Source organism: Bos indicus, chromosome 13, assembly GCF_029378745.1.
Source record: "Bos indicus isolate NIAB-ARS_2022 breed Sahiwal x Tharparkar chromosome 13, NIAB-ARS_B.indTharparkar_mat_pri_1.0, whole genome shotgun sequence".
Lineage (NCBI taxonomy): Eukaryota > Metazoa > Chordata > Mammalia > Artiodactyla > Bovidae > Bos > Bos indicus.
This window is the reverse complement of record NC_091772.1, coordinates 35,529,802-35,601,890: the sequence shown is the minus strand read 5'-3', so window position 1 is coordinate 35,601,890 and position 72,089 is coordinate 35,529,802. Positions and strand designations below refer to the sequence as shown.

Genomic DNA, 72,089 nt, shown 5'->3' with positions numbered 1-72,089 from the left:
CAAGTCGCTCTGTTTTATGTTGTTCATACACTTATGAAGAAATTCATATATTTATGTTGTTGGTGTACAGTCATTTACTGTTTATTTGTTTATGTCCTCTCCCTCACTATAAAATCACCTTGATGAATGCAAGCTCCTCCGTCCCTAGCACCTGGGCACAGTCATGACCTCAGTAAATATTTACTGATTGAATGAATGACTACACAAACACTCAGTGTGATAAAAGGCTGCTCCCAAGGTGGAATAAGCAAGACAGCTGTCCTTACTACACTCTACAACTGCTCCGAAAATGCAGCAGAACACAGAGAATGTCTACAACATGTGGGGATAAACAGACCAGCAGGATACTGTGGACAACTTTCAAATCCATCCACATACTGTGTTCACAACCCCAACACCATGGAAAATGCTGTTGAAGCTTGCATGGTGATGGTGGTTAGGATGTTGGCTTTCACCTAAATTGCCTGGAAAATAAAGATCTCCCTCTCTGTCCTCTCGTTGTTGCCTGATTCGATTTCTTTCTATGTATACTAGTCAGCCACTTGTAAACTCCTAAGCCACACGCCAGCAGGAAGCATGTGGCAAAAAGAGGCAGGTTTCAAGCCAGTGCAGGGGAGGAACTGCTCTAAATCAGCTTGGTTTTGTGGGTTCACCCGAGGTACAGAACACTAGTTGGCTCTAACAGCCCCATGGCAAGACCAGCCAGCTCTGCTGGATTGAATATTTCCTGCCTCAGCAAGAAATTTCTGTATTAAATCTACTGATGGATGGGCTGGGGTGGGGATGGGGTTGATATCTGGCATTTGGGACCACAAGGCAAAACAAATGTTTTGTAGGGAAAAGAGATTTTCCTCAATAGAAAATTAAAGGCTTATTTTTTCAAAGAAGAAAAGTGAGATGAGATTTTCTGCTCCTAATTGAAAAAAGGACTAACACTGAAACTGAAGCTCCAATATTTTGTCCACCTGATGAGAAGACCTGACTGACTGGAAAAGACCCTGATGCTGGGAAAGATTGAAGGCAGGAGGAGAAGGGGATGACAGAGGATGAGATTGTTGAATGACATCACCGACTCGGTGGACATGAGTTTGAGTAGGCTCTGGGAGTTGGTGATGGACAGGGAAGCCTGGCGTGCTGCAGTCCGTGGGGTCACAAACAGTCAAGCATGACTGAATGACTGAACTGAACTGAATCGGAAAAAAAAAAAAAGTCTTCCACATAAAATATTTCCGCACCATCCCAATAAGATCAGGACTGGTCTTGAGGTGCAGGCTGCAGGTGGTCTCATTAAAGATATATATCTCTGTTCCCAGGGAGTCACAGCACAGGAGCAAACTAAAACATCAGAGGAAGCCAGTGAATCTCCATAAGCATCATCTGGAGAACTGGGTGTGGGGAAATGGTCACCAAGGCAGGGATAGCGGCATCCAGAATGTGAGTTACTCTTCCTTGATGTTGTGTGTTCATTCTGTCACTCATCAAATAATGACCGTCTCTATCAAGAGAGTGAAGAGCACTGGGCCAGATACCACAGGACATTTCTGATGCCTGAGACACAGCCCCTTTCTTCAAAATACTCACTATCTAAGTGTAGGAAAGAACATGCATAGAACTCATGGAGAAAAGCCACCAGAAAGTTCCAGGTAAGATGTTATGAAAGTCTGGGGAAGGTAGAACTTATTTCACTTGGTTAAGGTAAGAAATGCCGGAAGGGGACAAGAAATGAACAGAAAATTCTCTGTAAGAGGGGACATCTGCAAGGGAACTTGCCAGATGGGTGGGGGTTGACCAGGAGGGTATGAAGTCAAAGGCAATTCCTCACAGTGGAGGCACCCACACAGTCACCCACAGAAGAGTATCTCCTTGAGAAGGCAGAAGGGGGCAGAGAGAAAATTGGCTTAATCGGTTCTGAAAGGAGTAGAGAAGAAGCTGTAGGAAAAGGTACATTTCCTTGATTCATGATCAGGAATGACACCAGGTTCGATTTGCAATATATAGACCAAGATTACATGCAAGGCCCCCAGAGTCTAACCCAGCAAAAATAGCTGGGGGCGGGGGGCGGGGGTGGGCAAACCAATAAATGCCCGGAAGAGGTCTGAATTACCTCAAATTAAGTGTGGGCCCATGCCAAGTTTATTACTTCATCTCTTGGTGACTTTTTCTGAGCTACCTCACTGGCTTCTCTTGATTTATGAATGAGATCAATTATCATCTTAAGGAACATCCTAGAGGCTTTCGAGGCAGAAATTCATAGGTGGTAAGGGCACAGGCTTTGGGAGTCAGTTTGTTTATATTTTTAAAAAAAATTGGCCCTGGAGCATGTGGTATCTTAGTTCTCCAACCAGGGATCAAACCCATACTCCCTGAATGGGAAATGGGGGTGTCGTGACCACTGGACCTCCAGGGAGGTCCCCAGTTTGTTAATATTTTAATGATAAGTCTTATCATCCACTTAGTAAACTTGGACAAACAATTTAACCTTCCAAAAGTTCCCCCTTAAAAATGGGGATAAGAAGAATATATATTTCATGGGCTCTGTTTAAAGGTTAAATAAGAATATTTGTATAAGACAATCCAATGTCAGCACCTAATAATGTAGTTCTGTTATGAATAAGCAAATAGCATCCCCTAATCCAGAAACTGATGCTACATATTGCTGCAGACGAAAGCCGTGCGATGAAGGTCATTAACTGACTCAAGAGATCCAAGATAAGGATGCATTGCTTGTGTGACTTAGAATACAGAATAAACCAACATGAAGTACAGCCAGATCTCTAAAACTGAGTTTTTCTTTTCTTTTTCTTTTTACTTTTTATTTTGTATTGGGGTACAGCTGATTAACAGCGCTGTGATAGTTTCAGATGAACAGCTTAGAGACTCAGCCATACATTTACATGTATCTATTCTCCCTCAAACTCCCTTCCTATCCAGGCTGCCACATAACATTGAGCAGAGTTCCCTGCGCCATATACAGTAGGTCCTTGTTGGTTATCTGTTTTAAATACAGCAGCGTGTACATGTCTATTCCCAATTCCCTAACTATCCTATCCCCTGGTCCTTACCCCCAGCTACCATAGGAGACTGAGTTTTTCGATTAAGTAAGGGTCAGGAGAGAAGACACTTAGAGAAGATGATTCAATTAGAAATTTTTGAGTAAAATCCACCTCTCTCTCTCTGTCTCTTTTCATCAACATTCTGGAAAGCGACCACTGTCTATGGTGGAAGTTTGGGACATGGCAGAACTCTCCAGGAGTAATCATCTCAGTCATCATTGGAAGCAGCCCTCCCAGCATTGCCAGCAGCGCTCCATTATTCATTTCTTTAAAATCAAATTGAAAGCTTCCAAGGCTCATTTGCTTTGAGGTTTCCCCTGTGGGTTGTTGTTGTTGTTGTTGTTGTTTTTTCCATCCAAGGTGTCCACTGAACAATCAGGTAGACTTTTCATGCAATGGGTTCTTAGAGCCACCAAGCTTTTTGTACCTCCCCATATAAGAGTAATTTATTGTAACATTCTGTTTCGGTGGAATTTTAACACCTTCACTTAAAAGACGAAGTTAAGTAACTTCATGTAGGATATTTTGGAACCTATAAATGTCTTTCCCAACACCCACCTCCTGGTTCAATTTCTCTTGCCTATGGGAATGGAGTAAAATATACAGTTTATCCAGGAAGGGTCAGTGCCAAATGGAGACATAGCAGCTTGTTTAAAAAGCAGATATCTTATTACTTACAACCCTCACCTTATGGCCCAGGCTAATGCCATAATTACTCTCTTAAATTTCCCTTTATTTAACATCATCCATCCTGCCTTCTTCTGTTACCATTATTTAACTAACTAAACACACCAAATACAATACCAAGGACTAAAGGAGGCATGAGTCCAACTTGTGGAAACCTGCTTTTAATTTAGGATTATGGGGCCAGTTTCCTAGAAATTGCCACATTTTTAAAGAAAATCGATTTTCCTTCTTTATGTCAAGAGACGGCTGATCTAATTAAATTCAGTTTAATCTAATAACAAGTATGTTAGTGCCATCTTCAAAATTAAAATTTTAGGCCACATCCAAACTTTAATCATCAGACATATGAATTCTCGCTAGTCTAAATAAGAATTCAATTATGCAATTCCCATAAGAATTTTCTCCACTCTCATGGAGATATATTAGAAGGTATGAAGATGAAAAGATAAAGCAAAATTGTATTTGGCCACCAAGTAGACCTCTATGAATCATTTTCCTTCTGAAGAGATGCTGTGCTGTGCTTAGTTGATCAGTCATGTCTGACTCTTTGTGATCCCATGGACTATAGCCAGCCAGACACCTCTGTCCATGAGGATTCTCCAGGCAAGAATACTGGAATTGGTTGCCACGCCTTCCTCCAGGGGATCTTATCAACCCAGGGATCGAACCCAGGTCTCCCACACTGCAGGCAAATTTTTTTAACCTGATGAACCACCAGGGAAGCCCAAAAATACTGGAGTGGGTAGCCTATCCCTTCTCCACAGGACCTTCCTAACCCAGGAATTGAAACAGGGTCTCCTGTATCTCAGGCAGATTCATTACCAGCTGAGAGGCTTCAGGGAAGCCTCTGCAGAGAATACAAACACTGAAATACAAACACTACTGGGAAATTAGGAAGCTCTTGATAAGCTCCTGGAAGGTGAATGGCATGAATAATTTTTGTATCTCGAGTGTTTCACAGCATAATACACACAGTGGGTGCTCAGTAAATAAGGGCTTCAACCTCGAAAATTCCAAGCTAAAGTGAGATGATCCCAAGAGGGAAGACTCTTTTCTGTTTTGTTCTCGATTATACATAATTTGCTGTTGTTGTTTAGTCACTAAGTCATGTACAACTATTTTGCAACCCCATGGACTGTAGCCCACCAGGTTCCTCTGTGCATGGGATTTCACAGGCAAGAATACTGGAGTGGGTTGACATTTCCTTCTCCAGGGGATCTTTCTGACCCAGGGATCGAACCTGCCTCTCCTGCTTGGCAAGTGGCTTCTTCTGAGCCACCTGGGAAGCCCTATTATACATAATAGGTGTTTCAGAAATATGGATTGAATGAATGAATGGCTGATACTGACCTGGACCTCTCATTGGGTTGCCATATCTGGTTCATATAGAATCTTCAGGCCTTGGAGAAAATATGGCCCTTGAGTTGCTGAAGAACAAGTTACTGAACAGGAAACTCGACCTGCCTCCCAGTGGAGCATCATGGGGAACCAAGCAAATAGCAATTTTATAGTAGATAATTTTGACCTTGACCACTAGGAAGTCTGAGAATTCTGTCAAGTTTGACAGGTTAGAAGTGCAATTAGAAGGCAAGATTCCCTCCCTTGTCCTGCTAATAATAAGGGGTGGAAGGCAGCATCTAGAGAACTAAAGAACTCACAGAGGACTGTAGGAAATTTCCACTGTAAATAAGTTAGGCGACCTTAGAACTGTCTATAAATAGTTGGTATATGTCCCAGACCCAAGACACATTGGGAAGGAACAGCATGACTTTCTCTGGGGAGTTTCCACAGCTCTGGTGCATATAGACAACTGTTTCCTTGTTCTGTGTATATCCAGGGTGAAGTCAAGTCTTCTGTGTTAGTATCACAGAAAAAAAAAAAAAAAGAGATGAAAGTTTCAGTTCCTGAAAGATGGTTGGTTCTCCCAAGCTGATTAGACCCACCAGAAGCAAAAAGCATCGCTTGCCAGAGGCATGAAAACAAAAAACCTTAACCTCAAATCTTCATATTAATCTCCCAACTCTGAAAAACCCCTCTTAAAGAAAATTGGAGTATAGTTGACATACATATAGCTGTGTTAGTTTCTTGACTGAAGTGGTGGATGTTGTGGAGAAGAGCTGCAAGTGCTGTGAAGGAAACGAGACTCAGGATCTTCGGAGACTGAAGCGGAGAGTAACAACATCCACAACCACAAAAAAAACTGCAAAATTCAGCAGTTATTGCAGAACTGTGGTCACCAGGATTGAGTCACATCTCTGGACTCCTCATTAGCAAGCCTGACTTTGTTTATGGAAACTGGATTTTAATAACTCTAGTCTTCCTCAAATTTTCAAATAATTTCATAAAGAGGAAAGTTGACGCTCATGTTGAATGCATACATATTCTCCCACATATTTACATGGATGTGTGTGCAAAGTCATGCATACCAGGAAGGAGGGCTAACCACGCTGGCCTCCGAAATGGAGCCGTGTCTGGGGAGAAACACAATAGACACTGGCCTCAGTGCATCAAAACTCAGTAATGACTTTCTGACATGCCTCCAGGCGATGGGGAATAAATAGCATGTCCAATTGAAAGCCAGAGAGGATTTAGAAGCCCCCAGAAAGGACATGAATCCTCCTCTGTCTCTCTTTTTCATTTTGAACTCCATAATATAATTTTCCAACATGGACCTTTTGAAGCCTGACACTCGGATGGAAATTCCTGAAGGATGTGAGGCGGCAGAATGCGTGACGGAGGAGGGCATGGAATGTCCTTTCATGCGGATCTTTAAGGGTGGGAGAGACAGACAGATGGATGTTTAGACCCCTCTCCATCCTCCAACTTCAACAGCTCAGGGAACGAATCTTGACTCTGCCCAAAGAGCAAGGACAGAACGGAACACAACAGAAATAAACAAGTTCATCCTTACTGTGTCTGCCCCTCCCCTACTTATTATGGCCCAGCTCCCCAGGCACCAGGGCAGTCTTCATCCTTGCTTTGTCCCTTCTCATCTTCTTTGACACAGACATTCACAAGGGCTCTGAGTTTTCTTCTCCTCCGCCCTTTTGATTTACTCACCCACCCACTCTGAGCAAGGCGGGTGGCGGTGGGGGGGGGGGGGCACCCATGTCCTTCTTGGCGGCCAGTTGAGCCCAGACTTGCTCTGTCACTGATGGCCCCTCACAGGCCTCACCTTGTTCTAATGTTTCCAGGTTCCCTTCAGGACCACTTCAAGTCTTCCTGCTCACCTCCGGTTTTCTGGAGTTGAAACTCACGTCCATGGGGTAGTGGCACCAAACCTTAGGATCAAGGTCCTGAGTGTTCGCGCCCTGGGGCAGAACAACATGACCCTGATTCCCTCCCCTCTCACCAGACAGGCCTCTGGGTGTGAATCTCCTTGGCTTCTGGCCCTTCCTCACCTATACACTCGCTCACCTTCACACCAGGCTCAGCCTCCTTCCAGAATCAGATCATGAGACCTGCCTCGTCCTGTTCAAGATCACGGGACCCTGGCCTCCAGAGCTCAAGCTTCCTGCTGGGCCTGCCCAACCCTCCTCTGGTCCATATTTTCCATTTCCTCCTTCTCCCCCTCCTTCCAACCTCACCGAGTTACCCCAGGGCTGATAAAATTGTTTAACTCAATCTCCTCTCATTCTCCAAAAACATAATCAAGTTCCATTAACTTCACTACCCATTTTTATAACAACTCTCTCCTCAACCAAAGTTCACGAAGGAAGAGTGGAGCACTTCTTGTCTCCCATCTGGAATTTCTCACCTATTCCTCAAGCCATGCCTTACACTCGCTGTCTCAGTAACCTCCCCCTCCCACAAGGCTACCTTTGTTCCTGAGGATATCAAGGACCTCCTTAATGATGGCTTTTTTAGAAAATGTATTTATTTATTTGGCTGCACTGCATCTTAGTTGTGGCACACAAGGTCTTTGACTTTCCTTGTGGCATGCAGGACCTAATTTCCTGTCCAAGGATCGAACCTGGGGCCTCTGTGTTGGGAGCGCAGAGTCTTAGACACTGGCCCACCAGGGAAGTCCCTGTAATAATGACTCTCCATGTTATTGAACATCTACTTCACTTGACACTGTTGACCTCTCCCTGCTTCTGGAACTACTCTCTTGAGTTCCCTCAAGGGCCCCGCATTTCCTGAACTTGTTTCATCTTCTTTTCGCCTTTACACAGTGGTGTTCTCAGAGCGTTGGTCCTTAGCTCTGTTTTCATCTATACTTTCCCTTGGCTGAGCTCACCTAATTTCCTAGACTTACAAGTAGTTAGCATATAAGAGATGGGTAATCCCAGATTTCTGCCACATCTCATCGCCCTGAGCTTCCTAAGGGACACTGCCTTGTGATTTTTTTTTCCTTGCAGTAGCTATTAGTAAGTCAAACTCAGCACACCCCAAACTGGCCCTCAGTTTGCCCTCCCTCCAGGTTTTCTGTCTCAGATGGTGGCAGCAGCATCTTTGGTTGCCTTACCTGGCCACAGGTAAACTTCACTCTTCACGCTTCGTTCTGCCCGCCTTGTGCCATCACACTGCTAAACAGCTGCTGAATGCTTTGATTCACCTCCTGAACACATCCCAAATCTACTCCCTCTTGGGACAGCCAAAACCCTCATGTAGGTACAGATGTTCTTCCAGGAGGATTAATGCAAAAGGCTCCTATCCTCCTGCACACAGTTTTGTCCTCACATATATTAGGCGCATCCCATCTGAAAGATCCATGCCTAAAATCTGACCAGTCATTCACTCCCTATTACCTAAAAGGTAAAGTTCTCTACCCAGTTATCCGGAGAAGCATAGCACAGTATTTGGGGAATGGTAGCACCCACATGGTAAACACCAGACAGATCAGCCCATGTCTGTGGTAACTAATATAAAATTACTTCCATGTGTGTTTATCTCTCAAACTAGATCGTCTTGAGGAAAGAGACTGTCCCCAGGATCTAGCACGGTGCTCGGAAAATATTGAGAATGAACAGCTGTTGGTAGACATGTGCATGGAGAGATCTCACTGAACTTGCTGAGGTTCTCTGGAACTGGCTTCTAGAAATCTGAAGGGAGGGAGGGAGAAGCAGTGGGATGCTCTGTGGGTGAAGGGCTGAAGTGGGGGACGGTCTGTGATGGGGGAGCTGATGAGGTGTGTGGGTTTGGCTCCACGTGACTGATGTTAAACACAGAGGTGCCTCTGATTGGTATGACGGGATCACCTATGCCAAAGGACAGAGGAGGTGGAGATGCAGAGAGAAGGAGTGGCCTCTGACCTGAGCTTATCCTGTGCTGATAAGGACCGATGGCATGTGGTAATCTCTCTCTATGTATGTCCAGCTTTGGGAGAACAGCCTGGCATCTTTGTCGGCTGGAGCTGATCAGGTGTTTCCCTGATAGGTGTGAGTATTCGGGGGGCATGATTAAGCCCAGGAAGGTCAACACTCAGGGAATGATGAGCTGCCTGGTAAGGGTGTCCTCCCACAAAATCTGAAGCACCTTTCCTCAGGAGGGAAATACCTCCGCAATCTCCCACGACACTTGTGGAAGCAGAAGATACTGCCTCTATCTCTGTACACAGTTGGGCTCCACAGGGTCCCATCGGGACCAGCAGCTTTGTCCCTAAAAGGAAGTCCCCAGGCCTTTATCACAGGAATGGCATTTTCCTACTTATCTAAATGTAAAGAGCCTCCCAGGGTCCTTTTCTTCTTAAGTCCATGTGAGTATGATTTGTGAAGTGAAAATTGTAGACACATCTCAGGCAGCAGGTTTATTACTATTATTGAAACCTTCCTGTGATCATAGGCAAACAATTAAAAAAAACCCTCCTTTGAACCTAATTATTTTGAAGACCAGGAACTTCTTTGGGTTATTACTCTCCTTATCTATTGACTGAATCCTTTCTCTGAAATTCTAATTTTCTAATCTTTATTCAGATTCTCAAAGGAATTCCCTGGTATTGCCCACAAGACCAAATGTTTGTGGTACATTAGAAAATCAGACTGTGTACAGCTGATGGGGCTATCACAGTATATCCAGAACCTCCAATTAGTACATTATCTTGTCTTATCTTGGACAAAGAAGAATGATTGAATATGAGGGTTAGAGTTAGTGTTAGTTTATGATAAAATTTCTGCCTGAGGAGTATCTAATTTTACAACAGCACAAAGAGAATGATCATTTGTATAAAATCTTTCTCCATTCCTTTTTGTTTGCTTGTTTGTGGTTTTTCTCACTCTGATACTGTTTTCCCATTAATTTCCATCTATAATAAAGAGTTGTGTATTCATTTCTCAAGTTATGATCTTTTTAAAAAATCATGATTCCCCTAAATCTTGCCAGATCTCTGAATTGGAGGTGAGGTTCAATGAAAACTGAGATAAAGAATTAAGGAGTTGAAGAAGAACCTTCATTTCACTGTAGGTAGAGACCACCTGTTCTTTTGATCCTGTTATAATGTCATTTTTTAAAAGAAAATCCTATGATTGGTGAAAGTAGAAATTTCTCTAACAACTCCAGAGGGTAATTTGGCAATGTATGAAAAGTTTAAATGACTTGCCCTTTGACCCAAGAAAAATTTCAAGAATGTGTCTAAAAGGATGTTCATCAATTATAGCACTTTTTATTAAACAAACAAACAAAAAATCTAGAAACAACTGAAAGAGGTTATCAGTCAAAAACACAACAAAGATGGTAACAATAACCTGGTGTACGAGACAGCAAAAGAGACACTGATGTATAGAACAGTCTTATGGACTCTGTGGGAGAGGGAGAGGGTGGGAAGATTTGGGAGAATGACATTGAAACATGTAAAATATCATGTATGAAACGAGTTGCCAGTCCAGGTTCGATGCACGATGCTGGATGCTTGGGGCTGGTGCACTGGGACGACCCAGAGGGATGGTATGGGGAGGGAGGAGGGAGGAGGGTTCAGGATGGGGAACACATGTATACCTGTGGCGGATTCATTTTGATATTTGGCAAAACTAATACAATTATGTAAAGTTTACAAATAAAATAAAATTTAAAAAAATTAAAAAAAATGAAACTTCCTATAAAAACAGCAAATAATAAACAACAAAACTAAATTAAAAAAAAACAAAAACACAACAAAGGAATTCTAGGCAGTCATTAAAAGTAATAACATTGTTTGGTAATGGTTTTCACAGTATAAGAGGGAAAAAAAAGATTACCAAGGGGAAATATAGTAAAATTTCCCTTTTGTTAATTTGTATGTATGCATTTTGAACAGTCTATAAGAATATGCAAGATGTTAACAGTAGTTATCACTGGGAAATGAAATGCTACATCTTTTTGAAAAATATTTTTCCATGCTGTCTGAATATTTCTCATTTGGGGGAGTCAAGCACTGAACTTTGACACCAGAACTTTGCAAGGTTCATGACAGGGCATCTCCTAAGCTCCAGAGGGCAGAATGTGGGGAGTGTTTTCCTGAACCAGCTTGCATGGAACATTCTGTGCTCTTGGCTCCCCCAAGAAGCTGAGATTCAGACTAATCATGGTGGTGAATTTCCTTTCATTGCCAGAGAGGATCCAAACATCCCAGAGGATATTCTGGGAATGGTGGTACTTGCCTTGCAGGTCACATGACACCCATGTGAGACCAAGGTCATGGGCCAGCCCAGAATGTTACCTAGAAAGCTGAGTTCCACTCAGGGCAAAAGAGGTCATAAAACCCACTGATGAACAAGTTGACCTGTTCCCTGTCCATTCTGGCCTCACTCATCAATGCTAATGCCACTTCCAAAATATGCTACCTCCCAAACCCTCCCCTTGGAGAAGGAAATGGCAACCCACTCCAGTGTTCTTGCCTGGAGAATCCCAGGGATGGGGGAGCCTGGTGGGCTGCCGTCTATGGGGTCGCACAGAGTTGGACACGACTGAAGTGAATTAGCAGCAGTAGCAGCAGCAAACCCTCCCCATTAGGGTGAGACAACACCAGGTTTGCTGGTGTAGATATTCTGTGCATGTTAGACAGGGCTTCCCAAACAAACTACAACTTGATTTAAAATAATAAACCTTCCATCGATGTTGATAATGAAGGAGATATATTACTAGGTCTTGTCTAATTTTGAAATCTTAAAAGTAATTCTTAGCATATGGGACTAGTTATTTTATAATAAATAAATGATTCGAGCTATTGCTCCTTAGACTCCACAACAAGCTTTTTTTGGTTTGGGGTTTGTTTTAACAACAGCAGCATGACAAAATGCCCTCAGATTTCCCAGCCAGCAGGAAGGAGTCACTGACTAAATCTGAACACAGCCCAGTGAAAAAGCAAAAGTATTAGCTGCTCAGTGGTGTCTGACTCTTTGCGACACCATGGACTGTAGCCCACCAGGCTCCTCTGTCCATGGAATTTTCCAGGTAAGAATACTGTAGTGGATAGCCAGTCCCTTCTCCAACGGATCTTCCTGACCCAGGAATAGAACCCAGGTCTCCTGCACTGCAGGCAGATTCTTTACCATCTGAGCCATCAGGGAAGCCCTTGGACACAGCCCAGACTCAGCAACATCTTGCTGATTGGACCAACTCTGGATGCACCACTCCATCCCAGGGCTGTGGTTTCTACCTCTTTGCATATCATTGCCGATGTCTGCTCCTTCCAGATGAACAATTCCAAGGTCCTTTGTCTCCTATCACCTTAACAGAACAGAGAGAATAGCATTTCAAGGTTCTAGTTGCTGCCTAAAAGGCCATTGTTGGAGGAGCTGACCTTCTGGGTCAGTTCTGGAGCAATTCTTACCTGATGGGTGAGGAAGTAGGAGGGCACTCAGTGATAAAATGAGTGGAACGGTAAGCCCCTGGCTTGACCTGGAACTAGAGATGTTGGTTACACTGGGGTAGAGCAAGGACAGGAGTAGGGAAAGAATTTGATTTCATGAGCATTTTATATGTACAAGATGCATCATTGGCGCCAATAACAGCGAAGTTCTGCTGAGCACTTACTATGTGCCCGGTCTGTGTCTAGTGCCTTGCATATGCCATCCACTGGGGCCAGCCTCAATCCTAGCCCATTAGGATGATTATGCTCCTTTACTTTTTCTTTTTAATTGAAATATAACTTATTTACAATGTTGTGCCTATCTCTGCTGTACAGTAAAGTGACTCAGTTATTCACATAAGACATTTTAAAAATATTCTTAGCCATTATGGGTTATCCCAGGGTATTCAATATAGTTCGCTGTGCTATACAGTAGGACCTTGTTGCTTGTCCATCCTAAAGAAGATACGGTACATGCAGAAAATGGTTTACTACTCAGCCATAGAAGAGAACAAGATAATGCCATGCACAGCAACCTGGATGGACGTAGAATTTATCATACTAAGTGAAGTAAGTCAAAAAGAGAAAGATGATTTATGCTACTTGAACAGGAGAGAAAACTGACACTTAGAGGTCACACAACTCTAAGTCATGGCATAGAACTGGCAGGCAAGCCTAACCCCAGAACCAGAGCCTTAGACCATCACCTAAACTGTAAGCGTCTCAGTCACCCTGCTGAGTAGGGACCCACATCTGAGGGGCATAACTCATCTGCCTGGAGAAGCATGCAAAAAGCCATAGAGTGAGGGTTTGAAAGCAGGTCTGTCTGACGCCAGCACACGTGTTCTTCTCCAGATTCTGGCCGAGAAGGAAGACTCACCCACTTAGCAAGGCAGTTGATTTGTCTCCATTCAGAGTCTAGAAGAGCTTCCCTGGTGGCTCAGTTGGTAAAGAATTTGCCTGCAATACAGGAGACTGGGTTCAATCCCTGGGTCAGGAAGATCCCCTGGAGAAGGGAATGGCAGCCCACTCCAGTATTCTTGCCTGGGAAATGCCATGGACAGAGGAGCCTTGTGGGCTACAGTCCATGGGGTCGCAAAGAGTCAGACATAACTGAGCGACCAACACTAGACAACTACTAGAGAGTCTAGAAACTGAGTCCAGCTTTTAACCCAAAATTTGGTTGAGAAAATGTTTTAGAAAGATGGATGGACCGGTCTTTGTGGGGCTTCTCTAGTGGTTCAATTGGTAAAGAATCTGCCCATAATGCAGAAGACCTGGGTTCGATCCCTGGCTCGGGAAGATCCCCTGGAGGAGGGCATGGCAACCCACTCTAGTGTTCTTGTCTGGAAAATTCCATGGACAGAGGAGCCTGGCAAGCTATAGTCCATGGGGTCGAAAAAGAGTCAGACAGGACTGAGCAACCAAGCACAGCACACGGGTCTATGTGACCAATAAACCACACTGATAACTAAGACAGCTTTAAATGAAGTTTCAGAGATCTTGGGACACATGCTGTAACCACTGTGGTATTTCCTTTAGAATTTTGTCTTGCCTTTTTTATGCACCTTTGAGTGGCTGACTTCGCCATGCCAACAGGAGGGGAACTCAGCTGGGCCAGGAGTCAACAAAGCTCTGGCCTGAACACAAACCACAAGCAAGGCTATTCTGTTAGCTTATCTGCTTTTGATTGAGAGACCTCTGCTTTTTCACTCCCTTTGTGTGTAAAGCAGCTCCCAGGTACCCTAATCAGCCTGCAAGTAACTGATACTATGTTACATCAACACCTCTAAGTACAACGACAACCTGGGTTCACATGTGTGTCAGTCTGTGTGTGTTTGTATTTGTGTGTGTGTGTGTGTTTGTAGGGTAGTGGTGTGTGTATCTTTGTGTGTGTGTTTGTGAGTGTGAGTTTGTGGTGGAGTTATGTGTGTATGTATGTGAGTTTGTGTGTGTCTCTGTGCGTGAGTGTGTATATGTTTGTGTGTGTTTGTGTGCATGAGTGTGTGCGCTGTGAGTCTCTTCCCGGTCCCTGCACTTCCTGTTGTTGACATTTATTCTTTCACCAGGTACAAGACCAAGTGATTCAGAGTCTTTTTGTTAATCCTCCCAACCACCCTCTGAGGTCTGTATCACTAGTCCCATTCTGTGTGAAAAAAAGCTTAAGGTCATAACATGGCAGTAGCTTCTCATGGTCATGCCGAACCTACAAGAGTAAAACAAGACATGGGGTTCTGGGCCCACTGCTTCTGTTTCCAGCATGGATAACTATTCTCACCACGCATCCTGGCCAGTGCGAGGGAGGGTCGTGGAAAAGCAGGTGATACTCTGAGAAGGGCCCAGAGCAGCATCAGAGCTGAACCTACGTAAGCCCAGGAAGTCTGGCTCCTTTCCTTGACCTTGACAACTTCTTGGGCAGCTGCCCAATGACTGCAAGGCACGTGCCTCTGTGTTTCTGCAGGTCCTTATCTTTTAAGCAGATTCTGTCTGGTGCACTTCCAAAGGGAATTCCTTACACTCCTCTCAAACCTGCAGGCTCTTGAGATAAGTGGACCAGGACATACCAGCCGCCAGCGCCAGGCTTCCCAGGCTGAGAAATCTCAGTTACTCTAGGTCCTATCTTCATCACTTTCCCATGTCCAACTTATCCAGAAACACATTTAGGAAACTGAAACACAAAAATACCTTCTTGAGATAAAGCCTGTTTCAGAAGGAGTCTAAAAATAAAGTTCAGTCATGATCTATGTATGCCTACATGTCAAACTGACGATCTGCCTGAATTTCTTCTTCTGCAAAGCGTTGGCTATGTGATCTTAGGCAAGAAGTAACATTAATCTCTAAGTCTCTGTTTGTTCATCTATAACTTCACAGTCCAAAACAGTAGGTACTGGTCTCTTGAAACATGCTGTAGGTAAGTGTTAGTCACTAAGTCATGTCCAACTCTTCACGACCCCATGGACGGTAGCCCACCGGGCTCCTTTGTGCATGAGATTTTCCAGGCAAGAACACTGGAGTGGATAGCCATTCCTTTCTCCAGGGGATCTTCCTGACCCAGAGGTGGAATCCAAGTCCCCTGCATTTCGGGCAGATTTCTTACTGTCTGAACCACCAGAGAAGCCCATAAAATACACACTGGACTTTAAAGATAAATGGCACCCCACTCCAGTACTCTTGCCTGGAAAATCCCATGAATGGAGGGGAATGGTAGTCTACAGTCCATGGGGTTGCAGAGTCAGACACGACTGAGCGACTTACTCTCACTTTCAAATGAAAATACCAGATAAGATGGTTAGATAGCATCACTGACTCAATGGGCATGAACTTGAGCAGTGGAGGACAAGGAAGCCTGGCGTGCTGCGGTCCATGAGGTTGCAGAGAGTCGGACACGACTGAATAACTGAACAACAACAACAAATGTAAATAGTATCTTGAATATATTATCAGGAGCAACATATCATTAATATATCATTGATAATAATCATACTGATTATATGAAAACATAATATTTTGGATACATTTGGGTTAAATATGATATATCATTAAAAATGTTTAAGAATGCAATCACTATTTGGATTTAGCCAGACTGCCCTCAGTTCGGTGTTTGATACAAAACCATACTGGCTTGGAAGGAGCCTCACTGGCACCCAGTGAGATGCAATCTTTCTGTCCAAATGATGGACAAGTGAATCCACAGGGGAGACCCTGGGACCAGCATGAAGGGATTCAGAGTCCAGTGGGCATAATTAATGTTCTGATTCCTTTCTGAATTCACCACTGAGTTCATTACATGTTTGTTACCCTCTAAGCAGAAGGAGTTGAAATTTGAAAAAAAAAAAAAATCTCCAGTAGAGAAATAGATCAAAGGCTGAGCTTGGTCAGTGGCATGCAGAATAAATATTATTTCATGGCTCAAACAAATTTTCTGGCTGCCCAGGCAAGGCATATTGATAAGAAACTATTATGTCTCTTCTCTCCAGTCCCTATTCCTCAACCCTGGTGACCTCTTTTTCTTAGTTCTCTGTGGGGCGCCTGATGATGTTTGAATAATCAGAAAGCAAAGGCCATCATCTGAATCACACAGGAAGCCTTCAGGTTCCAGGCAGGACCCAGATGAGTTTCGTGTCCCCCCTCTGCCATTGGCTGACCACTGGAAAGGTTGGACGTCTGGTTCTATTCTGTGTTTGCTTCTGTGTTACCACCAGCTGTATAATTTTCTGGTTCTATTGCCACCACAGAGATCATTTTTAATGCACTCTTGAAAGTGCTTTGTAAAAAAACGGAATCTCAGGTGGGACCACTAGCAGCCTGGGAACAGCACATGCTGGTAGGATCGTGGACTCTGAGTCCAGGGGCCCTGTAACAGGAAGTTAGTGGGTTCTCCAACTTCTGACAATCAAACCAGGTTGCATTTATTAAACTGTTGTGTTGTGCCAGGCACACTTTCAAGTGCCCTGCAGACATTATCTTTTTTGATCTTCACAGCAACCCTACTGGGACCCTTTGCTCTTCCTTTTTTTTAACTGATGAAAATGTATATAAGTCACCTAAGGTCACACAGCTACCAAGTGACACAGTCAGAAATCAAATTCAAGTCTGTGGGACCCCCAAGTCCAGGCCCCGAACCCCTAAGCTACAATGATCACACAGCCAGGTTCTGTGTTAAACTTTTGCTTAAACTGTCAAACTCTAAGAATTTTTCTGACTTTCTTGATGAAGGAAGCTTTCTAACCAGGCCTTGCTACTTTTAGAATTTCCATTGTCATCACACATTCATTTGGAGGTTGTCGCCCAGACAACCCAGTGTGGTGCTATAGCTGTGGTCCACACAGTTCTACGCTGTCCACACACCCACTCTGACATTGTGCAGTGCACAGCCCACACAACTGTACTCAGGGCCTGTGGTCCCTAATTTACTGATCACCAACTTCCATCCTCCTATCCCATTCCTGATGAATACAGAGCAACATACTAAATATCAAAAGTGTCCCATAGCATTGATTTAAGTATCCTGGGCTTCTTCTCAACTTATTTAAGATTAATCTCCTTAACTTCCAAGTGACCTGCTCTGTGGCTTGCTTTCCTAATTCCTCTTTAAGTAAAGCAGTCAGAGCTAGAAACTCGTGACAAATGAAATCGCTTCTGGCACGACAATTGGAAGAGAGTCTACGAAGTTTATGAAGTTCATCTCCAAGGCCATGGGACTTGTATTTTTACACCAAAATTCCTAAGCCTACATATGCAATTAAGGTTGCCTCGGAAGGTATGTGTGGAAAATTACTTTTAGAAACTACCTTGCTTTTCATTAGCCTCAAGAATGAATCTTAAAACTTTTAAAAGAAAATTTGAAATTATACTTGATTTGGGAAAAAGGTAATCTATTTGCAAAGCAGATGTAGAGACACAAATGTAAAGAAGAAACGCATGGATACCAAGGAGAGAAAGGGAGAGAAGGATGAATTGGGAGATTGGGACTGACGTATACACGACTATGTATCAAACAGATAACTAATGAGAACCTGCTGTACAGCACATGGAACTCCATGATTTGTGGTGACCTATATGGGAAGGAAATTCAAAAAAGAGAGGATACATGTATATATGTGGCTGATTCACTTTGCTGTACAGCAGAAACTAACTCAACATTGTAAAGCAACTATACTCCAATAATAAAATTTTTTAAGATAATGAAAAAAAATATGAAAGTTTCATCTATTTAAAAAAATGAGATAATAAAATAATGACCCTGTTTTTCTAGTGTAAGCTTATAAACAGTCTTCTGAAAATTCCAAGAGGTGTTTTAAAATATATTCTGAGAGATGGCGGCACCTTGAAACAAATAAGATTATTGTAAAGGAAAATAGTCATTGAGTCTATAAAAGGAAGATTAAAAGAAATATTTCATGTCCTTTCAGTCACATCTGTCACAAGAGAATAATGCCCAGTTCTCAGTGCTCTGTCCTGATAGCGTGCTTGAGTGTACAAGGTAAAAAGAAATTAAAATAGCTACCCCAAAATGCTAAATTGAACTCTGTGGCTTGGCATAGAATTGAGGGCTTATGTTTAAAAACTTATTTTTAAAAGAAAAGTAATTCAGAGGAGGGAGAAACCACTGAAACAGTAGTTCCTCTGCCAACTTTAGCTCCTGACCTTGGAGATGCCTGGCAATCAAATGTTCCATGAAGGACAAGCGCCAAGCAGCAGCCCCAGGCTGCCTCGGAGCTCAGGCGAACACACGCTCAGTGCATGCTGTACCGTGGGAAGAGGCCAGGTTGTTTGTGGATCAGCCAGAGAGAGACTTACGAAGCCCAGACTTAGAGGGGTCCGCAGCCATGAGTGCTGGAAGGGGTAGGAGTGGAGCTATTAGAGAGGTGGGGTGGGTGTCTCTTGCTCCCAGCAGAGTGCTGGCTCCTCAACTCTCCAAACCCAGGCAGGGTTGAGCATGTCCAGTACCCTTCCCAACCAGAGAAGCCACCCCACTGTCCCAGGGGCTGGGTTAGTGAGGGAGGAAGGGAGAGCTGTCCCAGCCATGGGGTCTTCTCCATCGGGATGGACGGATGGAGACTCCCTGACTGTTAAACCACTGTGTGGGAGAAAAGTGAAGTTGCTCAGTTGTGTCCGACTCTTTGCGAACCCCATGGACTGTAACCTGCCAGGCTCCTCTGTCCATGGGATTTTCCAGGCAAGAATACTGGAGTGGGCTGCCATTGTGGGAAAAAGCGTAGTATTAATAATAGTGTTCAGTCACTCAGTCGTGTCTGATTCTTTGTGATCCCAAGGACTGCAGCCTTCCAAGCTCCTCTGTCCATGGGATTTCCCAGGCAAGAATACTGGTGTGAGTTGCCATTTCCTTCTCCACAGGATCTTCCTGACTCAGGGATGGAACCCATGTCTCCTGCATTGGCAGGCAGATTAGTTACTACTGCGCCACCCAGGAAGCCCCAGGAAAGAGCATACAGAGACTTGAATGTGGCTTTTCCCCACCTCACTAACTTTTCACACCAGCCCCTCACAACACAACTGTTGCAGGGTAGTTATCACTAAACGTTAGTTATCAAGGTATTATCTTGAGATCACTGTTGCTTTCTCTGCAAAATGAGCTCCTTGGACATGGTTTTCTCTGAGGTCCCTCTCAGTTATGCAATTTGAAAGCAACTTGCTGTTTGACTAAAGTCGTTTATACAATAGTCTGGAGTTTGAGTAAATTAAACATTTCCCTCCTAAGCCAGTTGGCTTCTGTAAACAACCCAGTAACCCATCCCCCTTCCCTCAGTGACAGCAAAATGGTGCCTGGGACCCCAAGAAAGAGGTCAGTCTCTCCCTATGAGGTGCTTTGGGGCCATGAGACTGATGTGGGTGACATGCTTTGATATATTTAGAAATGGAAGTAATTGCTTAGAGAATGGGAAGGGGGGTGGGGCAGTGAATGCAAGAGGAAAGGGGAGAAAGGAGTGGAAGAATGCAGAACCCCAAAGCCAGCCATCAAGACAGTGCAGAAATGGCAATAACAATAATGATAATAAATAATAACAGGAAGATGAATCCACATGGTAAAGGCTTCTATTCACAAAGTGTAAGCAGTAATAAAAGGCACCAATCATATCATTCAGGTTGGGCAATATAAAAACTTGACACTTTCTCGGCGCCCACTTACTGTCATTTTTTAAATTAAGATTTTTGAAAAAGAGATGTACTTGAGAACTATAGGCAAAAGAGCATGAACTCACTGTATGGATTAAAAGCACAAATATGAACCATGGGGCACCTCACTAAAGATATTAATCTAGACTTTGAGTTTTCCAGCGGGTCGGGGGGATATTTGACAATGTCTAGAGACCTTTGGGGTCACAACTGGAGTGGGGTGCTATCGGCATCTGGTGGGTGGGCTACAGTCCATGGGGTCACAAAGAGTCGGACAAGACCAAGCAAATAAGCTGAGCACAAGGGCTCATGGAGCTGATAGCTCCCTGGTAAATCTGTTTGAAGATCTGATTTCCACACCCTGAGGGCTGGCCCTCTGTGGGTTGGTTACCCCCACCCCACCAGGTAAAAGCACCCCCGGGTTTACAAGCTGAAGCAGCTCAGTCTTGAAGATGTGGATGTGCTTAGTCACTCATTCGCGTCCAACTCTTTGCGACCCCATGAATTGTAGTCCGCCAGGCTCTTCTGTCCATGGGGATTCTCCAGGCAAGAATACTGGAATGGGTTGCCATGACCTCCTTCAGGGGATCTGCCCAACCCAGGGATCGAACCCAGGTCTCCCACATTGCAGGCAGATTCTTTAACATCTGAGCCAGTTGGAAACCATTTCCTTATCAAAAGAAGCAGCTAAGAGATGGTGAAAATAAGGCAATGAGGAGTTGCCTTGCTGTTCTGGCCCAACCACATGAGCCTGTCTGCCGAGTACGTGAGTTCAGGCCACTTCCCCTGCCCCTTCCCCTCCCTGGAAAGTTGGAAGAGGTACCACGTGCAGACTATGTGCTCCCTCACACAAAGGGCAGACAGGACGGTGATCGAGGGAGGCAAGGTCTAGGTTGAAGAGATTAGTTAGCAGTGGCAGAATGAAAAGTTCTAGATCAACTCAATGTTTATTGAGAAGATCTAACAATATTGCCCACAGGAGCTTGAGGCATGTAGACTCTGGAATAGCAGGAGTCCTTGTCCTCTGGTGAGATACCCACCACCACTCCAACCCCTTTCTCGGAACGTCACTGGGTGTCACTGTATTTCCTTTCATCTGAGTGCCTTCACCACCCCCTTCAGATGACAGGGACAGGTAGTGCCCCCCACCCATCGTAGGCAGAGACTCCCAGTCGTCCACCTGCTATGGACATAGGAGCCCAGTCTGGACTGAGTCCACCACCTCAGCCAAGACGCCTCGCTCAGGAGCGCCACCTACTGGACCAAGGGAGAAGGAACAAAAACCAGTCAGACGTCAACATAATTTCTGTTCAGAACTCCAGATTCTAGTCAGAGGCCTGTGCTGAGATGTTTTCCTTAGGCCCAGACTTAACATAGCTTGCTTTCATTTGATTTTTAAAATTATCCTAGAGGGCTTACCTGGTGGCTCAGTGATAAAGAATCTCCCTGCTAGTGCAAGGGACATGGGTTCAATCCCCGAACCAGAAAGATCCCACATGCCGTGGAGCAACTAAGTCCATGCACCACCACAATTGAGCCTGTGTTCTAGAGCCGTGGAAGTGCAACTGCTGAGCCCAAGTGTGGCAACCACTGAAGCCTGCATGCCCTAGAGCCTGTGCTCTGCAACAAGAGAGAAGCCACCGCAATGGGAAGCCCACACACCACAACTAGAGAATAACCCTGCTCGCTGCAACTAGAGAAAAGCCCACGCAGCAACAAAAACCCAACACAGCCAAAAGTAAAATAAATAAATAAAATAAAATAAATATAAAAAATATCCTAGAGCAGCAGTAAAAAGAAAAAACAAACAAACAAAAAAACACCCTTGGTACACAACCTGACCAGCGACTTAGCCCAGAGATAAAAACTAGTGCTCATCTCTGGGCCCAGCTGGTAGACTGGCTGGGCTGCCTGGAGTCTAGAGGGACAGAGAGTTTAAGGATTTCCCAGTGTAATTAAAGACACAGATGGCAGAAACGGCAGCAGGCCCAGATTGGGAAGGAATGTCCCATTAGAGTCCCAGGGCCATGCTTACCCAGGTAATAGGAAGACAACCAGGCTCTGCCAGGCTCTACTATATTTCTGAAACACTGAATTTGTGAATGAAAGGTGATTTGAATTTATGTCAACAGGAATCAATTCGGGCTTTGGAAAATTAGGATTTTGGTCACCTTTATTAAGGTTATCCATTTCCAACCAGGACTCATTTAAAAGCCCTACATTTAGCTGATTTTTGGAACACAGCAGAGTTTGAAGACTAGTCCTTTATAGGCCTAGTTTACACCAAGTTAAAAAAAAAATAAAGTCACTAAGTATGTATGTGGCATTGAAGCTGTAGTCATATTTTATCTGGAGTTGGGGGTTGAGAGTCCCTTGGACTGAAAGGAGATCCAACCCGTCCATCCTAAAGGAGATCAGTCCTGGGTGTTCATTGGAAGGACTGATGTTGAAGCTGAAACTCCAATACTTTGGCCACCTGATGTGGAAAGCTGACTCATTTGAAAAGACCCTGATGCTGGGAAAGATTGAGGGTCGGAGGAGAAGGGGACAACAGAGGATGAGATGGTTGGATGGCATCACGGACACAATGGACATGGGTTTGGGTGGACTCCGGGAATTGGTGATGGACAGGGAAGCCTGGCGTGCTGCGGTTCATGGGGTCGCGAAGAGTGGGACGCGACTGAGCAACTGAACTGAACTGAACTGGGGGTGGGGGGCTGGGGGGAAGAATCAGACTTTCAGCTGCTTCTATTAAATTGGCCATCATCAGAGTCATTTCTTAGTGAGTTTCCTCCAAAAGTTCAAAGCACTCTTCTAGGCAAATTACCTTTCTGGTGTATACCTAGTATAGCATCACTTTGTAGCCAAAACCCCAGGAAGCTCATAGAAACCGAGGGTCTTGCCCAAGGTAACACTCTTAAGAAGGCCACCAAGCCCCTTACACCCTCGTTTTCTGGTCCTACTGTCTGTCAGATCAGATTCCAGGACTTGAAAGGGAGAAAGTAGAATTTCTCCAGGATCTGCCCAACTAGATGGAGTCCTAAGGGAGTTGTCAGGGGTGCTATCTGGAGCAAGACCAGATGGGAATCTCCTCTCAGAATCTCCTGAGAGCAAGATTCCAGAAATTCTCCAGCACATAGATGGCGGGCCCCAGAGACCAGCCCTTTGGACGACAGGAAGCAGAGACGCAGGAGTCAGGGTTTCATGGACCCTGAGCCAGGGTGGGTTTCTCTTTTCCTCCATTTCATGAGAATATATGAGTGTTGTGATTCATATAATTGAACCCCCTCCTTAATAAATATTAAGATAATCAGTGTTCATTCACTAAATGTTAATAACTCTTCAGGTCTGTAAAGTTCAACTTCAGAACTCTAACAAATGAAACTGAGAGAATTAAGACAAATGGAGAGAACAGCAGATGGAGGAGAAATGCATTCTGAAACCTCATTTGAGTGAGGTTTTCTTTCCCCTAGAGAGCACCAGGCCAGAATGAACTTCAAACATGAAGAAATCCCACAAAGAATGCGTGTTCTGTTTTTCCCTCCCCGCCTTGTTGAAAACTCCATTCACCATTCCTCCTTCAACAGTCAGGCCACTGTCCCCGCCACTTGGCAGGGCCTTGACTCGGCCAGCAGCAAAGGAAATGTTTTAACAGCCCTGTTAATGCTGCAACAGAGGTTTATTGTTAATACATAGACAATTTAGGGCAAAACGGCTGCTGCTTCCCTGGCCCACCTGGTCTGCTTGGAGGACCCGCTGGCCCAAAGGCCAAGTCCCAGCCAAGCAAGGATTAGCCCTGAGGCCAGAGACCGGGGACGACAGAGCGCAGAGGTCTGGAGTTTAGAGTTTGGGTCTGAATCAAGATTTTCTCACAGAACCTGTGACTTGTGGTAAATTGCTTAATATTTTTAAAGCCTCACGTGCTTAACGCTTTACCTGGCACATAGTAAGCACTCAATAAAGAGCAGTGCTTTTTTTCCTTTGTTTACAAAACATTAGTATTTCTGTATATATACAAAATAAAGTGCATAAACGTATGTATTGCATAAATCTTAAATGTAAGAATTTGATGAATCTCACCATATATAAACATCACCCAGATCAGCACATGAACATTTCTAGCACCCTAGAGGAGCCATTATGGCCCCTCCCCAATTACACTGCCCTCCCCCACCTTTCCTGACATCTACCACCAAACAAACATTTTGACTGTTCTTGAATCTTCTGGAAGTTTCTCTGCACAGGCTACACACTTTTCATGTCTGGTTTCTCTCACTCAGCGTTTTTTCTGTGTTGTTTTGTGTATCAATACTTGCTCTCTTGTGTTGAACACTATTCTGTTGTGTGAATTAACCATAATTTTATTTATATTTTATTGGTTATGGATATTCTAGGTGTTTCCAGTTTGGGGCTATTATAAACAAATCTGCTATGGACCTTCTGGTACATATCTTACTATTTTTTCATAGGACAGCATATGAGGTCTGCTTCCCTCATTACTGGTAGATCAACTGTTCCAAAACCATTTTTCTCTTCTGCTTTTCTCATCTGTCTTTTCAGCAAATATATTCAAATCCTGACTGAAGCAATTTCTAATGTTTTCCATTTCTGTTTCTCTCTATACATTGTGTTGTTTAACTTCTGAAGACCAAAAAATGTCATAGGTGGCTGAAGAACCCCACAACAATATCTGCAGAGTTGTATTTTTTTTCAGTACTCTTATATGGATGTGAGAGTTGATCATGAAAAAGGCTGAGTGCTGAAGAATTGATGCTTTTGAGCTGTGGTATTGGAGAAGACTCTTGGACTGCAAGGAGATCAAACCAGTCAATCCTAAAGGACACCAATCCTGAACATTCATTGGAAGAACTGATGCTGAAACTAAAGCTCCAATACTTTGACCACCTGATGTGAAGAGCCGACTCACTAGAAAAGACCCTGACGACAGAGGACAAGATGGTTGGATGGCAACAGTGACTCAATGGACATGAGTGTGAGCAATCTCCAGGAGATAGTGAAGGACAGGGAAGGCTGGCATGCTGCAGTCCATGGGGTTGCAAAGAGTCAGACATGACTGAGTGACTGAACAACCACAACAACATAAAATGGTTTGCCCTTAAAAACCCATGGCTATGGTCTGCTTTTTCTGTCAAAAAGCATTTCTCTGGACTAAGCTATAAGACAAGAACTGGGAAATGTGCTGCAGGGAAAAGCAAAGGTTAGCTTGATATGCCTCTTACTTTCAGAAGCTCATCATCTCGGAGAAGGGAGATGTCTACAGTCAGTTACAGCATCATGGGTGGTGTGTTCTCAGTGCAATAAAAGATCCAGGCAGAGTCCCACAGGATGCTCCCAGGAAGAGATCTCAGGTCATTTTCCCCAAACAGATCATCTCACCAGGACACAATACCCTCTCAGAGAAACCCCATCCCTAGAACCTGTAATAATGTGGGATTTAAGTCTGAGTCTTATTGGGAGCCTTTGAAGACACAGTGGGAGACAGTGGGTCCCACATTTAAAGAAAACAAAGATGACACGTGTTCCCAAAACACAGGGTGTGTAGGATGGAGCATCTCCTCCAACAAATTTGCCCAGAAATAAGTATTCTCCATTTTATTTTGCCCTTTATGTCCAGGAAAAAGCCCATTTAACTAAAGCTGGGAGGCTGAAGACCAGGGACATTTCAGTTTCTCTGAGTCCCAGGGGAAAGAGATGCGTGAAGAAATCGAGTGCATTTAATAAACAACATTTCAAATAAAGGATACACTGTTTTTTTTGTTTTTTGGTTTTTTTTTTAAGAAGCAAATAAGGACACTGTACAGGAGGCTAAGAAAAGTTCCGCTGAAATGCTCTCCTCTTATCTCAGACATCACGGCTTCCGGGAAAGATGTCCACTGCATTCCAGCTCCCCATGGAGACCAATGGGAAAATGGGGTAATTTTCCTGCAATGGGAAAAATGCAAGGAAGCAATGGTGAAAACCTGGCCATCAGTCACGGATCTCTTCCTCAGATGTGTATTTTCTATATTTATGTGCACATGTAAGTCTCAGAGGGGCTTCCCGGGTGGCACTAGTGGTAAAGTGGTAAAGAATCTGCCTGTCAACGCAGGAGATCTAAGAGATGCGGGTTCAATCTCTGGATCAGGAAGATCCCCTGGAGGAGGGCATGGAAACCCACTCCAGTATTTCTGTCTGGAGAATCTCATGGACAGAGGACCCTGACGGGCTACAGTCCATAGGGTTGTACAGAGTCAAACACAACTGAAGCAACTGAGCACACACACATGTAAGTCTCAGAGACATTCAACTCAAAACACAGGTGACTCTCCGGTACAGGGCAGAGCGCCACCTTCTCCTCCTTCTTCACACTCTTCACAAATCAGCCTGCAGACCCCCATGGAGGTTCGGGCAGGGGTTCTCTGCTAGCACTTGCTGGCCCTTCCAGAGGCCTAGAAATTGTGACAAATGTCTTTGAGATATAAATATTTATGTTTCAAGTTTTTGTATCTTTAAACAAATTTACTGTTCATTTGAAAATTGAGTAAGAAAGCTCTAGCCACTCTCACTAAACTGAAGGGCAGGATTCCGAGGTCTCAGACAATAACATCTCTCTCTGGGAGCAAAGCTCTTGGCCCCACCCAGCTGTTTGGGGACTCCGGCCCAGTGTGGGTATGCTGGACGACCGCCCTCCCTCTGCCCACAAGATTTCCATTGACGTAGGTGGGAACCCTGGATTCCAAATGCACAACCCCAAATAGGTCAACAGAGGAAGCCTGTCACAAAAGGGAACCTGTCTCTGAAAAGCCAGTGTGGGACACCTTCCATAAGAGACAGTCTCAGGAACATGAATATTCAATCCCCTGCTCTAATTCATTAGATTATTATTTTCTAATTCTGATTATTTTCTAATTCATTAGAAAGGTCACTTCTTGGTGGCTTCTGTGAGGGTCTGTCTGTAGCTATTGTGAGGTTTTATCAGTAAAAATCCCTTCAGTCTTGGACTTAAAAAGATAAAGAGATGAACCCAGCATGGACATCAGCAAGGATCCAAAAAGGCAAGAAAAAAATGCAAAGTGCCTTCAGGGTCAGCCCAGCTTGTGTCCAGGACCCCCCTCCCCAACCTCACTGTGTGTGCAGCATCCAGTTAGCACATCCCAGCTCATGCTGGGTGCCCTGCCGCAAGCTACGTGCCAGATCCTCCTGCCCCCACTCCCATGTGTCCTACAGGTTTGAAAAAATCACCTCATTTGGGGGCTTCATTTGTGATCCCAATAAAATCAAAGTGCCCCCAGGAAAAGGAAAAATGAAGCCCAGAGACCTATTTCAGATGGGGAGTTGGTTAAAAGCAGGTTTCAATAGGAGGGTGGAAAGAAGGGAAGGCAGATGCTGGAGAGGGACACACAGTCAGATGGACGCCCAGGTTTGATTGGGAGAGGGTGCTGTCAGGGGAGCGAGTGGGGAACATGTCCCCTCCTTACTCCTCCCTGCTGAGGAGCCCTTCAAGTGGCTTTCAGAAAGATGTCTGAGGCTGAGACTTGTCTGTGTGTCTGTAAACAACGTGTGTCAGGATCTTGCTTGATTCATGCAGCCATCCTAGAAGTCAGGTATTAATATTAATGGCTTGTTGTGTGGATTAGGTATTCCAGCCTCACCTGCCCAGGGTGGACAGGCCGTGAGGGAGACCTCACATCCTCACTCACTCCCTAGCACAACCAAGCCGGAAGCTCTGAGTCCAGGGCGCTGTCATCATCTGCCATCAGCTTCAGTCTCCCGGAGAGGAGGTGACGAGGGGGCTTGGTGATCACTCCTATTCTTGAGATTTTCTGGTCCAGGCTGAAATGAAGAGAGCCAGTTGCAAGCATCAGATGGCCTGAAATCAACAGTAAAATGAAAGAGCACCGCTGTCCTGCTGCCAGCCAGAGGCAACCAAGCTTTCTCCCCAGCCCTTTCTTCCGCCCCAGTTACGCCACTGAATGGATCCCAGGAATGAACTCCAGGTCACCACACCCCTAGGAAAGGTCCAAACCTGCCTCTGGGGGCAGGAACCTGCACCAACTTCCAATTAGAAAACCATCTGGGAGGAGCTGGGATGAGGATTAGCAAGTAGAGCTGTGTTAGGGGAAGTTCAGCCACTTCTTGGCAGTCTGAGCCAGCATCTGATTGATTTATCTTCTACTTTAATCAGTGAAAAACTGACATTTGTGTAGTACTTTAGGGTTGACAAGGGATTTTTATGCATTACTTCACTAGTCCTCAAAGCAATGATGAAAGTTAATCCCTGATTTTACAGCTAAGGAAGCCAAGAGGTCCAGTGACTGGCTCGGTGATTCAGCCGATAAATGTCAACATCAAAATGGAAATCCAAGCATTTGGTTTTCTTTTTTTTAATGATTGAAATTTTCAAACATAAGAAGAGCAGAGAGAATGGATCATCCCTGGGTCCATCACCTAGCTTTAGTCATTGTCTGTATTTTTCTGGTTTGCTTTGTCTATTTTTGTTTTACTGAAGAAATTTCACAGACATCCCATCATTTTATCCCAAAGTGTTTGGTGTGCATCTCAAAAAAAAAAAAAATAAATAAGACCACCTGTATCTTGAAAGGAAAGTTATGACCAACCTAGATAGCATATTCAAAAGCAGAGACATTACTTTGCCGACAAAGGTCCGTCTAGTCAAGGCTATGGTTTTTCCAGTACTCATGTATGGATGTGAGAGTTGGACTGTGAAGAAAGCTGAGCGCCGAAGAATTGATGCTTTTGAACTGTGGTGTTGGAGAAGACTCTTGAGAGTCCCATGGACTGCAAGGAGATCCAACCAGTCCATTCTAAAGGAGATCAGCCCTGGGTGTTCTTTGGAAGGAATGATGCTAAAGCTGAAACTCCAGTACTTTGGCCACCTCATGCGAAGAGTTGACTCATTGGAAAAGACTGTGATGCTGGGAGGGATTGGGGGCAGGAGGAGAAGGGGACAACAGAGGATGAGATGGCTGGATGGCATCACTGACTCGATGGACGTGAGTCTGAGTGAACTCCGGGAGTTGGTAATGGACAGGGAGGCCTGGTGTGCTGCGATTCACGGGGTTGAAAAGAGTCGGAAAAGACTGAGAGACTGAACTGAACTGATCTTGGAACCCAAGCCCAGTGCTCTGCCCACTACATCCTGACACCCAACAGAACTTACCTGTACATGCTGAGCATGCGCTGGACTAAGTGACCTCTCTATGCTGAAATTTTGTTTTTGGCAGCCAAAGCAGCATTCACCATGATGGCTTTTGTGCACTGCTCTCTCCTTACCTTTCAAAAGTGTTTCTCTCCTGTTGCTGACTCTAAGAATTAATAGCTCTTTGACAAGTGAGCTGAGAGAACCAAGTTGTGGTGACTGAAAATTAGAGCTGGATTTCCCAGTGGAAATGAACCAAGAGCATCTTTTGGGGGTCAACACAGTGGGGCGACTCGAAGAGCTTCCAGAAGAATGATGTAACAAGTTATTGACACAAACCTAGTATCAAAGTTTTCATCTTGAGAAAATAAGAGCTTGATGGGTCTTGCTGCTGCTGCTGCTAAGTCACTTCAGTCATGTCTGACTCTGTGCGACCCCATAGACGGCAGCCCACCAGGCTCCGCCGTCCCTGGGATTCTCTAGACAAGATCACTGGAGTGGCTTACCATTTCCTTCCCCAATGCATGAAACTGAAAAGTGAAAGTGAAGTCGCTCAGTCGTGTCCGACCTCAGCGACCCCATGGACTGCAGCCCACCAGGCTCCTCCATCCGTGGGGTTTTCCAGGCAAGAGTACTGGAGTGGGGTGCCATCGCCTTCATGGTCCAGTCATGTTTATAGGTTGGATTTTCAGCGAACGCAATAACTCTTGCAGGATTTGCTGCTGCTAAAGACAGTCCTGGCTGTCACCATTATTAGAGAATTAAGAACTAATTAAGGTGCTGATTAAACAAAATGGAATTCCAGCAGGGTGCTCAGATCTAGTGAAGGAGCTTGGGTGTTTAGAAATTGGGAGAAGTGTATTCTAAGACAAGTGAACGGGGTGAGGTTCCCCTCCATGCATGTTGGCTGAGCACAGAACCTTCAAGTGGCTCTTCCTGAAAGGCTTGTGAGGCTGAGGTTTTCCTGTTGGCTGTGACATCTTCCACATCCCTAAATGAAGGCTTGTGTAGCACCTGATTCATGCACCCATCCTACGAGGCAGGTATCAGTCGCCTCATTTTGTGGATTACAACATCCTGCCTGAAGTGTTTTGGGGAATGGCCTCCCCAGATAGCCTGTGTATTTCTCAGGATTGGGGCAACGGTTAAGTAGGAAAAGTGCTGTCACCATGTGGAAGAAGGTGGCTGAGCCTGACTCCACCCTCACCCATCCCAAAGGGAGCCCCCTTCCCGGAAGGCCACCTGGGGACAATGAGCATCCCCACTGTGCTTGGTGGCAGCATCTGAACTGCCTCTTGTTTTGCATGTGAACCCTCTGGGGCAGTAGCAAGTTGGAAGCCTGGTCCAGCACCTCGGTCAGCTGGCCTGGAAAGCCTGCTGTAAGTCTGGACCTGTTTCAGCCAACATACTTTCTACCAGGCAAAGAATCTATACCAGACACTGTCTTGGAAAACCCAGTCTTGAGAAGTAGTTTATTGATCTGGCAGATGATTAAAAGACAACAGAGATGAGCTCAAGTGATGCTTGGGTTTTTCCATCCTGAAAGGGAATCTGAAATTTCCTTGGGGGGTTGTCAGCCCGTCCTGCTGTTGCAGGAGGCAGATGGCTCCTCCATTCAGTCAAAGATCATGCGAATGTCCCCGTCTCGGGCTTTCTTCTGTTCTCGGCAAGATTCCCTGGACAGTGACAGGGTCCACCCTGGATGCAGGCAGTCAGAATCTTGTTCCCGATTGTGCCTATGCCCAAAAGGAGCTGGCGCATGGTCCATCACCCAGGCTCTTGCCCTGGCCCCTCTGCTTATGGGATGGGGGTGGGGTGCAGTTACTGGAATGGTAAAACTGCAAAGTTTTAGGGCTGCTCCAGGAGGAAAGGAGGGAAAAACTGACGTGCTCACATTGCAAAGAGCTGACCCAGATCCAGGAGTCCAGAGAAGGCATGGAATTTGGGCTGGTGTGTATGAAGTCACCTGGAGTTGTCATCTGAAACAGACATTGCTGAGGCCAAACCTTGGGTGACCTCACGTCCTGTGCTGCTAAGCAGAGAGGCCGTGGCTCGGGGAGAAATTACAGGAGCGTCAATGCTCAGCCAGAAGATTATTTACAGCCTGTTCCTAATGCGAGGGCTTTTACAGCAGTGGTTTTGTGGACAAAAATACATATTAAAAGGCTAATGTGATCGCTCATGTTGGCAGTGACATATAACCAGGTTGGGTTTCACAGAACACCTAGAGCAGTGAAGCGTGCTTCAATCTGATGACACAGAAAGCAGTTCTGTGCTGGAACAAATTGCACCCTGCCCAGGCCAGCAACAGGAGAGCCTGACAACGAATTTCTTCAAAGCAAACTTTTCTCTCCTTCTCTTACACACTTTCCAACCCTGTTGTTCGAATTGTACGTGTACGCTTTTATACACCAGCTCCTGAACTACCAAAGAAAACTGATTCTGCTTTGGAAAACATGGACAATAAAAAGACCTAAATTCTCTCCTTCCTGCCACAAACTTCTCTGCAAAACTTGCCTATGGTTAAAAAAAAAAAAAAAGCATTGTCCCAGAAAAGCATGCATACAGATAGTTAGAAAGGAACTTCTTTCAACATCTTATGGAGGGAGATTTTTAGAGATAACATGAGCCCCCTTTGCCCTCTCCTCCCACAACCTCCCAACTTTCGCAGCCCACTGTTTTTTGTCAAGGATCGTGGTAGTTACAGCTCATGAATCATCCGTCACTTAGACGGACTCTGCCAAGAATGCTGATAGCATCACAGCCCCAGGGAGCAGCCTGCAGCGGCAGGAGCACACGGATGCTGGGGCAATGCCTTCTCCAGCCCAAGAGTCTGCATTTCTCACCTCTTTCACATAGACTGAAAACTCACACTCTAACTCAGGCTCAGATCAGCTGGGCAAGCTCTCAGACACAGGACTTTACTACCCAAATAGGAATAGGTACTCCCAGGCCATCTAAAATGCTGGCATAGTTGGAAACACTCAGAAACAGTCAGCATCTTTTGTTAATGACGGTCACTATGTTGTCTGATGCTCTGGATAAGCAGATGAATTCTGTTCTATCATTGTGTCCACAGTGCAATTGCGTTTCTGGATATTGGTCAGAACCGTTTGTGATCTAAACAGTGTACACAACACACACACACACACACACGCAACGGGGAAGACATGCAGTGTTTACACACTGGCCATAATTTCTGAACCCAACATTAGGACATCTGGTGTGGTAGGCAAGAGTAATATTGTTTTATCTGAGGAAGTATATATAGCAAAGAAAAACGTCACTGGGCAATAAATAAATTGAAATCTGAACTTCTCCAAATCAGGCATTTCAGCAAGTATTTGCTTCTCTCTTAAAGAGACAGACTAATCGCAGCACAGCTTTAAAGAGGCAGATCTTAACTTTTCACAAGTATCTTTAAGCAGTCCAGAGAGACAAAAGTGACTGCATTTTCGAGGTGAGAATTTGGAGTCATGAAGAGGAGATGCCCACCCCTGTCATTCTGGGAAACCTCGTTCCAAGACACCTCATTTAATGCACATTCCATTAGCGACCCTGTCAAAGACCCTCACTTCCTTCCTCAGACACTGGCAGTAATGGCTTAAGAGTCGGGTTCTGGCCATTATCACAGACCTTGCTTCCTTACCGGTTCTCGCTTCCAGGGAGATGGGGGCAATCAGAGCAGGAGAACTCAGACAGTGTGGGTGGGGTGGGATGCAGAGCCGTGTTTAGTGTGCTAGATTCCCTGCTGGGAGGGTCAGAGCTTGCTCCTTGAAGTCCAGACTAGACGAGATTTTGTGGATATGCTGAATCAAACTAGGAGTTGGGTGAGTCTTTAAATTTTCAATTAAAGGAAAGATTTCAGGGGACGTCCCTGGTGGTCCAGTGGTTAAAACTTTGCCTTCTGGGCTTCCCTGGTGGTCCAGTGGTTAAGAATTCACCTTGCAATGCAAGGAACATCCGTTCAATCCCTGGTCCGGGAAGATCCCACGTGCTGCGGGGCAGCTGAGCTCGTGCACGCTAGAGCCTGTGCTCTGTAGCAAGAGAGGTCATCTCCATGAGAAACCCACACAGCACAGCTAGAGAGTAGCCTCCTCTCGCCGAAACCATAGAAAGTCCAAGCAGCAACGAAGACCCACCGCAGTCAGTAAGTAAATACTAAACAACGACAACAGAAATTTGCCTTCCGATGCAGGGGGCTGTGGATTCGATCCCTGGTTGGGGGGCTAAGGTCTCACCTGCCTCCTGGCCGAAAAACCAAAACAGAAAACAGAAGCAATATTGTAACAAATTGAATAAAGACTTTAAAAATTGGTCCACATTAAAAAAAAAAAATCATGAAAGAAAGAAAAGATATCAGGGATACTTGTAGCTCAAGCCCTTTTCGTTGTTGTTGTTGCCAGACTTTCCACATCAGTCGCTGGGAGGTATGCATGCAGATAGCCTAAGACCACCTCCCTTACCTGCCCCTCCCTCACCCACGGCTAGGCTCCAGAGGGGGTCAGTTGGAATGAAGACAGTCGGCCCTTCTTATCCACAGCTCAGCATCTGTGCTCAACCAAAATAATTCAGAAAGTTCCAAAAAGCAAAACTTGAACTTGCCTCTTGCTGACAACTATTTCATAGTATTGGCATTATGTTTGTCACTATTTACAAAGCATTTGCATTGTATTAGGTATTATAAGTCATCAAAAGATGATTAAATATATAAGAGAAGGAGTTTGGGGTTTTTGAGTGTGAGCCACCCTTTTTCTTTCCTAGGCCCTGCAATAAACCTTTCTCTGCTCCAAAGACTATAAAGTAAATAAGTTTATATGCAATACATAATACAGCATTTGATACAAGGGACTAGAGCATCCATGGATTTTGGTATCTGCAGGGGTTCTAGAACCAACTCTGCATGGATACTGGGGATGACTGTGTAAGTTAGTTTTCAGATGAAGAGGCAGAAGGAAGCCTCAAGTTACTGAGCAGAGGTTTTTTTTTTTTTTTTTTTTTTGGTGAGAGTTTCAAATAAGTACCTTTCATTAATGTTGATGTGAACTGTACTGCCTTACACCAACTCGTTAGCAAGTTGAGTAAATACTCTTATGGGTCTGAAACAGTCCTCACTCTTTATATTTATAAAAGAAAGAGAAAGAAAGAAAGGAGAATTCAACGGCAGGATCCAGACTCGCCACACGATCTTCTCCATAAACAACACGTTTTGCTTAAGAGATAAGGTGGACTCTGGGCATCTGTTAATAGTCTTTCTCCGGAAGATAAATGCTGCAACATTTGTAGAAAATGAAACTCGCAGAGAAGCCAAGACTTTTCTTGTCAAAACAAGGGGATTATTTTCTAGCAACCAAGGTCAGTCTTTTTGACCTTGCCTGCCATTCGGGTGAATGAGATAATAAAAGAGGGAGCTGGAGCTGGGCTGAGATAGCTCATGTGTGAAGGGCCTGGGAAAGAGACTCAGAGATTTGTGGAGAACTCCACTTTATCCAATGGCTTTTCCTAAAAAGATGCCTCCTCCACCTCTGTCAACCGTGCGGCAATGACAGGGCAAGGAGGGGTGGAATCATGTGGAGATGGTGACCATTACATCACACACGGCTCCTGAGTCTGCCAGCCATGGACTCCGGTTCAAGGACTGCAGACGCGGCTGTGCCTGATGGAAGGGGGCAGCCCTGGGACAGCCGCAGACCTTTCTCAGACGTGCCGGCAGCGCGGGGCCCCAGCTCGCCTTGTAAAAGTAGCTCCAGAGCAAATCATTAGCACATCTAACCTCAATATTTTGAAATCCAAAAACAACATTGAGTCATGCCGGTCGTACTGTAAAGTTTTACTGCACTAAAAAAAAAAAAAAAAAAAAAACAGTCAAAAACAAGCAGGGATCATGTGAATTATCTCTTTACATGTGTCAAGCCCAGGAATTTGACACATGGCTCACGATGGTGGAATGAGCTGGGTAGTCACCAGGAATATGTCGTTAAGAGGAAACTTGTCCCACCTGGGGCTGTGTGGCATCTCCTCGGGCAGCTTCTCTATGGTCTGAACCACATACCTGGCATGGGGTGTCTGATCACTGAAAAAACAGGGCTATAAATACCCTTCATCCTGTACTAAAAATAGATTCAGTTAAAGCAAAAAATCCACTGAGGGGAGTACTGACCACTGCAGACATCAGTTTATGTCTCCTAGCAACTGTGTTGTCCTGGTCATGCTCTCTGTGAGCCTGTGGAGTCAGGTATCTTATAATTTTTAGGAGAAAAATGAATGAATGAATGAATGAATCCTCTTCTGGGGAAAGCTCAGTATGTGTTGAGGGAAACTACCCATCCACGCTTCCTAGAGGCTTTCATGAATCTCCAGGTCAATCTTCCCTGGAAACAGTCCACCGATTCCACCTCAAGGGTCAACTTTGTAAAAATACTCAATTGGAGGAGCATCCCAGAACAGTTCCTTAGCCTACAGCATCCAAGGCCATGGGAGCAGACCACTCTCCAAGGTTCCCAGGCGACTTAGGGGGAACTTAACTAAGCTGACCATAATTCAAACTTGAGAAACACTAAACAGATGAGAAAATCCAATAAAGAATTTCAGAAGACAAATGAGCAGACTTACAGTGCCAGGCAATGTAATAGATTATAGAGCTACGGTAATTAAACATATGTGCACTAGCACCAGGGTGGATAAAGAAATCAGCAGACTGAGAATCGGATGTCTAGAAACAGATGCCAAAGTTTAATAGTATATGATGAAGGCAGTGTGTCCATTTTATAAGGGACACATGATTATCACTAGGTTGTACAAGGATAATTGTACATGTTAAGAGATTTACCTCCTGGCCTATTCCAAATGGATTAAAAAGAGAAGTATTGAACACAAAATTATAAAACAAGACAATGTTACTGACATTTATGCAGTTGTTTTTTGAGAAGGGAAGGACTTCCTAAGCATGATACAAGTAGAAACTCAGAAAGCCTATAAACAACAAATGCTGGAGAAAGTGTGGAGAAAAGGGAACCCCCCTACACTGTTGATGAGAATGTAAGTTCATGCAGCCACTATGGAAAACAGTATGGTGGGCAGTTCCTCAGAAAACTAAAAATAGAATTACCATATGATCCTGCAATCCTATTTCTGGGCATATATCCAGACAAAACTATAATTCAAAAAGATCTATGAATCCTGATGTTCACAGCCGCACTACTCACAGTAGCCAAGACATGGAAACAACCCAAATATCCGCCAACAGACGAATGGATAAAGAAGACGTGGTGTCCATATACAATGGAATACTACTCAGTCATCAAATAGAACCAAATAACACCATCTGCAGCAACATGGATGCAACTAGAGAATATTATCCCAAGTGAAGTAAGTCAGAAAGAGAAAGACAAATACTTTATGATTTCACTTATACATGGAGTCTAAGATGTGATGCAAATGAACCTATCTACAAAGCAGAAACAAACTCATAGACATAGAGAACAGACCGGTGATTGCCAAGGGGGAGAAGGGTTTAGGGGAGGGATGGAGTGGGAGGTTGGGGTTAGCAGATGTAAACTTCTACGTGTAAGATGGATGAACGTCAAGACCCTACTACGTAGGACAGTGAGCTATATTCAAAATCCTGTGATAAACCATAATGGACAAGAATGTAAAAAAGAAGGTGTGTGTGTATATATATATTTATCTATACATACATATATTAATATATATATGAATAACTGAGTCACTTTGCTCTATAGCAGAAATTAACACATTGTAAATCAACTATACTTCAATTTAAAAAAAAAAAGTAGAAGTTGTAAGGGGAGAAGACCAACCGATGTAAAACAAAACTTCTCTACATCACAGAGAAAGAGAGAGAGAATAAAGGGTGAAGGAGATGAGTAAGAAATCCATAAATGAAGACATACACAGTCAGGGTGTGTGTACAGTGGATGCTATGGGCTGACTGCCCCACTCTCCTTTGTGAATTTCTTCTCCTTTAGTCATTTTAACCCTAAAAATAGAAAAAGCTCAATACTCACTTTTATCACCTATGGATACGGGTGTCCGTGCGATGTGAATCTGTACAAAGAGCTATAAGAAGAGGTTTCATCAGCCTTTGCCAGGTAATGCATAGATTTCCACTGCAGGTTTTCTTTGTTTCAAGTGTGCCTGATGTGTGAGTTCAGAGATTTGCGGCTTAACACAGTTTCTGCAGTTAACAATACTGTGTTGTGTGCTTCATAAAACAAAAAAAATTAAGTGAGCAGACCACATATTAAGTGTTCTTACCACAAAACCAAACCAAAGTGACCCAAGGAAACTCTGGGAAGTGCTGGAGTTGTCTATCACCTTGATTATGGTGATGGTATCATGGGCATTTCCATATGTCCAAACCCATCAAAGTGTACACATTGAATATATGCCATTCTTTGTCTATCCATGATACATCAATAAAGCTGTTAAAAAATAAAGTTTGTGCATAGGATACTAAGAAAAAAAAGAAGAGATTGCCCACTTCTTTGCTTCTTCCCTCTGGAGTGAAGACAGATGCCTGCAGCTAGGGCAGCCATTCTGTGACTATGAGAGAAGTCAAGAGGATTAACAGAGACTTTAGCCTAGACACAGAGCCCTCAGCAGCCACAGTCCTGTTTGTATAAGAAAAACTAAACCTCATCTGTCTAAGGTAACATAAACCTGCTTCTCTTTTACTTGATAGAAAACACATTCCTAGCCGATTGAGAGGATGACAACTGTTAGAAAGCATGACACAAACATTTAATATATGTCCAGTCCCTCAATACATAAGGAAAAGGAAAAGAAAGAGTAGGTGTTCAGAAGATGTGTGGCAGAATAACATTTTTATTTTATTTTTCAATAAGTGTGCTATTTGGAATATGATGTTAAATTCTAGAAATATCAGTAATTCATAAACTGTCATGTCTGATTGTTTGGATAAATAATCTTTTATTAAACATCCACAAAAGCCCTTAGAATGACCAATTCTGGTTAATAACTTTGTATGGTACATAAGCTATAAAAATATATCTTCTGTTTTATGCTATGGTTTATACCTGAAGCTAATATAATGTTGTAAGTCAAGTATACTTCAATTAAAAAAGAATGACCAATTCTGGTATCAAACCAACAACATAAAAAGTATAGATATAAAATGTACATTCAAGAATGATTAACATTATATTGTCAAATAAAAAGGGAAGAGTAAAAAAACCCTAGCAGTCTAACTACAAGTTTGGTTAATGAATAATTATAAGCCCATTAAGTAAAATGATAAGGGTGCTGTTTTCAAACAGATTATAGAAGAATATTCATTGAGATAAGATGCTATATAATAGGTCTAAAAAGCACTACAACACAGAATATACAGTAAATGATCACTTTCTGTCCCTGAAGGCTGAGACCACAGGGGTGTTTATTGTTTCATCCCCAGGTCCTACTACAGAGCCTGCCACATATTCAGTTCAGTTCAGTTCAGTTGTGTCTGACTCTTTGTGACCCCATGAATTGCAGCACGCCAGGCCTCCCTGTCCATCACCAACTCCCGGAGTTTATTCAAACTCATGTCCATTGAGTCGGTGATGGCATCCAGCCATCTCATCCTCTGTCGTCCCCTTCTCCTCCTGCCCCCAATCTCTCCCAGCATCAGGGTCTTTTTCAATGAGTCAACTCTTCGCATGAGGTGGCCAAAGTACTGGAGTTTCAGCTTTAGAATCAGTCCTTCCAGTGAACACCCAGGGCTGATCTCCTTTAGGATGCCACATATTAGTGTTTTGCTAAAAACTTTTAAAATGTGTTAAATGAATTAATGTGTGAAAGAAATGTACTAGTGGTTTTTTTTTTTTCTTTTTGCTTTGAACCCATACATATCCCTTTTCTTTTTGCTTCTATTTTTTCATTCATTTTCCATTAAATTGTTTTGTTGTTTAGTTGCTAAGTCATGTTCGACTCTTTGCGACCCCACAGACTGTAAACTGCCAGGCTCCTCTGTCCATGGGATTTCCCAGGCAAGAATACTGGAGTGGGTTGCCATTTCCTTCTCCAGGGGATCTACCCAATCCAAGCATCAAACCCACGTCTCCTGCATTGCAGGTGGATTCTTTACTGCTGAGCCACCAGGGAAGCCCATTGCATTAAACATGTGACTTATAAATAGGAAAAAGATAAAAGGCAGCTAATGAAATAACCCCTCTGTTCTCCAGGCGGGCACTCCACTTTGTCTGACAATGAGCGTGTACACCTTCCTTCCTGTGGACCACACTCATGTGTGGTCTTCAAGGGTGTGGAACTGAGCTGCACTTGGCCTGTGCCATCCCCTCCAGGCCATACCGTAGGGGCCAAGTTCATGACTTTCTTTGCCCATTTAGCCTTTGCCCTCCCTAGGGTCCACCTGCTGCTCCCACTGCTGCTGGCTCCGCATCCAAGCCCAGGAATCCCACCCTTCCTTTTCTCCATCCTTCTCTCTCTGCCCTCCACTCTGCAAAAACCCCAGCGGATTTGCCCTGCACCCATCATCTATGCTCCCTTGATGTGCTTGACAAAGTGATAATGAGCTATGGTGAACAGGTAGGTGTTCTTATCTTCCTTCCCAAGGGAATATTTTCAGCAGGAGACAGACAGGTGCATCCCAGATTGAGAAAACATGGCAGAAATCTGAGAGCAAAGCTTTCCTGTGCCACCTCTAGTCAGGTTTCATGTTCTAAGACATGGGGATTGGTCTCAAGGATGATGGGGGCCAGGACAGTTCCCGAAGGTCAAAGGCAAACTTTACAGAAGGTGTCATGACAAACATGACCCTTTCCTTATTTGCATCATCACACCTCCCAAGGAGGCTCTTTGGGATGTGTGGTGGAGAGCAGTCTCACTCCCCTCCTGGAGGAGCCCTGAGACCCACAGGACGGCTGCTCTAGAAACCAAGTCCAGATGGTACCCATCTGTGCTGACCTGCTGTCTGGGGAAAGGGGAGCCCCTCCAAGAAGTAGGTCCTGAGTGGTCATCCTGTGAACATCCACTGTTCAGGGACATAATGTCACACACAAAGATGGTTAAGGCATGACCCTGGCCCCCAGGAAACTGGAGGGCTGGAGAGTGCCTGGTTACCTTGTCACACTCCCCAGTGACAGTGGGCCCTGCTTACGGAGGAGGATGCCACAACACAGAGCCATACACAGATGCTCCTTCACAGTTCGCTCCCTCCCTGTGTCAACTCATCATTACTCATATCAGTGGAAGACATGAGAAGGACCACCAAGAAGTGCTGCTGCTGCTGCTAAGTCACGTCAGTCATGTCCGACTCTGAGACCCCATAGATGGCAGCCCAGCAGGCTCCGCTGTCTCTGGGATTCTCCAGGCAAGAATACTGGAGTGGGTTGCCATTTCCTTCTCCAGTGCATGAAAGTGAAAAGTGAAAGTGAAGTCGCTCAGTCGTGTCCAACTCTTCACCACCCCATGGACTATAGCCTACCAGGCTCCTCCGTCCATGGGATTTCCCAGGCAAGAGTACTGGAGTGGGTTGCCATTGCCTTCTCCACACAGTGAAGCTGGTTGCTTTAAAGAGAGTGGGACAAGTCACTAGTCTCATCCTTGCTGCTTTGGATACCCTTTAAACATGCTTTTCCAATAAAACTTCGCCATGCAACTTGCTGGGTCAGCAGCAGAGCAGAAAGAAACATTGCACGCAGCAAAGCAAACAGCCAAGACTCCAGATTGCCTTGGAGGCAAAGCGAGGTGAGGGCTTCGCTCCAATTAGACTGTTTGCACTCCCTACACACTTCACTTGTTTTTCTTAATTTGCTGAAATTTGCACCTTCGTCCCCTTGTGTTTCTCAGTGTTCTCCCAGCACGACTGAAATGTGTTTCCAATGAGTATAAATCACTTGTTTTCAGGTGCGAAGATGAGGAGAGGAAGATAACCATTCCCGCCTGGGTTGGAAAATTTTCAGGTGCTTTTCACAAACCGGGTACAAAAAAAAAAAAAAAAAAGGCCCTTAGGGACTTCCCTAGTAGTCCAGTGGCTTAGATGGGAGCAGCATCTTTGGTTCCTACTCACCAGTTTTCAAAGCAGCATAAACGATTGCAACAAGTGTGTGTGTGTCTTGTTTCGTTCCCTCATCCTGGGACCCAGCTCCATTCCCGTCCTTGTTTTGTTTCTATTTCCAAAATGCAAATCGTGACTTTCTGCCTGGGAACACTACAAAGTCCTTCCTCAGAAACACTGAGAGAACAAGAAACTCACAGATTTCCCACCGAAGTGGCTTTCCACTCCTGTCAGATACAATGATGTTATTAGTAGGTTCCCAAAAAATAGTTTTGTGTTTTTTCACAAAGTGAAATAGAAGTCTTAGATTCCACTGAAAGAATAAGGAGAAACAGGGCTTAAGGGTCTCTTTACTGACTTTTTTTTTAATTCTATACAAAGCCTCTTGAGTCGTAACAGAACCCTAAGAATTTTCTAGAACTTTCTAAAAGATAGGGCTTCCCTCGTGGCTTAGATGGTAAAGAATCTGCCTGCAATGCAGGAGACCAGAGTTCAGTGCCCTGGTTGGGAAGATCCCCTGGAAAAGGGAATGGCTACCCACCCACTCCACTATTTTTGCCTGGAGAATTCTGTGGATAGAGGAGCCTGGTGGGTTACAGTCCATGGGGTCGCAAAGAGTCGGACACGACTGAGTGACACCCAGCCCAACCCCCGCCCCCACACACAGATTCTGTAATATACACACAGTGTGGTCTCTTTGATTACACAGAATCTAATGACTCCATCGATAGTCCTTTCAGCCATAAAACATCCTAGGGATAATTTTTTACAGAGCTTCCTTCCTTATTTATCTTCCTAAAAAGCTGGTACACGTTACATCAGGAGAGGATATACATTAGGAGCAGATGGAAACTTCCTAGCACTGAACATCTTTCTCCCCACTCACCAGGAATCTCTGGTTGGCACATTTTCATCAGACACAACAACGTCTGCAAACTGGAGACGCTCCACTGTGACACTGGGGGTTGTTACCAATTGTCCATCCCTCCCGTCCGGGTCCTTCACATCCAAGAGAATCTCCATCCTTACATGCTGGGCCCTTTAAGTGTGCTAATCACTGCTTCCAAATGTTTCACACACACTGCTCACTTTTCAGCTAAAAAGAATATTTTGGCTGCTTTCCAGTTATGATGAAGAAAACTTTGGTCAGCAAGGCGGGTCTTTAAGAAATGTCACAGCAGCCTACTGAGTTGACTTCCTTCTGTATGCAGTGATGTGGGTTCTTTTGTATTCAAAGCCTCGTCCATGCTGCTTCTGCTGGGGGCCTCTGGTTCTCAGTACTGGCCTTCCTTCAAGGCTCAGCCACAGAAGCCTCATTTTAAAATGCAGTTATTTTCTTTAGAAGGAAAACAAAACCAGTAAACTAGGATTATTTAGGAGGAAAATAAGAGCAGTGAACTGGATCGATCCCTGATCCAGTAAGATCCCACAGGCCTGGGGCAACTAAGCCCATGTGCCACAGCTACTGAGCCCACACACTCTAGAGCCCGTACTCTGCGTCACAAAGCAGACTTAGCAACTCAACAACAACATCGCCAGTCTTGGAGACATCTGACTCAACAGGTAAGTAGGATCTTGCCACTTTTCTACCAGCATTTATCACCAATATGCTTGTGTGCTAAGTCACTTCAGTCATGTCTGACTCTTTGCAACCCTATGGACTGTAGCACCCCCAGGCTCCTCTGTCCATGGGGTTCTCAAGGCAAGAATACTGGAGTAAGTTCCCATGCCCTCCTCCAGAGGATCTTCCCCACCCAGGGATCGAACCCATATCTCTTATGTCTCCTGCGTTGGCAGGTAGGTTCTTTACCCCTAGCGCCACCTGGGAAGCCCCTATCACAAATATGGTGGTCAGTTTTCTGAGTCTCCTCCCTAGATAGCATGAAAAGTTGACGGAAATGAAATTGAGGGTGTACCATCCATCAGCTCCTGTATTTCAAATAATGAGTTCTCCCAGAAATGTGTATTATGATAAAGCATCTAGAGGGAAAAATCTGAAATAAAATGACTTTATGCTTCTATGGAAAACAATATTCCTGGAAATAGGTCATTTCTCTGTGCTCCTGATTCTCTGGATGGTGACAAGGTGATTGACAGGAGCCCAAGACTTCAGTAAAATGGTGAGGACTATTTGGTGAAAGTCGCTCAGTCATGTTCAACTCTTTGTGACCCCATGACTGTCGCAGTCCATGGAATTCTCCTGGCCAGAATACTGGAGTGGGTAGCCATTCCCTTCTCCAGAGGATCTTCTCAACCCAGGGATTGAGCCCAGGTCTCCCGTGTTACATGTGGATTCTTTACCAGCTGAGCCACAAGGGGGAAAATGGGAAGGGCAGAGAGAAGAGGGGAGAAGGGGTGAGTGGGAGGGGGAGGAGGGGAGGATGAGGGGAGGAATAGAGAAGGGAGGGGGAGGGGGCCGGAAGAGGCAGACCTTGCCCTGCAGAGACCAGCCAACCAGAGGCCGTCCAGAGGAGACAAGAATGACTCATCCAGTGTCAGCTTCCCAGGCTCCAGGTCCTCCAGGCCGGGTCCAGGGTGCTCCACAGCCATCCACTCGGCAGCAGCAAAGATGAAAGTCAGACAAAAATCATCCAAAAGTGCTGAACTCAGCCAGCTAAGTCCTCAGGGCTTTATTAGACTTGACTTGCCTCAGACGCTGAGGAAAGTCTTCAGCTGAAGTCCATTAGGCAAATTAAAAAGCAGGAGAAAAATAAACAGAGATGGATGGAGATAGCAGTTTTATGAGGCAAAGGAAGCAGTGAGCTCTGACAAAGCTCCTGGCCCTTACTTAAGACTCTTGGAACCTCAGCCCTTAAAAACTCTTAAGATCGCCTTCTCTCCCAGAAACCCTGCCGGTGCTCATAAAAGAAAGCTATTCCATAACAGAATTTTTTTCCCTGCAAAGACAAGGGCTGCTATAAACTAAAGCAAAAAAAATATGCACATTGTTTCTCAGTAGAGTTCCTGACACCAAGCCATTTGTCTCCAAGCAGGGGATTAAGTAATACATTCAATACTGCCAGATATATTATATATTATATGCATTTTATATTTATACATATATATCATGCAGCTAGGACCTCAAATGAGACTAAGCCACTGTAATATTGATATACTTCTCCCCCAAATAGAAATTTGAATGCCAGACAATCACTTCAAACTCATATCTTTTTGTGATTATTAGTAGCATCTGAGAAACAAGACATTTTACAATGTTTCATATCTTTAATAATACAAGTCAAAAACCAGATGTAGTGCACACCCACAGGGTACAAAAGTCCATGCTTGGGCCTGTGATACATGCAAAGATGAACAAAAGATCCATTTTCACATCATCTTCCTTACAAATGATTTTATGAACTCATTTTAGACAAATAAAGTCACCCTTTGACTCTTCCCCAAGGAGAGGACTATTCCCTCAAGCAGTGATGCCGTGCACCCTGCATTTTTTCCCCCGAGGGCAGGGGTGATTAGATTTTCCATTTCACGGTCTGGGGCCTGATTCAGAGGCCATGCTTCCTCACCTTGCCCTGAGGTTATGGAAACTGAGCCTGGTGCCAGCCCAGCTCTCTGGCGGATATGCACGTGCTCCGCTGCAGAAAGTGGAGGAGAGATGTCTAAGTACAAATTTAGTCTTTGGATTTTCCAAGCCAAGTAGACTCTGCATTTCCAAACATTCTTACATTTTAAAAGGCGCAGGCTTTCCAAATACTGCAAAATCCTTGACGTCCAACTATCTCCAGCCTCTGCTTTATACTGAACATGGATATGCATAATCACAGAAATTGTACATTTCCAAACAATTCTTTAGGGGGGAAACTAACCTACATCATCAAAACCCATCAAAAGAGAAAAGTATTGTTTTGCAAAATGGTTACAGTATTTTTTAAAAAGGGAAAAAATTTAAGTTCTCATAATTTTTAATAGATAAAAACACATGCTCATCTTTTGTGTGTAATTAGTTACAAAGAAGAGTGTCTTTAACATATAAAGGACCAGATTCTCCCATGGCCCAAGTAATGTTCAATTTAATCTCCCCAAAGAATCTTTAATCATCCCAAAGCCATTTATTTCTCTCTCAACTCCAAAACCCAAATTAAACACAATTATTCTTTCTAGCAGGACACAGGAAAGGCATAACTAGTTTAAGTCCACAGAAACCCCAGCCCTAATTTTGCCAATCATTTTAGCATCTTCTTCTTTGAAATCTTTTACAAGAGCTTCCTTCAAAACAAAATGAACCTGTGCCTACATTTTCCTGCTAGCTAGTGGAGATGTTAATAACCAGGAAAATGCGTGGATTTGTGTGTGCAGAAACCAGAGAGAGGAGGTTCAAATACTCCACAAACTGGGTTACCAGTCAAAGGAAAACTATAAAGGATCAAGAGTTTCCCAAAATCCCCAAATGTAATTAGAAATAATAACCCCCTGGAAGTGCCATGATTTTTTAACATCCGTGGAATGCTTGCTTGAGCTCATATCAAATATTATTACCACATCTGGGTCAGCAAGTGGAATTTCCATGCAATCTTGGATCCTTGACTTTTCTTACGCAACCTCATTCATGTTGGAAACTCTGCCATGAAAATCCATCCAGATTTGCAAGCAGTGTTATCTTTTCATCAAAAAAACATTAAGATCACCAGTCCAAGTTTGATGCATGAAACAGGGCACTCAAAGCCAGTGCACTGAGACAATCCAGAGGGATGAGATGGGGAGGGAGGTAGGAGGGGGGTTCGGGATGGGGGACACATGTACACCTGTGGCTAATTCATGTCAATGTATGGCAAAACCCACCACAATATTGTAAAGTAATTAGCCTCCAATTAAAATTAATTAATTAAAAAAGCATTAAGATGGGGAAGGCAAAGTGTAAAATTCTGAGCCATGGATATACTGGAGTAGCTATAGTAACAAGCTGGCCAGGTGGCAGTACCTTATTGAATTAGGGGATGAACCACCGTTTACTGAATGGAGGCGAGGAGAGATGGAGACAGCCTTCTGAGCACTCAGGCCTTGGCAGGAAGGGGCGGGCAGAGGATTCTAGGAGATGGTGAAAGAAATGATCATTTCTAAAGGGTTCAGAGTGCCCTTAATCAAGGTCAGTCACTGGGAACAGAGGTATACTCCCCAGTTAACTATATGAAGGCTTTGGGGCAACATCAATGTTGCCCAATAAATAATTCTTGCTTAGAATTCTGCTAGATGATTGCGATGTTCAAAAAGCAGACTGATGACTCCAATTGTCATTGGTGAAATCAGCTGGTTCGTGGAAGTTTATATCTCTGGATTAGATGGTTGTTTATTATGATTGGTTTTTACATTGAGTTGCCATGTGTGCATGTGTGCTAAGTCACTTCAGTCATGTCCGACTCTTTGTGACTCTATGAACCATAGCCCTCCAGGCTCCTCTGTCCATGGGCATCTCCAAGCAAGAACACTGGAGTGGGTTGCCATGCCCTCCTCCAGGGGATCTTCCGACCCAGGGATTGAACCTGTGTCTCCTGCATTGGCAGGAGAGTTCTTTACCACCACCGCCACCTGGGAAGCCCTCAAATTGCCATAGACATATTTTATTTATTAAACTCTGACTAGTTGCCAGGCACCAGGAGACTTTTTCTTATGGCAATTCACTAAGCACAAAGATTCATTCAGCAAGCACTTACTGAATGCTTACTTGGAGCAAAACTTTGTGCTACAGATTAAAATGTAGCAAGATTATGCTTCAAACCTCATCTTTCTAATTGGTCAAAGACGATACTAGACTGTGGCATTTCTAAAGTTTCTTTGGTTGAAAAAAATCTCATTTTGATTGGTTTTATTATTTGTCTATAAATAGTTTGCCTTTCATTTGTAAGCTTGAAGAATCCAGCATGTTACTGGGGTTTTTCCCAAATCTAAATTATACATTGGAAAGGTCACCAGACAATTTAGCACCATCAGAGACTGCCAGCATCAAGAACAGAGATAAACGTTAGCTGGAATTTTAAACACATGCTTACAAATTACTGCAAGCTTCAGATACAATAAATAAATGACAGCAAGGGAATCCGTATTATTCCCATAAAACTTCTTCCCACTTAAAAGCGGCAACATAATCGAGATTCCAGCAGTCAGGGCCTGCCTTTGGGGGACACACACACTCAAGACTAGTGTGTTTGGGACCTCATGCCACAGCCGTCTGGCTCACAGAAACGACTATTTTTTTACCATTGACAGGAGCCAGCGGTTGTCAGCCTGTGAGGGATCTGATTTTTCATATTCTGAGAGTGCACAGTTGGATTAAATGATGGAAAAAGTCATGCCACACAGACATTTTCCTACAAAGTGAAGGAGAGTTCAGCCACAGTGCACGTACTCTCTACATTTATCTTGGACTTCAAAAAAATTATAAATGGTGATAACATGACATGCTGACATCAGAGGGTGAAAATGGGGATGATTTGGAAAGATGATGGCAAAGAAAAAGATCTACCAATAGGCGGACATTTGTAGGGGGGGAAGGCAGCAGGAATTTGATGGGAAGAACTAGACATTCACACACACACATACACACACAGATGCTCCCAGAGCATCTAACTGCCACAAAGTGTTAGTGTGTGTTTCATGGAGTAATAAATGTTATCCTACCATCCTGAACCATGCCTGAAGGATTTGGGAGTGTTTAGGGCACTGGTTTTTCTAGTAGTCATGTATGGATGTGACAGCTGAGCACCAAAGAATTGATGCATTTGGAGACAAAGAAGTATGCCTGCATATGCTCACTTTGAAATCAGTTGCAAAAGATTTTCAGATCTCCCAGTGCCTTGAACGGAGAATTCTTATCTCTGGACCTTTCTGATGAATGAATCTTTGCTTAGAGAGGTCTCCTGTTTCTTCATCAAAATAGCTACCAAACCTGCCTGCTGCTGTTGCCTAAGACTCGATTTTCTTCACCATGGTAATAAAAAGAATCATAGTGGTCACCTCTCTGAATGATGATAGTAACCAGGATATGCTGAGCTCTTTATGTATCAGGAGCTATTTCAACAGCTTCCAGGTATCACCCCATTTGGTCTACCAAGTAGCTGCCCTGTTGAAGAAAGTGCTGTGATGATCCATCCTACACGTGACACCACTGAGGCACAAAGGTAAAGTAACCACAATAGCTGGCAACGGCAAACATTCAGATACTGGCAGTCTGATTCCAGACTCTTAACTTTTCAGGATCTTCTACTCATAAAAATGACAGGTGAAACTGTAAAAACAGGCTCACATGGTAAAAAATATATATACATATATGAACCAAGGCATTTTTTTAAAATTGTTTTATCCTTTTTCCTAATTATTTCAAAGAAGGGTAGCCTAGAGTCTTGATCAAAGTCCATCCTTTATAAAGATGGGCTCCTCTCCAATTCCAGGGGCCAGTTGCCACCCATCACACAAGCTACATTATTCTTGAGTCCTTTATCCTATTTATATGCCCCAGATAACTGGATTGAGAAGAATATATCCATTCACTTGGGTTTCCCTTGTGGCTCAGCTGGTAAAGAATCTACCTGCAATGCAGGAGACCTGGGTTTGATCCCTGGGTTGGGAAGATCCCCTGGAGAAGAGAATGGCTACCCACTTCAGTATTCTGGCCTGGAGAATTCCATGGACTGTGTAGGGGTCCATGGGATCGCAAAGAGTCAGACACAACTGAGTGGCTTTCATTTTCACTTTCACTTTCATCTACCCACTTGTAATATATGATGAGTTAGATGGCCCAGATTATCACCAATGTGGCCCCATTTTATAAATAATTAAGTAATATCAGGATATATTAGGTTAACTACCTTACTAATTACTATGATTAATTTCATAAATATGGGGCCTTTAAATAATAGAATATTCATAATAATTTGTAATGAGGAGAGTCATCTCAAAAATCTTTTGTGCCATGTTTTCTGATTTTGTCATGAGCAAAGCAGTTAAAAGTGTTGTCAGATTTAGAGATTAAGCCTCTTTATTTTGGACCTTCCTGGCGGCTTAGTGGTAAAGAACCTGCTTACCAATGCAGGAGACACAGGTTTGATCCCTGGGTCAGGAAGAACCCTTGGAGGAGGAAATGGCAACTGATTCCAGTAGTCTTGATTGGGAAATCCCCTAGACAGAGGAGCCTGGTGGGCTACAGTCCGTAGGGTCACAAAAGAGTTGGACATGACTTAACAACTAAGCAATAACACCTTTATTTTACCGTAAAGAAGTCCATTGAGCGTGTATGTTTTCCCAACAGCACCCAGCGGTTTGTCAGTTCTCAGTGGACACTGGGTGAACATCCTGTATTGTAAGTCAATCTTCACACTGTCTCCATGGAGACAGCAGCATCAGATCCCACAGGTAAGGGCTTGGTCCCACAAGACAGTCAATCACAAGTTCAGGCTGTTGCTTTACTTCCTACCAACAGGATACAAATTGGAGGCTCCTACAATCCCCTCCTGTGGTCTGATTATTTGCTCATAGTGGCTTACAGAAATCAATAAAACAGTTTACTTTCTAGATATTCGTTTATTGCAAAGGGTATTACAGAACACAAATGAACAGTCAGATGAAGAGATCCACAGGGCCAGGTCTGGAAGGGTCCTGAACACCAGAGCTTCTGGCTGAATGTTGAGTTCAGGAGGTACCAGCCCCCCAGTATGTGAATATGTTCTGATTCACCAACGTGGAATCTCTCTAAGCCCCTCCTTTTGGGTCCTTTTGGAGGCTTCATAACTGAGGCATAGTTGATTAACTAATTGGCCAGTGAGGACTAGACTCAGCCGCTCTCCCCCACTGGAAGCCGTAGGTAAGGTGGGCTAGCGGGCTAGGACTGAAAGTTCCAACCCTGTAATCACATGGTTGGTTTCCCTAGACACCAGCCCCATCCTTAGATTCTTTGAGAAGTCATATCATTAACATAAACTCAGGTGTGGTTGAAAGGAATTTGTTGTGACTATCAGACAACTTTCTCACTTTTGTTATTTAGGACATCCCAAGAAACAAGGATGAAGACCAAATATATATTCTTATTATAAAGCACAGTATCACACAAGTACTTCAGATTTGCTCAACTTTTCTGGTATAAGTGGCTATCAGAGATATGCAGACTAGCAGATTTTTTAAATCTTTTAGTTTTATTTATTTAGAACAATTTTAGACTAAATTTGTATTTATCTCCATATTCCCTTTACCCAGGTCCTTACCACTAACGTGTGACATATCCATAGCACATTCATCAAAATTGAGAAATCAATGCATTAACTACAGGCACTACTCAGATTTCATGGGTTTTATGAATATTATCCTTTTCTATTCCAGAAGCCAATCCAGGACACTACATTAAATTGAGTTATTGTATCTTTCTCTCTTTCTATCATAGTTTCTTGTCTATTTCTCATGACGTTGATACATTCAAAGAATTCTTGTCAGGTATTTTGTAGCATGTCTTTCACCAGGGTTTGGCTACATTCTCACAATTAGATTGGGGTTGTGGATGCTGGGAGAAAACCAGAGAGGTAGGTGCTCTTCTCATCACATCACGTCAAGGGCTACAGAACACGACTAAGCACCGATGAGGTCAATTTTCATCACTGGCTAAGGTGGGGTCCACCATATTTCTCTGCTGTAAAGTCTTCTTTTCCCCCTTCCATACTCTCTCTGTTGGAAGCATGTCACTAGAACCAGCCACTACTCAGAATTAAGCTCTGTTTCCTAGAGGGGAGACTATCTAAAAAGATTATTTAGAATTCTTCTGTAAGATTTGCTTCTTTTCTCTGTATATTTATTTATTCAATCATTTATTTATACCAATATGCACTATAGATATTTATTTTATTCTCTGAGCTATAATCTAATCCTATAGTTATTTATTTGGTCACTCAAGTTACTCCAGCATTGGCCATTGGGAGTTCTTTCAATTTGGCTCCTCTCTCTGTTTGATATATTAATCCCTCCCTGTTCCTGTCTCTCTTTGCTTTTAAGTATTTCCTTAACTTTTAGCACTAACAAGATGCTCTAGGCTCATCTTGCACTTTTCCTGCTCCAGTTCTGAAATGAATTTGAAAAAGATATCTGAAGAACAAACCTGTAATATTTTTCACATTAGAGACAGTTCATCACAGAAAAAGATCCACAGATGAATCCTAAACATATGAAAGGAAACATAGCCATAAATTGAAGCCATGTTAAGAAGCCATTTCCTACCTCTCAGATTGGCAAAGACTATGAAGTTCAATAACTGCTGCTGCCAGGTAGAAGGGAAGGAATCCCACCTCCTGATATAGGACCATGTGGAAGGCAATTTGGCAATATCTAGCAAAACTATGAAACAATCCAAGACTCAGCAGTTCCACTTCCAGGAATTTATCCTACACATATTTTTGCAAATATGCAAATTATATATATATATATATATATATATATATATATATATATATATATATGATTATTTGGGCTTTCCTGGTGGCTCAGACTGTAAAGAAGCTGCCTGCAATGCTGGAGACTCAGGTTTGATTCCTGGGTCAGAAAGATTCCCTGGAGGAGGGAATGGCTACCCACTCCAGTATTCTTGCCTGGAGAATTCCATGGACAGAGATTATTTAGTGTAACATGCTTATAAGACAAGAATGAAACAGCTTAAATGTGCATCAATACCCAGTTGGCCAAATATGTTATACTATGTCACGCAATGCAGTGCAGCACAGCCATAAAAAGAGATTCTTAAAATATACTGCTGCTGCTGCTGCTAAGTCGCTTCAGTCGTGTCTGACTCTGTGCGACCCCAGAGACGGCAGCCCACCAGGCTCCCCCGTCCCTGGGACTCTCCAGGCAGGAACACTGGAGTGGGTTACCATTTCCTTCTCCAATGCATGAAAGTGAAAAGTGAAAGTGAAATCGCTCAGTCGTGTCCAACTCTTAGCGACCCCATGGACTGCAGCCTACCAGGCTCCTCCGTCCATAGGATTCTCCAGGCAAGAGTACTGGAGTGGGGTGCCATTGCCCTCTCTGTAAAATATACTATCAGGCTTTAAAAATAAGGTACAGGTATAGTTTAAGAAGGATATAAAAGACTCTATTTATATATGTGTGTCTATGTATCATATCTCTGGAAGATACAGCTGTATCAGCTGTTGCCAGTGGGAGAGAAAACTAGTGTTTCCGAAGATGGGAAAGAGAATTTTTCACTATCTTAATTACACTTTTGGAATTTTGAGATTTGATATTAAAAATTGTATTATATCTGCACACTTCTAAAATCTTATTATTTCCCAGCATTTTTCAAAAATGTCCAAAAAAAAAAAAAAAAATCCAGTAGGCTTCAAAGCCCTTTATTAAAACTAGAAAACTCTATTCTAATTAAATTTTCATTTTTAATTAAGTTGCAAAAGCAAAGATTCATAACTGGAAAAGTAAACATTTATTAGGTAAATTTCAACAAAAACCTTTGATAAATTGGCATGTAATTTAAGAAAAGAATGTAATGATAATTGTGTGCAACCAACAAGAACTTGTTTTCCTTAGATCTGCATATCATAATGAGAATTAATTTCAAATATCCTTTAAATCTGAGAATGGAAATAAGTGGATCTTAAAACTAGCCCTTTAATTATTGATCCACAGAGCACTAAACCAAAGTTTTCAAAGGTAATTAATCTCATTCAATCATTCTGATCTTAAAAATATTTTATTAATAATAGTAATTCAATTAGAGAAAAGACACTTTGTACTGTTAATACAACTTTTGAATGTTAATTTCATGTCTGTCACATCCTTTTTAAAATTCTAGTTTGGTAGTGCTTATAATTTATACAACATATTAGTACAGAAGGACTTGAGTATGGTTTATAATTCAATGTATACCTACAGGGGAAACACAATTAATTTTCTTTACTGATGGGATTTATGATAAAGTTTGGAGGCTGTTATTTTAGAAACAAGCTCTCAGTCAGGTGGGAGGCCTCAGTGGAGTTGAGAAGTGAGGAAGAAGAAGAAGAAAAAGAAGTTGCCTGTCCCTAAATGTAGTTATCATATAAGTCCCAAGAAATAGAATTCTAGAATCTCTTGACAGTTGGAAACAAAAGAGCTAAGAATTCTTCTTTCTCTAAAGCTCTACAGAAAGGTCCTTCGTTTGGCCAAGATCACTTGTGCCTGGTCAGGATCAGAATGGCTTCATGGGATGCGGGAAGCTTGTGTGAGCTCCTAATCACTGATTAGGTAAGTAGAATGGTGTTTCTCCTCCAGAATCACCTGAGGCATGTCTCTGGGGAAGGTACCCTTTTAATAAGACCTAAGAAGCACAAGCTGGAATCAAGATTGCCGGGAGAAATATCAATAACCTCATATATGCAGATGACACCACCCTTATGGCAGAAAGTGAAGAGGAACTAAAAAGCCCCTTGATGAAAGTGAAAGAGGAGAGTGAAAAAGTTGGCTTAAAGCTCAACATTCAGAAAACGAAGATCATGGCATCTAGTCCTATCACTTCATGGGAAATAGATGGGGAAACAGTGGAAACAGTGGCTGACTTTATTTTTCTGTGCTCTAAAATCACTGCAGATGGTGATTGCAGCCATAAAATTAAAAGACACTTACTCCTTGGAAGGAAAGTTATGACCAACCTAGATAGCATATTGAAAAGCAGAGACATTACTTTGCCAACAAAGGTCCATCTAGTCAAGGCTATGGTTTTCCCAGTAGTCATGTATGGATTTGACAGTTGGACTGTGAAGAAAGCTGAGTGCCGAAGAATCGAAGCTTTTGAACTGTGGTGTTGGAGAAGCCTCTTGAGAGTCCCTTGGACTGCAAGGAGATCCAACCAGTCCATTCTAAAGGAGATCAGTCTTGGGTGTTCTTTGGAAGGAGTGATGCTAAAGCTGAAACTCCAGTACTTTGGGCACCTCATGCAAAGAGTTGACTCATTGGAAAAGGCTCTGATGCTGGGAGGGATTGGAGGCAGGAGGAGAAGGGGATGACAGAGGATGAGATGGCTGGATGGCATCACCAACTCGATGGACATGAATTTGAGTGAACTCCGGGAGTTGGTGATGGAAAGGGAGGCCTGGTGTGCTGCAATTCATGGGGTCGCAAAGAGTCAGACACGACTCAGCGATTGACCTGAACTGAACTGAAATCACTCTAGACTGGTTCTAGATAGGAAAAGGAATACGTCAAGGCTGTATATTGTCACCCTGCTTGTTTAACTTATATGCAGAGTACATCATGAGAAATTCCGGGCTGGATGAAGCACAAGCTGGAATCAAGATTGCCGGGAGAAATATCAATAACCTCAGATATGCAGATGACACCACCCTTATGGCAGAAAGTGAAGAAGAACTAAAGAGCCTCTTGATGAAAGTGAAAGAGGAGAGTGAAAAAGTTGGCTTACAGCACAACATTCAGAAAACAAAGATCAAGGCATCTGGTCCTATCACTTCATAGCAAATAGATGGGGAAACAATGGAAACAGTGGCTGACTTTATTTTTCTGGGCTCCAAAATCACTGCAGATGGTGATTGCAGCCATAAAATTAAAAGACACTTACTCCTTGGAAGGAAAGTTATGACCAACCTAGACAGCATATTAAAAAGCAGAGACATTACTTTGTCAGCAAAGGTCCATCTAGTCAAGACTATGGTTTTTCCAGGAGTCACGTATGGATGTGAAAGTTGGACTATAAAAGCTGAGCACAGAAGAATTGATTTTGAACTGTGGTGTTGGAGAAGAGTCTTGAGAGTCCCTTGGACTGCAAGGAGATCCAACCAGTCCATCCTAAAGGAAATCCGTCCTGGATGTTCATTGGAAGGACTGATGTTGAAGCTGAAACTCCAAAATTTTGGCCACCTGATGCGAAGAGCTGACTCGTCTGAAAAGACCCTGATGTTGGGAAAGATTGAAGGCAGGAGGAGAAGGGGATGACAGAGGATGAGATGGTTGAATGGCATCACCGACTTGATGGACATGAGTTTGGGTAAACTCTGGGAGTTGGTGATGGCCAGGGAGGCCTGGCCTGCTGTGGTTCATGAGGTCACAAAGAGTTGGACATGACTGAGCTACTGAACTGACTGACTGACTAAAATCACTCTGTTGAAGCCATCTGTCCCAAAGAATCAACAATGGAAACCCCCAGCTTGAAGGATGTAGAATGTTGTACTTGGGGCCACCACTGCTGTGGGCTTTTGTTTTATTTTGATTTGCTTGAGACCAGTGAGAGTCTAAAGATAAGGGATAGAAACCAACTGGATTTGTAAACTCTGTGTCATATACCTCGTTGGTCTCCCTCTCGGTGCCTGGCGCAGTGCTAGGGTATAGTTCCCTGCTATACATCAGGGGGCTTTGCTATAAAGGTCCAGATACTGAATATTTTAGACTTTATGGTCTATACAATTTCCAACACAACACTCAACTGTAAAAAGCAGCCGTATACAATATATTACTAGATGGGTATGGTTGTATCCTAATAAAACTTTACTTACAAAAAGCAGACCTATTTTACTGACCCTTGCTACTCACCAGTATGTATCTAGACACCCCATCTGGCATGTAGTCACCTTATTGGTCAGTTATCTTAAAGCCCCCATAATGATTCCCCTCTGGCCTTGCTGAATATTCAGCCTTGTTCTTAGCCTCTCCTCTCAACTGGGAAACTTAGCTCCATGAGGAGAAATGAACAACTCTAGAAATGTCTAGAAAATGATACTGGATGAAAGTATGTATGAATGTCAGGTTCAGAATCAGGAGCAGTTACCAGAGATGTCACTCCACCCTCATCTCAGCAAGGTTGACCTATTTGGGGAAGACAAATTTCTCTGGAAGAAGAATCACTTCTGGCAAACCAGTAGCCAGCAAGGCATGGACTTTTTGATCCTACTTACTTTTCAAATGATTAGGTGGGAGTCCGTTTATGTCCTCCCACCACCAGCACTTTCTCCTCTTTTGACTCATCGTCATTTGTCCCCTTCTTGCTTGCCATTGACACCAAGCTTTTTGGGGGACCCATGAAACAGTGATGGAAGAACCCAGAAAAATACTATATTGCATTTGCAATATAACACTGATATTTTTGAAGTAACATTCCCATGTTTGGAAAAGTATCAAGAGAAAAAGGAGATAATGAGTTATGGGAAAAAAAAAAAAAGAGGAAAGATAAGGTGCTAAATATTCTACCTTCAGAATGGATACATGTATATGTATTGCTGAGTCCCTTTGCTGTCCGCCTGAAACTATCACAATATTGTTAATCAGCTATGTGCTGCACTGTGCTTAGTCGCTCAGTCATGTCTGACTCTTTGTGACCCCATGGACTGTAGCCCGCCAGGCTCCTCTGTCCATGAAATTCTCCAGGAAAGAATACTGGAGTGGGTTGCCATGCCGTCCTCCAGGGGATCTTCCCAACCCAGAGATAAAACCCAGGTCTCCCACATTGCAGGTGGATTATTTGTCTGAGCCACCAGGGAAGCCCGGTAGTCAGCTATACTCCAATGTAAAATTAAAAGGTTTTTTAAAAATAAAGATAAAAAATAAAACATTTCCTGTCTTCTAAAAAACTCTTCTCCCTTCAATAAACTCCCAACAATAAGTCTTAAGGTTGTCTATGAAGACCCTTGTATATCCATCTCTGGTTGAAACCGAGATGTCTGATTCCACGTGTACAAGTGATGCTTACCTCATTGTATTCTGGTTATTTCTAGTCATAGAGTTAATGGGGAATCCGAGAAATGTGTCACCCTCTGTGGATTCTTTCTGGACATCAGTAGAGGAAGGTTGATTCCCTTCCTTGCCAGGTCCCGGGAGCTTAGCATTTACTAGAAAGTAGCACATAGAATGTGAGAGTTGGACTGTGAAGAAGGCTGAGCGCCGAAGAATTGATGCTTTTGAACTGTGGTGTTGGAGAAGACTCTTGAGAGTCCCTTGGACTGCAAGGAGATCCAACCAGTCCATTCTGAAGGAGATCAGCCCTGGGATTTCTTTGGAGGGAATGATGCTAAAGCTGAAACTCCAGTACTTTGGCCACCTCATGCCAAGAGTTGACTCATTGGAAAAGACTCTGATGCTAGGAGGGATTGGGGGCAGGAGGAGAAGGGGACGACAGAGGATGAGATGGCTGGATGGCATCACTGACTCAATGGACGTGAGTTTGAGTGAACTCCCGGAGTTGGTGTTGGACAGGGAGGCCTAGTGTGCTGAGATTCATGGGGTCGCAAAGAGTCGGACATGACTGAGCGACTGAACTGAACTGAGCATGTAGAATGGCTTCCTAGGTGTCACTAGTGGTAAAGAATCTGCCTGCCAATGCAGGAAACTTAGAGACTCGGGTTTGATCCCTGGGTTGGTAAGATCCCCTGGAAGAGGGCATGGCAACCCACTTCAGTATTCTTGACTGGAGAATCCCTTGGACAGAGGAGCCTGGTGGGCCACCGTCCATTAGGTCACAGAGTTGGACGTGACTGAAGTAACTGAACATACACGCACAATCATGTAGAAAGTTTTAGAGAGCCTGCAATCATTCCTTCCCTGTACTATGTACTGTTGGCACTTGGGTTTTCCCTGATGCTGGTTCTCAGTGTTTACAAGTGACAGGACACATTCAGGCTGGCAGATTTGGAAGTTCTTGTTGGCGAGAAACTTTCTTGGGAATCAAGCAGGGTTGTCTGATGTGGTCTCTTATTCTTGACAGGTTCTGCCTTCAACAGGCCTGGGGATGAAGGCTGCTGGTATTTTGGCCCTGATGGGCTGCCTGGTCACAGTCGTTGAGCCCAAAGTCTACACTCGATGTAAACTGGCAAAAATATTTTCGAGGGCCAGCCTGGACAATTACCGAGGCTTTAGCCTTGGAAACTGTGAGATTTCTCCCTTCCTGTTCTCTTCCTGCCCTTTAACTCTTCCTTGAGATGTCAAAGGCCCCTCCCATATCCACTTCTTTTGGCTTCCAGCCTGTCCTTGCTCTGCCCCACCAGTGACGGCTGCTGGCTATTCACATGTCCTCCCCAACTGCTCTCCAGAGCTTCCCTCCCCCTCCCTGCCCCTCCTGTCCTCACTCCTGGAGTCCTGTGTGATTGACATCAGCAAGGGAAGGAGAAAACAGCTCCCTCTTGCTGGCATTGCAAGGGGCAGACCTGATACTTAGTCTGGTCCAGGGTCAGCTGCTGACTAGGTGTGCCACCCTGCCCAGCCTGTGCCTCTCAGGTGTGCTACCTGCCCTGACACTCCCCAGGGCGTGTCAGGAGCAAAGCATTGGTGTAATACCTATAAGGGAACTCTCCCCTAAGAGCAGGTAGGAGGAAACAATGAATTTCTTTTATTGACACTCCTGGCTTTTTTTCCCCTCTAGGGATCTGCATGGCCTACTATGAGAGCCACTACAACACCACGGCTCAGACCCAACTGGAGGACGGAAGCACCGACTATGGCATCTTTCAGATAAACAGCGACACGTGGTGCAGAAGTACAAAGCTACAAGAGAAAAACCGCTGTCACGTGGCCTGCTCAGGTAGGCTTTTGATTCCGCAAATATCATCCTTAGGAACAGACAGGGAAGCTGACCATGGAATATCTACCCATCTTCTGCTTTAACCAAAATTTGGAAGTTCAGATGTGCAAGTGGGTCTGTAAATAAATTATTATAAATTATTCAAGAGTTCCCCAAAGTGGCACTCACAACCTTGTGGTCAACTTGTCCAAAGATGGTTTATTCCATCCAGGGTGGGTTTTATGAAGCCCACCACAAAAACAGGGGCCTGGACAAATGACCTGACTACACTTCCATGCATAGAGAAGTTAAATATGTTCGTTAAGAAGGAGAAAGCTGTTTGCTAGCTGCTTTCCATAAGCAATCCACTCAAAAGATGCAGTTGAAGCTTCTTTATACAGAATGAGACAAATTCACTTCACACAGCACTTCTTCAACAGTAGAAATGATGCTAGAATTTATTTCTAAGTCTTTCTCTTTAATCACTCAGGAAATATATGTGGGCATAGAATTGAGCATAGCAGGACTCTTCAGACATGAATTCTGGTGTTAAGGAAGAATGCTTATGCAAAGTTATATAAATGACTGTAAACAGGTGTGAGCTTCAGAGGAAAGAGATGTTATTAATAAAGTCATGGGAAGCTTTATAGACATCATGATATTTTATTTAATATTTGCAAGATAGATAAGATTTGGAAATTCAAGGATAGAGAAGTGTTATTCCAGTTAAGGAGAACAAAAAAGGCAAAAACGTGCATAAAAATATAACAGGACATGTGGTTGGAAAGTTTGATGACTACCTGACCATGAAGGGCCTTGGACCCAAGCTGAGGAGAGTGCACTGATTTCTGCCCACACTAGGAAATCAGAATGGGTCAGTGGCATTGCTTCAGAAAAATGAATATGCAAGCTGGATATGAGAGAGATTAAAGAAGAGACAATTTAATTGCCCCTCCAATTGTTGAGGTGAGAAATAAACAGACCAGAATGATGGTCATGGCTGGCAGTATAGAGAAGAACATGCAAGAGACAGCAGTAGAAGGATGAAGCAAAGTAAATGACGGTCTTGTTTGCTCACCTGTAGAATGCAAACCCCATGAGGGCAGGAGTTCTAGTTCAATCACTGATGCATTCTCAATGCCTAGAATGCTCCCTGGCCATTGGAGCTCAAGAAATATTCATTGACTAAATCAATGGAGGGAAGGTCAAAAGACTGAAGACAAGGAGCCATAAAATATTCTCCAGCAAATTCCTTAAGAGCAGGAAATAAATTTTTAATTTCTCGTAGACATGCACAAGATAATCAGTAACCAAGTGTGAATGTATGAATGACCGCACACTGTGTTAATTTACCTAATAAATTAGTAGTCCCTGCTCCTACTTTACTGTGGAATGCTCACTACCTCCTGAGGTCAACCACTCAATTTTTGGTCAGCCTTTATTTTAGAACATTCTTTTGTTGAGCCAAAATCCATCTCCTCATAGTGTTCTCCCATTAATGCTGGTTTCTCCTTCTGGATTTATTAAAAACCAATTTTCTCTGTTTTATACATTGTTGTTGTTCAGTTGCTTAGTTTTGTCTGACTCTTTGTGACCCCATGGACTGTAGCATGCCAGTTTCCTCTGTCCTCCACTATCTCCTGCAGTTTGCTCAAATTCATGCCCATCGAGTCGGTGATGCTATCTAATCATCTTATCTTCTGCTGCCCCCTTCTCCTTTTGCCTTCAACTTATCAAATGTTTGAAAATGATGATTAGGAGGTACTTCTCATCTCCAAATCTTATCTCCCAGACTAAAACATTTAATACCTTCACTTTTCTACAGATAGGACTTTTAAAAACCCTCCCCTTCCTGGTTAATCTCATTAGCATACCCTATGAGCTTGCCACTAGAGTCTTCCAGTTAAATATGGCGGTCGGATGTGTAAGTATTGTTCCAAGCTGAAAGTGAGAGGACTAATGGTGACTAATTTAGCAATTAGAGAAATCTGAATCCTAAGCTGACCGTGGGAAAGCCAAAAAGCAACCACAGGATCCCAAAAGAGCTCAGAAATCAGCAACATCAGCTACTTCCAGAAACTGGGCTGAAGGCAGGCTAAAAACGGTATGATTAAGTGGAAAGTCAGTTAAACAGCAGCTGACTCATCTCCTGATTCCATTCATCTATTGACTGTGCCTCCCAACCCTGGCAAGTTACTGGAGCTCTCTTGGACAGAATAGGTAGAAATTCTCTCATTGAGGAACCTCACCAAGCTTTGAGTGTGAGAGCTCCATCCTAAGAGGGAGTCAAGTTCCTGTAGTTCCAGTTACCTCCCTCCACTCTGATCCCTGAACGATGGCAGCCAGCCTAGTCTTTCCAGAAGAGAAGACCCTAGTCTAGGGAATCCAGACAGAGGAAAAGGAAAACTAGATTCTGAGTGGGGGCTTCCCAGTGAACAAACTAGCTAGATCTCCCTCAGTGAGATGCACAGTTGAAAATCCCCACCTCTCTACTGGATTCCTAATCAGCTTTTTTTTTTTTTTTTTTTTAGCATCCTTCTCTTAAATAAGTGCAGCTAACTAGAAATCTGCCAATGACTAGACTTCATAGGCTGTCACTGGCATGAGAAAATGAGACCATCACCAACAACAAAAACCAGATAAAAGTAATTTGTTGAAAGCAGAGATTATACAGCAAAATGAAAACAACTATTATTAATATCTTTGGTATATTTAATTTAGAATGAATTTCTTATAGACAGCATATAATTGAATGCTGCTTTTAGAGCTTGTCCAACAATCTCTGCTTTTTCACAGGAATGTTTAGATCAGGGATCTTTTTATGAAAGGAATAGATAATAAATAATTTATGTTTTGTGAGCCATATAGTCTCTTTCGTAATTATTCAACTTGTCATACAGCACAAAAGCAGCCACAGACAGTATAGAAATGAATAGGCATCATTGTGTTCTAATAAAACTTTATGTACAAAAATGGAGGATGGGTCTGTGGGCCATAGTTTGTGCTGAACTTTGATTTAGATTATTTATATTTAATATAATTGCTGATATGATTACTTTAAAATCCACCATGTTGTTATTTGTTTCCTATTTGTTCCATCTATCCATCTACTCTTGGTTTATTTTTCCTGACTTTTGGATTAAGTGAATATTTTCCAGTATTTGATTTTATTTCTATCACTGGCTTTTTAAGTATATGTGTGCATGCTTAATTAGTCTCTCAGTTGTGTCTGACTCTTTGCGACCCCATGGACTGTAGCCCTCCAGGCCCTCTGTCCATGAAATTTCCCAGGCAAGAATTCTGGTGTGGGTAGCCATTCCCTTCTCCAGGGGATCTTCCAAATCCAGGGATCAAACTCGGGTCTCCTGCATTGCAGACTAATTCTCTACCATCTGAGCCACCAGGAAAGCCCTTATTAGCTTTATTTCTGTTTTATTTTTAGCATATCTTCTAGGGTTTACAATATGCATCACTTTCTACCTCCAAATAACATTATGCCACTTCATATATAATAAAGTTGACACTTGAACAAGGTATTACTAAAGCCTACCATTGACTAGAACCCTTACCAACAGCATAAACAGATGATTAACACATATTTTGTATATGTATTATATACTATATTCTTACAATAGAGTTAGAGAAAAAAACATTATTAAGAAAATGATAAGGAAGAGAAAATACATTTACTCTATCATATGTATTGATTCTGTAAGCTTATATCACCTGTTTGTAAGATGAATTATCTGTCAGTACCCACATCAATTTTGTTTTAGATATTTTAGATGATACAAAACACTGTAGATGTTATATATATTACTAACACTGGACTATCTATTACTATCTTTTCATTACTAAAATGAAAAGATAATGTGAAAAAGGAATTCATATTTATAGGTATAATGATTCATGCATTAATAACCAAGAAGCAACAATATGATCACTTTATGATTGCCTAGTGCCATCAATACAATTGCCTCACAATAGCCCAGCCTATACTTTAATGAATGGTTAGAAAATTTTTATGGCATGCAGTATTGCAGTCATATTCATAATAAAGTATTGGAAGCATTGTTGCATTTTTAAATGAGAGAAAGAGACATACTGTACGGTGATTTAATTCTCTGAAGGCAAAGTTATAAAACAGGAAGGGAGCTAAAGTGAAAGTTGCTCAGTTGTGTCTGACTCTTTGTGACCCCAGGGACTGTAGCTCTCCAGACTTCTCTGTCCATGGGACTCTCCAGACGAGGATACTGGAGTGGGTAGCTGTTCCCTTCCCCAGGGGATCTTCCCAACCCAGGGACTGAACCCAGGTCTCTAGCACTGCAGGCAGATTCTTTATCGTCTGAGCCACTAGGGAAGCCCAAGGAAGCTTACACATTGTTAGTTTTATATTAAATAATCACTCACCTTGTGCCTATTAAGGATAGACTAGTGCCTACACAAGAGAAGGGAACAACAGAGGATGAGATGTTTGGATGGCATCACCAACTCAATGCACATGAGTCTGAGTGAGCTCTGGAAGTTGGTGATGGACAGGGAAGCCTAGGCGTGCTGCAGTCCATGGGGTCACAAAGAGTTGGACACAACTAAGCGACTGAACTAAACTGAGTGCCTACATATATTTTATGCATTTATGACATATCTAACTATTAATTTTTGATATTTCTAGGCTATGTGGTTTACAAGTGTTTTCAAACTGTCACAAATCTCAAAAAAAATGTTTCCAATATATTCACTGAAAAAAAAATCCAAACCAATGTTTTTCAAGGATCTGCTGCATAAGAATTTTATACTATTGTGGTTCAATTTTACCCATCATGTCTTCTGTGCTAAGTTGTCATCCTTTTTACTTCCACATGTTATACACTTCACAATGCTTTTAAAAAATAATTTTATTTATTTATTTTTGGCTGTGCTGGGTCTTTGTTGCTGTGTGGTCTTTTTCTCTAGTGGCAGCAAACAGAGGTTACTCTAGTTATGCTCAGGCTTCTCATTGTGGTGGCTTCTCTTGTTTTGGAGCATGGGCTCTAGGGCGCATGGGCTTCAGTAGTTGTAGTCATGGGCTCAGAAGTTGTGGTCCCCGGGCTCTGGAGCACAGGTTCAGTAGCTGTGGCACATGCGCTTGGTTACTCCAAAGCATGTAGGGTATTCCCAGACCGGCGATTAAACCCGTGTCTCTTGCATTGGCAGGCGGATTCTTTACCATTGAGCCACCAGGGAAGCGTGATGTATGCATTTCTACATACATTACATGCATGCTCTACACCTCACAACATGTATAGACACAGTAAATTTTTTATTATTTTTGCTTTTAATGACTAACTTTTAAGTAAAATGTTCAGACGAGAAGGATCTCTTTATATTTACCATAATATTTATCATTTGGGGCTTTCCGGGTGGTTCATTCGGAGAAGGCAGTGGCACCCCCTCCAGTACTCTTGCCTGGAAAATCCCATGGACAGAGGAGCCCAGTAGGCTCCAGTCCATGGGGTCGTGAAGAGTCAGACACGACTGAGCGACTTCACTTTCACTTTTCACTTTCATGCATTGGAGAAGGAAGGGGCAACCCACTCCAGTGTTCTTGCCTGGAGAATCCCAGGGACGGGGAAGGCTGGTGGGTTGCCGTCTATGGGGTCGCACAGAGTCGGACACTGTGTGGACTGAAGAGACTTAGCAGCAGCAGCAGGTGGTTCAGTGGTAAAGAATCCACCTGCCAATGCAAGAGGCTCAGATTCTATCCCTGGGTTGGGAAGATGCCCTGGAGAAGGAAATGGTAACCCACTCCAGCATTCTTGCCGGGAAAATTCCATGAACAGAGGATCCTGGCGTGCCGCAGTCCATGGGGTCACAAGAGTCAGATACGACTGAGCACACACACATTTACCAATTACAACATTCTCTATACCTTTGGTGCCTTCGTTTGGACACACAGTTAAGGGCTATTTCCTTTCAGCCTAAAGAACATCCTTGAACAATTTCCTGGAGTAGAATTCTTCTAGGAAGCATCTTCCTGCTTTTGTGTGTCTGAAAATGTCTATATTGCATTTTCTTCTATAAGAGATATTTTCTACATATATAAAACTCTAAGCTGACAGATGGAGAAGGAAATGACACCCCATTCCAGTATTATTGCCTGGAAAATCCCATAGACGGAGGAGCCTGGTAGGCTTCAGTCCATGGACACAACTGAGCGACTTCACTTTCACTTTCAAGCTGACATATTTTTCTCCCAGTTTACTAAATATGTCCATTATCTTCTGCTTGACTTGTTTATTATGAGAAATCAGTGATTTTCTCACTTGAGTTCCCTATGTGTATCATGTCCTTTTTCTCCATCCCCTTTTACAATTTCTTCATCAACAATATCTAGCAATTTGATCACAAATGCCTATTTTTTCATGTTTATTTTGCTTGATATTCACTAAAATTTTGGATCCCTGAGTGAATAATGTTTAAACGTTCTCCTTCTAAGAGTCTAATAACACATATCCTAGATCATTTTTGTATTTGCATTGGTCACCGAGACTCTTCTTTTTTTTCAGAACTTTTCCCTTTCTGTGTTTTATTTTCAATCATTTTATGTTCAAGATCTCTGATCATTTTTGTGCAGTGCCTGATCTATTAAATTCAGCAACTGAATGTTTCATTTCAGATATTGTATTTTTTCAATGCCAGGTAATTATATTATTTCTTTCATTTGATTGATGTTTTCCTATAAGTCCTTGTTATCAATAAACATATTTATAAGCACTGTTTTAAATTTCTTATCTAATTCAATCATCTCTGTCATTTCTAGGTCTTTCTTCTGGCTGTGAATTATGTTTTTATACCTTTTTGTACATTTGATCAATTTTTTACTGGATACTAGACTGCGTGTATATTACATTGTTGAGTGTCTGGATTATGCTGTGTTCCTTTAAGGATTATTGAAGTTCATCTTGGCAAGTAGTTAATTCTGGTCCGGTACATTCTAGAGCAGTCTTTATGGGAGGGCTCGTGCAGCCTTACTATCAAGGTATTTATCTATAGCATCTCTTGAATAAACAAGGGCTCAGCAAAATCTCTCTCCTCTGGCCAGTAACAGATCACGACTCCCCACGTGAGCCCTGCAATTGCTGAGGTTCCTGGTAGCAGTTTTCTGCTTACTCTCATGGAGTTTTTCAGTCAAAGACTCAGAGGTCTCTCTCTGCAGAGTTCTGGCACAGTCCTGGGTGGCTCCTTCCTCACAGGGGCCCCTCTCCACAAATTCCAACTGTCTTGGCCTCTGATCTCTACTTACATTGCCTTAGCCTGCCTGGATTCTACCTTTGTGGTCTGGAAAGTGCCTCTGGGCAGAAAGTCACAGCAATCCCAAGGCTCACCTCATCTGGTTTCTATCCCTCAAAGATTCTGCATTCATTCCCTATTGTCTAGCTGTCTAGCTGTTACAGTAGGAGAGAAAATCTCTAGTGCATCATGGCCAAGCTTGACTTTATGTGCAGTTTACTAACTGAATATTGTCCAATGAACAATTATTGAAATGTGGGCTAAATTTATATTTATTTGCAAGACAACAGTGGATTCTCAGAAATTAAAATGTTAGATGGCTTATAGTTAGAGGTGAAGGATCAGTCATATCTGTTTTCTCATAAAAAGAGCTTGGGATTTTTAGGGAAAGCTTTAAAATAGAAAACAGGATGTTGGTTTTATATCCTAATCACCCTCCATGACTGTCTTCCCCCAGCCTCAGGCCAGAGAGGCTATAATTAGGGACAATGTCATTCTGTCCCATGGATTACAGAAGTAGGGCTATTCGTCATGGAAACCTGGAAACAAGCTAGCATTGGGGTGTGTGTGCAACGTAGGTGGCATCTCATGTGTGTACAAAATACACGCACTTCATGCCCATCTACTGAAGCTAGTCCTCTTCTCAATCCCAGACCAGACCATGTGCCTCAAATTACTGTCAACCTTCCCCAAATTATTTGGACATAGTATTTTTTATATAGAGATATAAATATATCTATGTATATACACACACATGCATATAATAATATAATAGCCATTTTTGTTTCCCTCCAATAACTTAGTCCTTATTAAAATAGACTTTAAGGAAGCAGTCATTGCCTTCTATACCTAGTATAGCCCACCTATATTAATCTCTGTTTCTCCTACCAGCCTGGTATCTGAGTTGGCTGTTGCTACTTCAGAAAGGACAAGGAGATGTAAATTTTGGGGTTTTGCAGAACTCCACCAAATAGAATTGGTTCTTTTTTGTGTAGATTGTTGCTGTTTTCTGTTGTTGGATGGGGGAGAATAAAAGATTCTCTTGAATGATGTTTGATATTCAACAGAACCCTCTCCTTATCCATGTGTGACTAAACAGAATTGTCTATTTGAACACTGAGCAGAAGCCACTGTTGGCTCAGGTCCTTGTACATACGTGCTCCCTGGGCTCATTTCTGCCCCTTTGCTGCCCCACTGTGGTGATTTCACTGTGTTTCCACATTTTAGCCCAGAGCCAGGTTCTTTATTCCCCGGCCCCCTACCCCTTTAATATATTTTCCTAAAGAAATTCACGCTTCCATGCAACTTGTTGTTGTTTGTTTTTTGGTATTTGCAAAACATCTCACTTGGACAACAAAATGGTAGAACACAGTGGGACGTTGACAGACACTCTCCATGAATTGCACAGCCTGGGCCTGCAGCACCCACCCTTCCCACCGACCTGTGCACGGCGTCTCCAGACTAGCAACCCGCTTCACCCCCAGTGGGAACCTTGCTCTCTGTGTGCAGGTCTAGCAGAACATCCTCTGCAGATCGCAGCTACAGTCTCCCCTGCCCACTGCTGCTTCCCCCCATTCTTCTACAGGTGTGGATCCCTAACAAAAACACCTTGCACCCCAAACTCACCTCCACATATACTTCTGGAGAACGCAACCTGAAACAGAAATGACGTTGGGCTTTTTTGTTTATTTGCCTTTTCCTGTCATATTCGTGTTGAGAAGGATTTTGAGGTCACTTCTGGTGAAGTGATATGAATTAATACAATTTCAGCTGAAAGATTTGTTATGTCTGAAAGCCATAGAAAAAGTAATAAAGGCAAAGGTTTCACATAAAGCTTAAAGTTTTCTTCATGTGAAAAATACTTTGGGTATAAAAAAAAGTTTAATGCACAAAACAGAAAGCTACAATAAATGGAAGTTTAATCATTACCTATAAGGAGATCTTACATGCCAAATTAACATGAGTAAAGAAAACACTACTGTCCTGTCCAGCTTTTATGTTTCTTTAGGACAGAAACATTTTCCTATTGTGTTTTACCTAAACACATTTCCAAAAAAAATTTTTTTTTCCTATTGTGTTTTCCCTAAACACACTTCCAAAAGCCTTTCAGGGCTGGTCTATTCCTCTGTCAAAGAGTCCTAAACTTCAAGATGTGGATGGCCTAGAAACAAAAACAATCTTTTCTTTGTGAAGAAGTGGAACAACAACAAAAAAAAGGAGACAGCTCATAGTTCTTCCAACCCTCTTGCTCCAAAATGCAGTGAGAAAAGTGAAGAAAATCTGATTTGGGCTTCCCCTCCTCCAACAGCAAATTCTCAGCTAACCCTCTACTGCTCTCTCTTACAGCCTTGATGACTGATGACCTCACGGATGCAATTATCTGTGCCAAGAAAATTGTTAAAGAAACGGATGGCATGAACTACTGGTAAGAGTCTTTCTTTGGGAGACAAGCTGACATGGGTGAAACCCTTTGTGTGTGTGTTCATCAAAGGTGCAGGAGATGGGAACAAGTTCCCCTCTGCAGAGTGGTCCAGCAATTTCCACTTGACCTCATCTATGTCATCCTCCATTGCTGTGTGGGTATGCAGTGAACATGGGATTAGTATGGGGAGTAGAGGGTTAGGGAGTCAGAATTATTTGCAATTGCTTTTCATATCAAGATGTTCCAAACAATGAAGAGAGGGTTGTTTTCTCATGTGAACTGGAGAGCATCAGTGAAGACAATACACCAGAAGAAAAAGCTCGAGCTTGCTCTAAATTTGGATAAGATTCGGGAAGTCAGTGGCAGTGAGAGGAAAATAACCATGTCGGTTACATGAGAAATTGACAGGAAACTTCCCCAGGTTGTGTGTGAGCTATGGCTTAGCCAGTGCCCACTGGCTCTCTGCGGCTGTGTTTTCTTGTGAACGTTGCTGATTGGGTCACTCACTTGCAGAACCCAAATTTTAAGAGATGCGGATGTTTAACTAAATGCCCCATCCTTATAAAAGTTGTTTGCTTGTTGCTGAGGCTCATATAGACTAGGAGAAAACCAGGGAGAGGGAAGTCTTAAGGCAAAAAAGATGGAGTCTTTAGATCAGGACTTGGATCAGGACCAGAAACAAATGACACTAAACGCTGGGCACTGCTGGTTAAGTGGGTTACTTGTCTATGGTTTTTGAGCCTCAGCGCATTTGGGCTGTCACACTTTGCTCTGTTGTTCCTTCTTCCCTCTCCTCCCCAGGCAAGGCTGGAAGAAGAACTGTGAGGGCAGAGACCTGTCTGAGTGGAAAAAGGGATGTGAGGTTTCATGAACTGGACAGTACCAAGGATGCTTCATGACAGGCCCTAGTGAGAGTGGTCATGTCATCTTCTCCTCCATCCTCCTGATGGTCCTTCTCAAAGTTGGAGAGCGAAAGTTAAGCTATATTTTTAAGGAAATAAATATTTCCATTTAAATGTCTTGACTTCACCCTGACTCAGTTTCAATGATGTCATAATAGCACAAGGTTAAGACTTGAAAAGTAACCTATAAAATGTTCTAGTCCTAGGAGAAAAAAACTTCTCTTCTTTATGGCTGCATATTTTAAAAATACAATTCCCGGGTCCAGGGGAACACTAGAGGAATGACAATAGTTTGCTGACCTCTGTCCTGGAGCATTGAGTCCTTCTCCTCGTCATTGGATGTATAGCCCTTTCTCAGCTCAACTGTCCTGGAGAGAATGTTCCCACTTCCTCCAGGCAGTTGTGAGAGACATTCTAATGGGACCAAATACTGAAGTTGCAGCTCTTAGCTCCAGTGTTCCCCATGTATTCCAACATCCATTTAAGTTTAATCTTTCAAAAACCCTGGTGACTCAAACAGTAAAGAATCCACCTGCAATGCAGGAGACCTGGGTTCGATCCCTGGGTTGAGAAGAACCCCTGGAGGAGGGCATGGCAACCCACTCCAGTATTCTTGCCTGGAGAATCCGCATGGGCAGAGTCCATGGGACTGTAAAAGAGTCAAACACGACTTAGCAACCTTCACTATCACTATCAAAAACACTTACATCCTCAGAACAAGATTGTTTCTAGACTTAGACCTACAGATTTTATTAGTTTGGTCTGGAAACTGACCTGACTATCTAAAAGATACTTCATTACCTGGAATTGTGGGCTGAGGAGCCCAGATCCCAAAGATATTCCCAGGATGCTTTCTGCTCCATGCAGAGACGGTTTCTCTTTTGGGCAGCTCTGCTATGCTGAGTTTTGTCTTGTCCATTCTCTGTCCTGGCTAGAGTTAAAAGTGGTTGGGCTGTCTTGTTAGAACTTTAGGGTCAAGTTGAATGCAATCTGACCTTGAGAATGCACTAACTTGAGGTTTGTTGGAAAAATGGTTATGCTTGGAAATATGTTGCCCGGTTGGAAGGAAGTCCTCACTAGTCAGGTCGATGGGTTTTATGATAGTACCAAAGTAACCCATAAACACTCTCTCATTGCCAACTGCCTGGGTTTTACTATTGGCTCATTTCACATCCACAGGCTTTTCTCACAGGAATAGGCTTTAAAAAATCTGAATGCTACTTGCCAAACAAATAAACTTTTATATATGTCTAAACAAACATAATCCTGTGACAATTTAATAGGTATTACAAGGCATAGGGGAAAAAAAGCTTTTGAAACTTCTGATGTAAGAATCAAAAAAACAATTCTTTAACAGGGCTGAAGACAATCTACAAAATTGAGAGTCAATTAAGCTCTACTAAATTAATCAGTCCTTGTAAAAGTCCATAAATATGTATTTTCCATTATTATTGTCATTCATCCACCTCACAGTACCCATTCTTGGCCAAATCTCCTGCATTGTTAAAACCAGTGGTACCATGTTAACGACTTAGGTGGGCACGGAACCAGGTGCCGGTCATTCAAAGACTAGAGGAAATTTTTTTTAACAACAACAAAAAAAGTGTTTTGAAATCCAAAATGAAGGGAAACTGGCTGGCCCTACAATTTGACTGACCTCTGTGCAAAACTCATAAGTGTTCTAAGCATGCAAACCTACTATTTCTCTCCAGTGTTTCATTTAGCGTTTCCATAAATAATAATTTAGGATAAAAAATGCATGGTCTTGGATAATTTTCCACAATCAATGCCCTCTGAAATTCAAGAGGAAAATATTACTCCCGTTCCCTAATTATCTTTGTTTAATAAAATTATATTAAAATAAAGAACTAAGATCTATATTCCCTTTTATAGTTTCTAAAAGTGAAATTCAATCGGTTGTGTCTGACTCTTTGCAACTCCATGGATTGTAGCCCGCCATGCTCCTCTGTCCATGGAATTCTCCAGGCAAGAATACTGGAGTGGGTTGCCATGCCCTTCTCCAGGGAATCTTCCTGATCCAGGGATTGAACCCAAGTTCTCCCACATTGCAGGCGGATTCTTTACCATCTGAGCCACCAAGGAAGCCGTCACTCCTATTCCCTAATTATCTTTATTTAACAAAATTATATTAACATAAACAACTAAGATCTATATTACCTTCTACATTTTCTAAGGCACTTGGAAATAGATTTTCAGTTTCTCCTAACAACGACATCAAAAAAAAAAAAATCTAAAACATGAAAATCATTTCTTTCAGTTGAAGAGTAGACATGGCCTGAGAAAGCATGACAGACTTCACCGTCATCCGGGGCAGCCGCTCCATGGAGGGTCAGGTTGCTAGGAGTTCCTGATGGGCTATGATGTCCTGGATGGAAATTCACACAACCAGCTTCCAAAAGAGCCAGAGCCTGGGAGTGCAGGGGAATGCATGGTCACCCCAACTGTAGCAGAGTTTCTGGACTGCAATGAACTTCCTCTAGGGACCTCAAGGCAGCTACACAGCACGGTGGCTTGGCTAGGTGACCATATCTTTGCCTTGTTTTCTTTCTGCCTCATATCCAGTTATTTCTACAGTTCAGGAGATTGGGGAAAAGAGGCACATGCAAACCATCTGAATCACAGAGACACAACACATCCGTGTCAGTTGATCCTTCTGTAACAGCAGA

General features: G+C 43.2%; 1 protein-coding gene across 1 annotated transcript; it reads left to right on the top strand.

Annotated features, from left to right (window-relative positions):
• The first annotated feature begins 53,456 nt into the window (after positions 1-53,456).
• Positions 53,457-69,501, top strand: LOC109567804 (lysozyme-like protein 1). The gene is made up of 5 exons (XM_019972823.2): positions 53,457-53,558; positions 58,018-58,180; positions 58,672-58,830; positions 68,425-68,503; positions 69,302-69,501. The coding sequence occupies exons 2-5, from the start codon at positions 58,042-58,044 to the stop codon at positions 69,369-69,371; spliced, it is 447 nt and encodes a 148-aa protein (XP_019828382.1). The 5' UTR covers positions 53,457-53,558; positions 58,018-58,041; the 3' UTR covers positions 69,372-69,501.
• Positions 69,502-72,089: the final 2,588 nt, after the last annotated feature.

Coding starts and splice junctions, on each gene's coding strand:
- LOC109567804 (XM_019972823.2), top strand. CDS start 58,042: ATGAAGGCTGCTGGTATTTTGGCCCTGATGGGCTGCCTGGTCACAGTC. Junction 58,831..68,424: donor CTGTCACGTGGCCTGCTCAG/GTAGGCTTTTGA, acceptor TCTCTCTTACAG/CCTTGATGACTGATGACCTC. Junction 68,504..69,301: donor ACGGATGGCATGAACTACTG/GTAAGAGTCTTT, acceptor TCTCCTCCCCAG/GCAAGGCTGGAAGAAGAACT.